The sequence below is a fragment of the Panicum virgatum genome, chromosome 1N (assembly GCF_016808335.1).
Source record: "Panicum virgatum strain AP13 chromosome 1N, P.virgatum_v5, whole genome shotgun sequence".
NCBI classification, from domain to species: Eukaryota; Viridiplantae; Streptophyta; class Magnoliopsida; order Poales; family Poaceae; genus Panicum; species Panicum virgatum.
In genome coordinates this window covers 11,127,134-11,197,697 of record NC_053145.1, presented here as the reverse complement: position 1 = coordinate 11,197,697, position 70,564 = coordinate 11,127,134, and the positions used below count along the sequence as shown (strand labels likewise).

Sequence of the window (70,564 nt, the reverse complement as noted above, 5' to 3'; positions counted from 1 at the left end):
CGAAGAGCTGGGCTACCAATACACTAGGGCATACTTGCTCGCAGAGGACAACGCCTATCTGCTTACGCAGATAAGCGAAGTCAATGCCTAGGTGGACGAGCTGGAGGAGCGGGACCACGTGCGGGAGGAGGAGCTGGCTCAAGCCCGCCGCGAGCGCAACAGGCAGAGAGCCGCAGCCGAGCACAAGGCCCAGGTGGTCGAGGAGAATGCGGCCGAGCTACGTCAGAAGGACCAGGCACTCGTGGCGAAGGAAAGCGAGCTCCAGGGCAAGGAGGCTGAGCTCCAAGATAAGGAGGCGGTCGTTACGACGCTCGCTGAGAACCTTGTGCAGAAGGACGTCCTCCTTGTTGCTCAGGAGGTGGCCGTTCGGGACGCGGTGGCTGCCCTCAAGGAGGGGAAGGCCTCCTTGTCCGGGATCCAAGAGTGGGCGAACGCCGAACGGGCTCAGCTGGAGGAGGCGCAAGAATGCATCAAGGGTAAGTATTTGGAATTTTTGCTTAAGTTGATTATTAGCTTGCCAAAACTTATCTTTGTTTTCTTGTTCAGAGTTAAGGAAGGCGGTGGCGGATGAGACCTCGGCGAAGGAAGCCGTCCAGGTCGCATTCACAGCGGTGCAAGTTGAACATGCAGACCTAGAGCAGACCGCCGTGGCCATGTGTCAGGAACTCGAGGGGGAGGGAGCCTCATCCAGTTGCTCGGTGGCCAGTCGCCTGCGATCGCTGGGCGGTAGGGTGGCCGAGTGTATCAGGAGCGCCTTCTGCCTCAGGGTTCAGAGGACCCTCGCCGTGGCCTCGACGCACTACGACATGAACCTCGAGCGAGTGTCGTCGGGATACATCGTCGCACTTGGCGTCGAGGCAGATGCTGCGATGGCTGCTATGAAAGGGCATGTGGGATTGGGGTGGCTTAGGAGATTGGGCAGGTTTAGGCCTGTTAGTAGGTTTGGGTTTTGTTATCTTTTGCATTTGATTTGAATGGCTGAATTCAAATCAAATGCCACACAATTTCAAACAATAACATTCAAACCAAATTTTTGAACAAGGGAGATTCAAACTTACATTATTTCTACCCAATTACACATGCACACAAAAAAGTTTTTGAAATTTCACATTTTTGCACTATATAACATTCCGTAAAAATACAAGATGTTACAGTCTACCCCCCTCACAAGAATCTCGTCCCCGAGATTAAAGGTTTACATGGGTTTCGAAGAGGTGAGGGTACTTCTCCTTCAGATCAGCTTCCTTCTCCCAAGTGGCTTCTCATTCTGTGTGATTACTCCATAATACCTTGCAGTACGGAATGGTGGTCCTTCTAGTTTCTTTCACTGCTCGGTCCAGTATCTTCATAGGATATTCCACATATTCAAGAGTTTCTTGCAAATCTACTGCCTCAGTCGGAACTATCTTTGCTGGTACTCGCAAGCACTTGCGTAACTGAGATATGTGGAAAATGGGGTGCACTCCAGCAAGTTATTCAGGTAGCTTCAGCTTGTATGCCAATTTCCTGATTCTCTGAATGATTGGATACGGTCCAATGTACCTAGGGGCAAGCTTCCCCTTCACATGAAACCTCTTGGTACCTCGGAGTGGTGATACCTTCAAATACACATGATCTCCAACTCTAAACGAGAGTTCTCTTCTTCCTTTGTCAGCATAGCTCTTCTGCCTACTCTGGGCGATTTTCAAGTTCTCTCTGATCTTGGCCACATTCTCTTCGGCTTCAACAATGGCATCTGGTCCGAAATACGACCTTTCTCTAGTTTCTGACCACATCAGCGGTGTTCTGCACTTTCTGCCGAAAAGATCTTCAAACGGTGACATCTTCAAGCTGGCTTGAAAGCTGTTGTTGTACGTGAACTCGGCATATGATAGACTTTTCTCCCAGTCAAATCCATAGGTCAGTACACATGCTCTCAACAAATCTTCTAATATCTGGTTCACTCTTTTAGCAGCTGCCAGCAGACCAGCCGAACACGGTGTTGAACTTGTAAAAGATGGAGAATAATTCGCTGTGTTTAGATGCTAAAAGAACCTGTGTGATGGGAAATATAAAACCACATGTGCTGATACCAAAGCTCCTTCTGTTGGAGTTTTTTTTTCTCTTTTTTGAGAGCCTTGAGAGGGATCCTACTGGTGGGAGAGTTGACTATATACAACCAACACAAAAAATGTTCCGTCAGATGTATCCAACTATCTGAAGAAAAAAAAAACAGAAATGTGAACTTAGAAAACTCCACACCACCAACTGCCAGTTCATGCTGCGTGGTTGTAATTCAAGAGGAGGCCGGGAGTACACAGGTGTTGCCAGGGAGAATCCGGCACGGGTGGTGTACCCACAGTCCATTGGCTGTACGTGTCTGCCTTTTTCGTAACACATTCAACAAGCAAGGGAGGTGCTTCAATGAGAGCAGAAGAGTAGGACGAGACGAGACACTTACCACCACCTGTTGAAAAACTTGGTCTTTTGCATGAAGACTAGAAGTAACAGAAGCAGAAGAAGAAGTGTTGTAAGTTGTGACTGTAGCGGTAGTAATTTACAAAATCTTATTCTATACATGTATAGTATCTAAGTTACATGAACCAGATACTACTAGTAAGTACACTGGAAAGATGATATCTGTACAGGAAGGACACCTGCTGTAGCATTCTCCTAGAATTGGAATCTGTCATCCCAACAACCAAGTCAAATCACCAAGAGAAGCTCCACTGCTCATGCTACATGCCACCAAATCGAACTCCTAAAAAATCAAATCAAATCCTAGCTCCACGAACAAAAAGATATCAAGTAGGAAAGTGTCTCTGGACGATGACAGCATCCACCAAGAAACGCTCAACTCATAGGTAGCAGTACACTCTGAACCGCATGATCGATCTCACACTCGTACCAGGACCAGGAGATCGTCAGGCATGGCGCGGCGGCGTGGTGAGAGATCGCCCGGGTGGAGGACGACGGAGCGATCGACCGATCACCACCAGCCGTACACCGCGCGGGAGCACTTGCCCTTGATCCAGCTGACGCCGCGGCGCACCGACTCCCGGACCTTGCCCTCCACGTCGTACGTCTTGTACACCACCAGCCGCTTCCTTCGCTGCAGCTCGGCGTCGTCCAGCGCCGCCGCCGCTGCCTTCTTGGCCGCCGGGACCGCGGCCGGGGCGGCGGCGGTGTCGTCCAGCGCGGCGAAGGACGGGGTGTACCCCCGCAGGTTCACGGACCTGCGGTTGGCGGAGGACCAGTTGGTGACGCTGCCGGAGCGCTTCAGCTGCCCGCCGGAGCCGGCGCCGCCGTCGGCCGCGGCGGTGGGCCCGTAGGAGGCCGCGTAGGACGCGCTGTACGACCGCAGGTTCAGCCCCGGGGCAGGGCGCCCGGCGGCAACGCTCTTGGTGCTCCCGCTCCGCTGCACGTGCAGCGGCGGCGCCGGGCGCGTCCACGAGCTCACGCTCCGGGCGCGCTGCACCCTCGACGCCGGCGCCGGCCGCGCGTAGGAGGCGCTGTAGCTCCGGATGTCCGCCCCCGCCGCGCCGCCGTACATGCTGCCCCTCTCCGCGCACGACACCGACCTCTCCATTGGCATCTCTCTCCCTCCCTCGCTCGCTCTGCTTCCCACGGCGCGCTCTGCTCGGCGACAAGCAGTGGCAATGGCGAGGACGCCGGCGCGGGAGGGGCGCCTCTTATGGGCCAGCGCCGAGCGGTGTGGGGGCATGCTCGGATCCGCTGCGGCGGGGTACCGTGAGGTTCGCTGTGGGCGTTGAGCAACCCGTGCGGTTATTCACAGCCGTTGGATCGTGGAATTGACGGGTGGTGGCGATCCGTCCATGGAGGCTGTCGGATGCGAGAATTGACAGCTGAGATTGGGTGGGGGAAGCCGCAGCTCAATTTTCCTCCTCGCATTTATTCTGACATTAAGGCTGTCAATTTTGGGATCAGAGAGCTTGATGTGTGAGTGACGTGGCTCAACGGCAGTGGACGTTAGGGTTGATTGTGGCTCAAGGCTGAGATGACCAATGGTTAACGAGAACACTGATTGAGGTAGCACAATTTTGTGTTGTCTCACTCCTACATGCGTGGTTGCATCCAATTCCAGCATTCACAAAAGGGGGCTGTCTTCTCTTGGATGATGCTCTTTCGATCCATTTGGCAGATCAAGCAATTCAGGATAAAATTCATTTTGCGGGTCATAATGTCCTCCAGAACATACTCTTTCTGTTCCAAATTGTAGTTTGTTTTGACAAATCTAAAAGCATAATTTTTTACTATGCATCTAGATAAATACTATGTCTAGATATATGATAAAAATTATGAATCTAGATTTGACAAAATGACCTACAATTTAGAACGGAGAGAGTATCTTACTTTGTCAATGGTAAACAATCCAGGACCGCTAGAGGAATTAGGTGGGATTTTGAAAACATCTCAAATCGCAATAAAATTTTTACAAATTTACCATAGATTGATATCCTTGTTCCCATGGTTATACTGTAGGTCTACAGTCATTGTCAGTAAGGATGAGCCTTTTAGCTTTTTAGGCTTTGGGGGTAAGAGGCTGTGGTGGTGAGTTGTTTAGTAGTCTTTTAGCCTACTTCACTACTTGGGAGGATGGGATTTGTTTTGTTTGTGAGTTGGTAAAAAAGGCCAAAAGAATGTATCTCATCATTCTTACTATATTCATCATATCTATGAAACGTGTTCTCTCATCAGATTCAGTGGTGGATAAAAAATAAAGGGTAAGGGAACTTTTCACATTAGTAGTTTCATTTATGTTTTCAAAAGTGAAGGTAAAAATATTTCTCAACAGTACTTTGCTTTTGATAAACAGCCTCGATCAGAGAACATAAAGTTTCCTTGTGATGTGTCGTTTTAGTCTAAAGTGTGTCAAATTTCTCTAAAGGAAAAAAAACGTGACAAATCTGGATCAGAATTGTGAATGATGCAGAGACAAGATACGTGAAGTCACGTACCAATCCTTCCTGCCTCTACGTGTAAGCCGTAAGCTTCTTGGCTCTTGCGACGTCTTCTTCTTACACTAGCCTTCCTCTTGTTTTCTTTTCGTCTACTTCAGTATATATACACTTAGTGATGAGATTTAATTATTTTCAGCTGAAAGGTGCTCACACGAGTTTTTGTATAATTTGCAGAATTGATGATGGTGAATTGGTAATTATATCTCTTCATAGTACTTGCGCATCTGAAAATGGCCTAATAGAAGATACAAGTTGTCTTGTAATGTCGTTTTGAGCTACAGATAGCAATGCAAAATTGGCGAAAACAAAGCAAAGCTTCCTTGAGAAATAAAATTGGAGCACTGTGCTACAAATTGCCAATATCTTCAATCTTCGGCATGAATTATCTTTTCTGATCTGGATACATCATAATATCTATTACTAAGCATATGTGTGTTCACGGTAATTGTTGAAAAAAAAACTGAATACACATCATTATCAAACGAATTGTAAGATAGGTCATGTGACATGATAATTCGCAACCAAAGAAATCAGTACATTTAAAAAAAATGTTTGCTAAACCATGGAAATATCTTGATATGATTCATCTTACATGCATGCATCATCCATGTCTATTTTGAACTTATTTTTTGTATATTTATAGTGGCAAATTAAGAAGCATATATATGTGTTTTATTTGTTTATCTTCTAAAATCCTATATGTTGGTAATTCATAAAAAATTATGGGGCTAAATTATGATATTTTCAATAATGGAAAATATGAATAATCTATGAAGGTTTAGTGGTTACTTAGTTAACTTTTCATTTATACCTATTTCTAAAGCGAGTAAGATTTTCACCTAAATTTTTAGTTTGGTCCATCTCATATTATTGACAAGTGGGCATTAGTTTATCTCGTATACGAGTCGAACTAACCCCTCCGCCCACAACTCGATCATATAGATCCCTACAAATTAATGCATGGACACCAATACATATCCAATACTTATACCTACAATTTTTCACCTTGTAGAAATACAAAAGAGAAAAAATACAAAAAACACAAAATTCAATTGAAATATAATTATATATAAGCGTAGAAGCAGAGAGCTACTCCCTCCGTCCCAAAATAAATACAATTCTATGACCATGCACATAAACCAATGCATAGTGTGAAATTACAAAAATACCCTCTGCCTTTTACGAGAAGGATCTAAATATTGTCTTGTCTTTTTTTAAGAAGACTCCGGAAACTCTTGTCTTTTGTAGTAGTTGGGTCAAATTAACATTTTTTTTGCGGGACAAATTTCAAACTCTAGATGTGCAATTATTTTGGGATGGAGGGAGTATCTCCAATAATTATGTGGTTCTTTACTGTACGTGCACATTTTGTTGAGAAATTAATTAGTTGTCTCCGAATTTTACTCCATATGTCCTTAAATAACTATGTTTGGGAAACGTATTAGCCTCGGGACGTATCGGAGGGAATACAAGATGTTAGAAGTGAAAGTGAATGGAATGATATAATATTTGTGTTTATTGAACCAAAAGCCACAATATTTATACATGACCAAAAGGTCAAAGGGTGTCCGTTCCCGAAGGCACATATCCCTTCACGAATGACTCCTTCATGTAATTACAACTGCTGATGACAATCTAATAATATCATTAATTAAATTAAATTATAGAAATTGATCACTAATCTATTTCTTCATAACACACGAGAAGTTGTAGCCTACAACAGGAATGAACAAATAGATAGTGTTTCCGGCGGCGATTCCGCCGGCCCCTCTCCTCTTCGATGTCCGGTCCGGCGTCGGAGAGGGGGTGGGCCGCGGAAACGTCGTGCGGATGTATATATGGTAGGTAGAAGTCTATTTAGGCCTAGGGTTTACTCATCGTCGGGGTTCGATGGCGGAGCTAGGGTTTGCTGCGGAGGAGAGGCCACCGTGCTCGTTGTGGGGTCGATGAGGTTGAGTTCTTCCTTCGGCGGCAGCTGTTCCTCCCACTGGTCGTCAGCGACGGCGGCAAGTTGGGATGGATTTTGTTCCTGCAGAGTATTTCGGGTATGGTCCTCTTCTCAATTTGCTCTGTGTGGAGGATTTGGGTCCATCTGCTTGGCGGATGGTACTCTTCTCTTTGGGTGGCCTCATCCGTGAAGATGCTCCTGCTTTTCTTGTGCGATTTTGGTCTGTGTGCCGGATCTTCTGGGTTTGGATGTCTCACATCCTTGGCGGAAGGAGGTGGGGGCAAATCGAAGCGGCTGATTGCTGATGGCCACGTCTCGCGAATCTCTTGCAGTTTACCAATCTTGGGTGTCCGCCCTTTGATCTGCATAGGTAAGTTTGGGGGGTTGAAGCTCCGGTGCGTGGATTGGATCTCACGGAAATGGCTTCGGTGTCTGATCTAGTTGAGGAAGATGAACAGTAGGGGCCTCGATGTAATTTGCGTGTTTCTCAGGGTCTTTACTGTAAAACTGAGATGTACTGTTCTACCTTTGCTGTAATAAAAGTTGCATATCTGTTTAGCAAAAAAAAAGTTTCTATTTCCTTGTTTGATCGGCAAAAAGATACAACCGCCCCGCAAAGATATGGGCGCGTTTAGTTTTTAAAAATTTCACCTCGAAATTTGTGATTTTTTTTAAATACATACATGGAGAATTAAATATAATTAAATAATAAAACTAATTACACAATTTGGATGTGCACGACTGAGACGAATTTTTTAAAACTAATTAGTGCATAATTAGCCATAAGTGCTACAGGAACCTACATGTGTTAATGATGCGGTCAAATGTCTCAAAAAATTCGTCTCACAGTTTCCAAGTGAGTTTTGAAAATTTTTTCAGATTAATGTCCGAATTTTACAGTAATTATTGTAAAAAAAATCTTATGATATTTGGTCAAATTGTTGACGTGACACTCAAATTTTTTTTGTTTGAAACTAACAGCCCCTATAGCTTCGTATAGATTTTGGCAGCCGGGTACACTACGAGAGGTCCCATCGCATCCCACTCGAGGCAACGAGGCGTGGTCCAGCGCTCAACACACCACCAGCAGGCGACAGACACGAGCGGCCGTGCCTATCGAGGCGGCGAGGCATTGATGATCGAGCACGTACGTCGTGAGAGGACGAAGGAGATGCCCGGCCGGCCAATAGGTGGAAAGCTACAGCCTTCAGCGCACGATGGACGGGAATGGATTCGCGTGTGGCGGAGCCTGCCGGCGACACGTCTCCCCGGCCAGCCGGCCGGCCGGGGCTGTCACGTCGGCGTGGCGTTGGGGCAAAGCGAACATGTGCCGTGGTGGCGCACGAACAGGAACCTGCCACTACTGCACTTTCAGCTGGATTATTTTTACGGTTGTAGCTGAAACCCAAGGGACACCAGGTTTGTTTAGTTGTGTTCGTAAAATTTTTGAAATGAATTTTTTACATATTTAAAATATTAAATATAGACTAATCATAAAACTAATTACAGAACTCGTCTGTAAATTACGAGACGAATCTAATGAGTCTAATTAATCCATCATTAGAGTATGTGTACTGTAGCAATTATTGTAGCAAATTAGTATCTAATCATATTCTAATTAGCTTTATTAGATTCGTCTCACAATTTACAAACAAACTATGCAATTTATTTTTTATTTTGTCTAGATTTAATATTCCATGCATGTAAAATTTTCTTTCGATGTGATAGATTTGTAATTTTGAATTTTGCATCTAGAGCCAAGTCACATTTCGAAAAGAAGAAGAGAACTCGAGGTCGACGACCTCCTCCTCGCCGCCTGCAAATCAGAGGTCAGATAAGCCATTTTGTCCGCAAGATTTTGCCGCGACGTGCGTGAAAGGAGGATAAGATCATCGGTCCGGCCGGCACGGGAGTAGAGATGGATGCTGCCGACTGCACGGTTCCAGTAGTGGCTGTAGCTTTCTTTCCCTTGTGACGAACACGCCTGGCTGCGCTTTGCGGGTTGCTTTGGGCGCGAAAGCGACGGAAGCCCCTCTTCGATCGGTTCTTCAATTCCTCAGCTGACGGCGACTGTGCCGCCGGAGTCATCATGATTGCTGGGGCGGCCACCGCATCGGCTGGGCTCGCCAGTTCACAACAACAAAGCCACGCCGGCGGCGACCCCTCGGCCGATCGAGCGGTGGACGGACGCGGACCTGCGACCAGGTCGACGCCGGCAAGTCGTGTAGGGCGAAGACAAGCCAAAGCCGAGTGACTAGCTCGATCGGCCGCCGACAAAACCGGCGGCAGCAGCCAGAAACAAGACTGGACACTGATCAGTCAGTCAGTCGTTTCTCGATCGGTCATTCAGCTCCAATCAGAGGATCGGATCGACTTAGCTTTTTCGTCGATTTCCATCCGAGAGTAAGCTCACATCGATAACGTACCACTGCAGCAACATTTCCACTTTGTTGGCGATGTTGGTATAAAAGCAACAAATTATTAAGCCCTCGTCTTGTGACGAACACGAAGAGTGCTGGCCTGTCCTTGTTTGTTCTCGGCTGCCGACGTGCTGGGCGCCGGACAAATAAAACCGGCCGGCCGGCCGGCGACAGTGGCAAAGAGTCATCAATCATTGCACGGTATTACACAGCTACAGAGGAGTCATAATTGGATGTTTTAAGCGCCGTTTGTGAAGATCTCTAGAAAAATTGGCTTTGAAAGAAAACTGGCCATGGAAGTTTGTAGGGTGATATATAAATTTATAAATTACTAGTATAGTATCCGTGCATTGCTACGAGTAAAATAATAGACCTACAAAATATCATCAAGTTTGTGCATTCATTTCTTTACAGACCGTGCTGTGATCATGCGGGGTATTGATTTGTCCGGATTCCGATTGACGAATCAAAGAATATGATCGTTTTCTTTAAAAACGGTAGAGGGATTTGCAAACTTTTTTTGGATTCTACGGCATTGAGGTATCATATACTTCACCAATAAAGATGTCATAATTGTCTCTACATTTCAAAATGCTTGAACTGAAAAGTATATCGTCCCTCCACGTTCATTACCAAAAGATAATTTGTTTTAGACATTTTCACAGGGTTAAAATAAAGAACCAACTATAATTTCACATGTGGTTGCTTATGTGACGTCGACTATGAAAATTGTTTTACACAAGGTTATGAAAGGAAAGCTTATATCCTACTACTATTGGCAGTACTAACTTTATGGTGGGATAGGTAAGGATCGAATGAGGAATAAGATCATAGGTTCAAATATCATGAACCACGTATGTGTAAAAGTTCAATTTATACCCTCAAATTATCATAAAATTTTGGTTTTCAACATTCAACTAAAAACCAGAAACGAGGGCCATTCGACAATTGAAACCATATAAAACTTAATTAGTTTCAAAGGTGTCCTTTCATTTTATAATAATAAAAAATATTTAAGTTTAAATTTATAAAAATCATAAGCAATTCATTTTAAATCAGAAATATACGAAACAGATGCCAACATTTTTTAAAAAATATAACCTATCTGTTGGTATTCTATCTATGAGTTACTTGAATCAATTTCTTTTTCTGTTCCTAGTACTTTTTCTTGTAGTTATGCATGTTATTTTAATAATAAGATTCAAATATAGCAGAACAAATAGGTTATATTTTTGGAAAGAAAATTGATACCAATTTATAATTTTCTTATTTAAAATGAATTAATTTTGATATTTTAATCTAAAATAGAACTTTTAAAACTTTCAAAAAAAGTACAAAACCATGTTAAACTCACCCAAAGGGACAAATTTGTATGCGGTTTGGTTTTCAAATTGAAGGTTAAAAGTTAGACTATCGTTCTAGTATGAGGGTGAAAATTGCACTACTACAAAAATGATTTATAGCAACTTCCCGATTTTTTTAGGGGCGGACCAATTTTTCATCTGTTCCTACAAATAGAGGTGGTGCACTGTAGCGATTTGAACCACCCCTGAAAATCCATTTGTAGGAGCGGTTCACCCCCTCATCTGCCCCTACAAATGGGCGCCATTTTCAGGGGCGGGTGGGAGGGGGTGATGAGTCGCCCCTACAAATGAATAGGTCTTCACCTGGCTCTTGTTTAATTGACTTGGAATTAATTTCTTTTTCAAGTTTCTTTTTTCTTCCAAGTGTTGTTTTGACTTCTTTGAGCCATATATCTAGGACCGAGCGGGAGCAAGTGTGCATGATTTCTAAGCCAACTCTTGCTAGGTCAAACTAGTAACTCAAGAACCCTCCTTAATAGTATGGTCAAAAACTTAATTATAAAACCTGAACTAAATCAAGTGTCTTTCATCTTCTTGTGACACTTTAATTTTTATGGCCTTGACACGTAGGATCATTCAAACTAAGGGGTCTCCTCTCATAACCTTTCACATTTCATATGACACATAATGATAATTGATATTTTCTTTAAAACACACCTTAGTCACATATAGTTGTCATTAATCACTGAAATTTACCATGAGCATCTATCAACCTAGATGCTTTCAGCGAGCTAGGTGAGGGGTAGGGGGTGTGGCCGGGGAGGAGTGGTTGGTGGGGGAGCGGCCGCCGGCTGCCGGGGTGTTGGAGGGCGGCGGCGGACCTTAGGATCCTAGCGTTGCTTGGGGTGGGGGCGGCTCCATGGCCACCAGACTTAAAGGAGGTTGGTGGCGGTGGTGGCCCGGCCAGACGGTGATGGCGGTTCGGTCGGCGAAGGGTGAGGCGGCACAGCAAGCGGCGCAGGATCTCCGGGGGGCGGTGGTTGGCAGCGGGGTGAGGAGAAGACAGTGGTGGTGACTGGGAGACGTGGCGGTGAAGCTTGGTTAGCTGCTTGGTTAGCTGCGGCGGTGGCGGAGGACGGTGGCAGAGGCGCTGGGGACGGCGATTGAAAGCGGGGGTGCCCCCTCTAGGATTGAATGAGTTCCAATAATCACAGACCGGTGACAAATAGACACCCCCTTCATCTCCTCCAATCATATCAGTCCTTGATCTGCAGCCGACTCGGCGCGCGGACAAGACCAGACCGGTTGAAATCCATGGGCAGCGTACCAAGCGCGTCTGCCGTCGTTTCCCGGACGGAGAGCGGGCGAGCTGAAAACCACTTGCTGTGCGCTAAAAACGATGGAGGCAGGCGAGCCATCTGATGTTGACGAGGCAGCGCAGACGGCCCGTCGCGATCGTACGTCTCCAGCTAGCTGCAACAGGGGTGAAGGTGAAGCTGGTCAGTTCACCCTAGTCGTGTACGTATGTACGTGCAAGCTAATAGTCATACGATGAAGGACGACCGAGACCTTGAAATATCTTGGCACAATTAAACACAGACCAGGGTTAGGATCTGTACTGTGTTGGCCAACCATGCAGGACATGATGTATCCTAGCCTTCACGCGCACGCAAGATAAGTCACACAACCGTACACGATGAGTTAATTAAGGACCGGCTGGATCGGAGCAAGGTACTCCCTCCGTCCGATAAATTATTAGTTATTTTGATTTTTCTAGATATATTAAAAAATTATATATTTAAAAAAATCAAAATAACTAATAATTTGAAACGAAAGAAGTACCTACTAGCTCAAATCCATGCATCCATCCATATACATATATATTTTGATGATGTCAGGGCACCGACGGCCGGCGCTGCACGAGAGCTAGCGACGACCTACGCGTCGACCGATAGATATTTCGATCAACAACAGCGAATGAAATTCAGGGTTTTCGATTTCGCCGAAATTTCACCGAAATTTCACGAATTTCGGCCTTTTCGGCCCATGATGAAATTGGCCCATTCATTTTTATATATTTCGACCCGTTCGAATTGGATCCGGTTCCTATCGGTACAGTAGCCCAAGCCCATCCTATTGGTAATACTAGTTCCCCTAAATCTCGATACAGTAGCGTAGGGTTTTTTTTTGGGGGAAAAGTCTAGTTTTCACCCTAGAACTATCGCAAAAGTCTGATTTTTCAACCTTCAACTACGAAACCGGACAACATAGCTCATCCAACTGTCAAAACCGGGTAAATTTGGCCCTTGGAGTGGTTTTGAAGGTGGTTTTGCATTTTTTAAAAAAATAAATAAATCTAGTTAGATTTAAAAAATCAAAACTAATTCACTTTAAATCAGAAAAATATCAAACTAGTACCAAAATTTTTCTAAAAATATAACATATCTATTATTGCTCCATTTGAATCTTAATTATTAAAAATAATAGGCATAACTGCAAGTAGCCAAATATTATGAACATAAAAAAAATTAGATCTGAATAGCTCACAAGTCATGTGACAATAGATATGTTACATTTTTAGAAAACTTTTGATACTCATTTTATAATTTTTTGACATAAAATGAATTACTTATAAATTTTTTAGTGTAAAACTGAATATTTTTAATTCTCACAAAATAGAAAACCACCTTCAAACCCACCCCAAGGGCCAAATTTGCCCGGTTTTGATAGTTGGATGGCCTATATTATCCGGTTTTGTAGTTGAAAGTTGAAAATTGGACTTTTGTGGTAGTTGGAGGGTGTGCCCGGACTTTTTCCTTTATTTTTTCCCCTCCCGGTTCACTTCGGCGGCGACCGCGCCTCTCGAGCGACGAGCGCGGCCTCCAACGCGTTCGAGGGCCGCCTCCCCGACTCCATCGCGCAGCTCGGCTGGCTGGTCTACCTCGCCGCGTCTGGCAACCGGCTCTCCGGCGAGGTACCCGCCTGGCTTGGCAAGCTGACCGCAGTGGAGCACCGGGACTTGTCCGACAACGCGCTGACCGGAAGCTTGCCGGAGCGCCTTCCCGTCCCAGCATCGGCTTGTCTCCTCCTCGGTTCCTCCACGGCTCCACCTCCCTGCAAGGCTGATAACCTTCAAACTGCCGTCCACACGTTGGTCTTCTTTTCTTGGTAACTAGTAAATCTTATGTTCCTTTCCTCTCTTTGCTTGCTTCCATCGTTCCATGGATTACTTGCAGAATCTTTTATTTCTAGGCTAAGGTAGATTGCTAGATGCTAGCTACGTATCTCTCACGACTGGACACAAATCGAATCAAAATATTTTCTTTTTGCTTGCGAGGGAGGACGGGAGTACAGGACACGGGAGCACACAGCTCGGCGCCGGCGTTCAAAGATGTCATCGCTTCCACCTAGGTATAATGCGTATCTACTTGTTTTCCAAAGCTTTTGTCTTTATGCAAAGTAAAAATCTGCTCATTCAGTGATTAGAAATTGTGGAAGTGGAACCATGTTTGATCTGGTTATTTTCAATGGGTATTAAATTATCCGCACCTGATATGCAAATTTCCCCTTAATGTTTTAAGCATCTATCTATCTATCTATCTATCTATCTATCTATCTATCTATCTATTGTGTTGATACTGTGACTGTAGACGCAAATACATTTATTCTGCCAAATATGAAACTAAATACTACTGGTTGCAAAGCAAAGAAAATTGTGAATGCAAAAACCCAATTTTTGTTAGGTCTCATTGCAACTAGATTTAAACAACATGTGGGCAAATCTGAGAGATGCTGCTGTACCTGCACTGTTACATGATAGCAGCAGATACTAGTTGCATGCAGTGGCGGATGCAGGATTGGAGGCAAGGGGGGGCTGAAACAATAGAGATGTTGATTTGTGTGAAGATTTAATGATGATTTGGAGGTCTTGCTACAGTGTTTTACGTGTAATTAGGGGAGCTTAGGGGAGCTTGAGCCCCCCTAGCCCCCCTCCTGTATCCGCCCCTGGTTGCATGTGTAGTTCTGTACTAAAAATATGATTTTTCCAGTGAAGAGGGTGGAAGCAATTCTAGCAGAATTGAGGCTGTTTCTCCAGCAGGGCCTATTGATGTCGATGCAGCACCCACTCCTGCTGTCCTAGGTATAATACTATTTAGAAATTTAGATGAGTAGATGCATATTATTTACTAAAGCATGTGCCAAACTTCTTGAATTGCACCCCCAAATTGTGTTGGCAGCCATGTGCTGCTCATACAATCAACCTAATGTTGAAGGACATTGGTAAATTCTCTGAGATTGAAGATATTGTGTCAAGTGCCAAAAAAATGTACAAATTTCCTACATAGCCACAATAGGCTTCATAATGAGATGAAAAGAAGGATTGGAGGAGAGATAGTTCGTTGGAATGCAACTAGATTTGGAACTGTCTTCATGTTCCTCCAGAGTTTGTGGGAGAGGAAAGATAAATTCCGACAGTGGATGGTCTCTAATGAGTGGAGGAACAATTCTTGGAACAATGAGGCTGCCTTCAAGTATGTTGATGATTGTATGACAAGTTCTCAGTGGTGGGATGATGTCAAGGTTGTCTTAGATACAATTGGCCCACTCTTTTTAGTACTTCGCTATGTGGATGGAGATGAGGGGACGGTTGCTGGTTTGATGCCAAGATTGTTGAATGCCATTAAGGAGATGGAGATCTATTTAGGTGAGGGGACACAAAGATGCAATAGATACATGAAAGTGATTAAGGACAGGGTTCAATATCTCTATAGTGACACATTCATTGTTGCTGGTAAGAAAAAAATGATTCTTTTTCTAGTTTTTCATTGGAAAACAATATAGTAATGTTTTTTTATGCTTGCAGCTGCTGTCCTTGATCCAGTAGGGCACTATGGACTCCGTCTTCATGAAAATAACAGGTATCTGAGAGCTCTCGAAGAGGCAATTGAAAGGTTAGCTGTATCGATCGACAGTGGGATTGACGCAATAAGACAAATCCATGCCTTTATATGCTATGAGGGAAAGTTCGATGGAAAATTAGCAAGGGGTGCCATAGGCAAAATGGCAGCAGGTATGAATGACCCAAAAAAATTTCTGTGAATTAAACACTAGATCCTGCCCAATTAATTCATAGTAAACCATGTTGTTGCTGAAAAATTTCCAATAAATCACAGTAAGCTGCACAGTAGATAGTTAATTTAGTTGGGCGGTTTCGCATCATGCACGTCTGAGTTTTTTTTGTATGCCTGTCCATATAAATACATCTTGTAACTTTGATTTTTAGCAGATTGGTGGGTATTATTTGGCGGTGATACACCTGAGCTACAGAAGTATGTCATTCGTATTGTTTCACAGTGTGTCTCATCTAGTGGGTGTGAGCGGAATTGGAGCACTTTTGCACTAGTTCATACCAAAGTGAGAAATTGTCTTGGTTATGAGAAGTTGCGGAAGCTTGTGTATGTACGCCACAATTTAAAGCAACGTCTCAAGCATGCTGGTGTAGGAAAAAATCAAACAAAAGAGAAAGAGGCTGATCCATGTGCTATGTTGATCGATTGCACATTATTTGATGAATCAAACCCAATCATGGATTGGTTGAATGAGCCAAGATTTGAAGATGATTTATCTCTTGAAGAAATGCTTGGTCAGTCAAAGAAGAGAAGAATTCTTGCTTTACAGAGGGCTTCTAGGAGGAAAGGCAAGAGGGCTGTTGAACATGAAGAAGACATTGTAGAATCTGAAAATGACACAGATGAAGACAGTCCACATGGCAGCCCCATTTATGCTGAATCTGGTGATAGCAGCTCTTCAAAAGACACAGACAATGAACTAGAGCCTGGGGATGGTAATTACTTTTGTGTGCTTCTACTTCTTTTCTTTTTTACAAAATACAAGGATGCTAATTTGTTTAATTATTGTAGGTGATACTCTGGCCACACAACAACAGTTTGAAGAGCAAGCAGATAACAATAATGGAAGGGCAAAGCGTCCTAGGAAGAAGAGGGTGTCAGATTTTCTCTATTCTTAAATGTGTAGTCTTGTCTCACTAGAATTGAACTTTGGACTGCTCTGAATTTGAACTATGGACTTGATCTCTTTTAGGACACTTTTTATGATTTATTATGGACTTATCACTTATCTATGTTCTCAGTTATGACTATATGTGAACTGGACTGTTATGTGGCTTGTTTGTTTTGGTATGCCTCAAATGTTGAACTTGTACCAGCTGTATGAAAATTGTTATGTGGCTGTATGAACTTGTACTTGTTATGCCTCAAATGTTGAATGTTTGTTTTGCTTTTTATATGGACAGATTATTGCGGTATATATTGTATATGTGTGCCTCTTTTTTCCAGCTAAAAAATCGGTTTTTAATTCTGCACAAACGAAATTTCCACCGGAATTTCGTCCGAAATTTCGCCCGGAATTTTCAAAAAATTTCGGTGATTTCGGCCAAAATTTGGTCAAATTTGAACGTGCCTGTTTAACCGGCAGAAACGAAATTTCGTCCGAATTTTGGTCATTTCGGACCTGGGCGAAAATTTTTGCAAAATGAAATCGAAAACCCTGATGAAATTATCCAGGGATGCAAACAGCTAATAATATAATCGATGGTTTTTTAATTTAGACCACTAAATAATTAGTTTATAATATTGTCACTCTTTTAGTTCATTTCTCTCTTCTAGATCTATTAGTTAGTCAGTTTTAATTACATACATAATTCTGGATTAATTATATCGACGATCCAATGATTTTTTTAAAAAAATTTGGAGCCAGGGTATATTTATATATCTTATATAAGTGCAACCCACTAAGCGTCATTTACTTTGATTTCTCTGCAATCACATTAAGCCACATCATTCTTTTTGTTTCAACCGTTAGATCTTCAGTAGATAGATAAATCATGGCCATACGCTGTGATTCATCATCCTCCATCCCACTTACAGTCACTAATTGAAACATTGCGCTATATGTCAGCAAAAGAAATAGTTTATGTGAGAATCATTAGTGTGGAGGCACTAAATTTATTAGCACATCCAATTACTGAGTTCTTTAGTGCTCACTGGCCTCATAAGAAACTGGTCCATTGCATGCGTGTCTGCCCATTTTCTTTTGTTTACTTTCCCCAGGTAGTTTTTATGTTGCCATTAAAGTGGCTTAGAAGACTAATGGCCATTTTGCATGTGTGTCTATCTGTTTTGCATGCCCGCATGCATACTTTAGGTGGCTTTGGTTTTGCATGCATTGCGCAAGGAGAGAATTTGTATGCATCCACTTCTTCTTGGTATATGTGTTTAGCCTCATGGCGCCTAATAAAATGGCATGGAAGAAGTAATCCATAGCTCTTCGGGTTCCATTCTATGGACTGCTTGGCTTTCTCAGGCCCGCATATAAACACCTCACCATTGGTATCGTTAGGCCAGACCAGAGCTAATAGATGCAGAAGAGGAGTGGAAAGAAGGCCATGAGTTGTAGCACCAACGCAGCTGCCAAGAAGGCGAGAACACCGACGCCACATCAACCGAAAGTGCCGGTGCTGCAGCGAGCCCATGGCGACCTCCATGATGAGCAGCTGGAGAGCTTCATGGCGGCGATAGTGAACTCAAGCCGGTTCACGAGATACGGCTGCGACGAGGCCCTCCAGTACACCGAGAAGTGTGGCCACGAGGAGACCTACGAGCAACGCACCCTTCGACTCCCCGTTCGGCGCGGTTGCGGCTACTCAAGCCTGCAACTCTATGCCCACGTCCAGGACGCACGCGTGCGGGGATCTTATTCACATTTTTCTCCATATATCCTTGAGATTATCTTATTCACATTTTTCTACATCCATCATTTATAAATTAATTTGTTGTCTTCATATATCCATTGTAATATCTTCTTCATATTTTTCCCATTCATCTCCAAATATGTTAGCTAAACAATAACCTCAAACTGTCATCTAAACTATAACTTTGATTCCCGCAGCAACGCGCGGGATATTCAACTAGTTACATCGATGATCCACTACAGGACACCATAATTTTCCTGTGCGTGGAAACCTGACAAAAAAATGATTTCTGTCAGTAGTATACCGACAGGCTTAGCTTGACAGGGCAATAATGGGCTCCATCAGGTTTATTTCACTGTCAAGAAAACCCGACAGGAAATTATCCAGCTGCCGTCAGAATAATACATTTTCCTGTGAGGTAATGACCACCACCATGTGAGGTACGACCACCAGAATAATTCCCATTTTTTCTATCTCACCATGTGAGGTACGACCACCAGAATAATTCCCATTTTTTCTATCTCTTATTTACAGATAGGAAATTTTATTAACAGTGATTATATGTCCAAATGTTTTGCATCAACGCAACTATCACGTACTATCCAAAATGTATCTCCTACCAATCTACTAAGTGTAATGGCACAGGAAAAAAAACATGTGGGTACATGTAAAAACTCTCAGAAAAATTGGACACGCGCAAGAAAAAATCGATTCCCAGTAGTGATCATATATATGACAAATAGTCCAAATTAAAGGAAGATTATAATGATAAGCTTGTTAATTTCGCAACGTACGGTTAGAACGTCCGGTCGCTCGATGGATGGAGTGGATATATCAATCCCGTTGTGAAGCGTGGCCCGGCCCGGTCGTTACACGTTGACGGGAGGGAGCGTGCAGTGTGCCGCCGGCCGTACGTACCGCCCGTACGTATATATCGGCGGGCGGTGGAGGAAAGAAATGGATGCGCCACCAGCCACTCGTTTTATGGTACGGTGGTAGTACTGCAAGCAAGTGATGCGCTGCATGTTTATTTGGTATTATAATTAGTTTCAACAATAACTTTATGGATTATTAGGCTAGTCTCAGTGTGCACGGTTTCATATCACAATTAGTAAGACTAAAAACTCACTTCTCCTCTCTTCTCTTTGTATCAGCAAAATTAATGATGTGGTGTTGGGATCTTCGGCTCGATCACCAGACAGAGGAAGTAGACTTCAGACGAGGGTTAAAACACAAAGAAACGAATTGCACAATAGAAATTGCACTATAGTTCGCACAAAATGTTCCAACCCTTACAATGTTGGGTGGGGGTGGGTGGGGGGTATTTATACCCCAAACCTTATTATATCATACCAAAAATGCCCCTCCGGTCCCCACGAAGGTCAAGAGATTACATTAGGGGTATTTGGTAATTTCCCTAAGTCGGACAGTCCGACTTGGATACTCCTACTCGGATCACATGTTTCTTGCCCTTCGGGAACCTTCGGTAGTGGTCTTCAACAAGCTTCGTGTGGCGCCGCCTTCATCGTTCGCCACTCTTGAGTCGCCCGCTGTGCCCGAAGGTTCTTGTCATAACCTTCAAGAGTATGGCTCCGAGCGGTCCTCGAAACCTTCGGGTTCCGTGATGTGCGGCAACCATCAGTGACGACCTTCGACAAGCTTCGACGGACTTCGCCTTTTTCATCCGTCACCTTCGCGCTGCCCAAAGCATCCCGAAGATTCAGGGCATCACCTTCGGACACCGGACCTCGACGAGCTCTTCGATGCTTCGTCATCTTCGGTGAACCTTCGGGCATCCTTCGTGTCACGCCACCTTTGCGAGGGGGCGATTGCCCAACAGTAGCCCCTCGCGGGCGAGGTCCGACTCCGGCCGGCCGAACCCTCAAAAAGACTAAAATCGGTCAAGACACCCATGCAAAAGCATCTCCCCCGAAGGTCAGAGGTGGGCGAGACCCGAAGGTATTTTGTTACACGTGTCGCGGTATGATTTGCCGTCGTTCTGACTTCTCCTCGATTTTACCGTTGAGTGAACAGTGTGAAGTTACCCTCCTATAAAAGGGGGCGGGGAGGAAAGGTCGCTTTCACGCTCTCATTCTTTATGAACTTTTGCTCGCTTGTCGAATTTGACATGCGGCGCTTTTCGATTCGCCCCATCCTTCCAGTCGTGAAAGCGACCCGTTCCGAACCATCCTTCGCGGCGGTTGTGGAAAGGGAAGGAGTGCTCTGCTAAGTCTTTGTGTGTTATCGCTTCAACCTTTTTGCTGGGATCTTCGAGATTTGTTCAATACGATTCTGAATATTTGGTTTGTTTAGGGATGGCCCGGTTGAAGGTTACTGCCAGGCCCATGGGATCCGAGGACATCGAACCTTCGGAAGAGGAGAGAAGGCAGTTGTCTGAGGGAGAGGAGGATTTGACCAACGTGGACGCTGATCCTTCGGAGCTGATGGGGTCCCGGGAGAAGCCTCCTCCTACTCTCATTTTTGGTCAGTCGTGGGTGACCCGGGAGTTGGTCGAGAGTTATGAGCAGAAAGGGTACTTTGGCCCCGAAATTTAATGTGCCCCTGATGATGAGACTACACCAAACCCTCGCGATGGAGAGTGTGTGGTGTTTCGGGACTTTTTTGCTACTGGTTTGCGTTTTCCGCTGGACCCCGTCTTTCCGAAGATTCTGGCCTGGTTTGGTCTTCGGATGCACCACCTTACCCCCAACGCCATCGTGAAGCTGTGGAAGTTTTTCTGGGCGGTCAAAACCTTCGAGGGGCCAGTTAACGTGGATGCTTTCTGTAGACTCTACGAGATGCATCCACAGACGCGAAAGGTTTCTTTTGACGAAGATCCGCAAGTATATTCTGCTCAGAGTGGGTGTTGTTCGTTCCACCCAAGGAGGACTAACAAGACCCATGGAATTGACAGGATGGAGCTATCTTATTGCCAGAAGAACAAGTGGGAAGATGATTGGGAGCAGTACTGGTTTTATGCCAAGATTGGTTTTCCTAGTGTTGATTCTTCGGAAGGAGTCTCCTATCCCCTTGCTGCGAAGGTTGCGGAGTTCAAGCACATTACCAAGGCAGACTTCCGGAGGACAGCGGCCGGCTACAAGGAGTGCTGCTCCGCATTTGCTTCTGCGGCGCGCGTCGTGAGCGGTCGTGATCTGATCGAAGAATATCTGGCCGCGAAGGTCTTGCCGTTGACGAGGGATTGGTTACCGGGGACCTTCTCGAAGGTTCGAGTTGCTGGCTTGAAGGATAAGTTTCCTTTCCCAGATTTTGGCTTGCAGAAACCCGAAGATGTTTCTGATGATATGATCATCGAAGAGATCGAGCAAGAGGCAGTTGCTATTGCCGGTCCTTATCTGACGAAGGAACGTGATTCATTTGAAGCTATTTGCTCCATGAAGATCATGGTGAACCGAAGTTTTCTGAAGATGGGCGTTGTGTATGGCCCCCGCGAAGCTCCTCGTGAGAGGAAAAGGGGGGCAAATACTTCTGCACCCTCCGTGAGGTTGTCCGAAGGTTCGACCGCCAAGAAGGCCAAGAAGGCCGAGGCCGTTGTTGCTCAGTCTGTGAAGGCTCCGAAAGTAGTCGCTGAGAAACCTTCGCGCACCTCCATGATCAAGCCTGCGGCGGGCGCGGCGAAAGAGTCAAGGGGGGGAAGGTATCTTTCCTTGCGATTACTCTTTTCATATTGCTAGAGAGGATTTGGGTAGCGATGCTTTTATGCGGGAGCTTCGCGCTACGGAGAGTAGCGTTGCCTGGCGCTCGCGCACTGGTGAAATGGTTCACCTTTATCTTGATCAATTTGGTTCGTTTCGTGCAGAGCCAGACACTGTAGGTGCTGTCTTGACGGCAATGCAAAAGGGGGTCAAATCTTCCCTTCGGGTTGTGAATCTTCTGGACGAGGAAAGTGACGAGGAAGCACCTTCGGTTCTCACGAAGGTTCAACCCGAGAGAGGGGTGGAGCACCCCCAGCTCTTGCTTGAAGAGATGTCATCCCCAGAGAAGGATGATGACATGGAGAGGGGGAAAGAGGTTCCCACTGGAGGATCCAAGGGTGCTGACGGGAAGGATGATCATGGGAGCCCCGAGTGATTCGATTGCTTTACAGACCGGCGAAGATGACAAAGCCCATGGGACCGCGGGGGTTGACGGCCATTTGATTGAAGCGAAAGATCGGTTTTCTGAGCTAGGTACCTTCTCGATCTCTAGACGCCTTGCTTTCCAAGGGCCTGACATTGACCCTTATCTTCGGTACCCTCTTCAAGTAGATGTTGCAAGCGTGATGAAGGAGCTCGGGGATTTGCTGGGACTGGAGCCTTCGGAGGCTGAGACTGCTGGAGTCGCATCGAGGAACCAGCCTGCTCTCCCCGGGGACGTCAAGAATTTTGATGCTGACGGTACGGCGCTCTGGCCTTGTTTTCTTTTAGATCTTGTGTTTTGTGCAGTTTTGTCATGTGTTTTGGTCTGTGTAGGTTTTATGAAGAGTTTGAGAGTTTACGGGACCGGAAATCTTGGCCGGATCACGACGTCATTATGCGCGAAGGTTTGTGCTGTGTGTTGTTGAGTTGTATTTGATTGGTAGTGTTGGTTTTGAGCCTGGTTTTCTTTCAGGCTTTGCTTACCAGTCGTGCAGCTGTGGGTAGTGCGAGGAAGGATGAGCATAATTTTCTGGCTCACTCTGCTGAGAAGGCTCGCCTGATGGAGCGGATTAGCATTTTGGAGAAAGAAAATGAAGCCTTGGAGAACCTTCGTGGTTCTTTGACGTCGGAGAGCGAGCTCCTGAAGGGGAGGGTATCGGAACAGGAAGAGACCATTGCGAAGATGTAGGAGAAAATAAGCCTTGACGAAGGTGTTCTTGAGAAACTTCGAAGTGTGGTAGAGAAAGATGTTGCGAAGGTTATTAACCTTCAAACGAAGGTTCGCCAAATCAAAGCCGATGTCGAGAGAAAAAATGACAAGATCTCAGAGCTTGAGAAGGGGGTTGAGGAGGACTGCGCGATGTGGGAGTCCGCCTCGCAGGACATCTTAACCAAGAGCGCGGCCATCCGCGAGGAATACCGCAAGGCTTTGGCATCTTTCGGTGCTGAGCCCTCACCTTTCCCGGAGGACTCCGAAGGTGGCGCGTCAGGGCTGCTCGATTGGCTGTTGGGTGAGTTCGAGGATCTAGGTCAGATTTTGGCTAGCGTGTCAGACAACACTACAATCATGACTTGTGAAAGCGTCATGGCTGTCTTGGCTCGCGAAGGTTGTCGAGAGCTGGAAACAATTAGCGCGCGGGACTATGCCTTTCCAGATTATGCTGAGCTTGAGGATGAGATTGCGAAGGTTCAGACTATTAAAAAGGCTTTCCTTCGTAAATTTTGGAAGCTTTCTGGTCGGCAAGTGGTTCAGGAGGCTGCGCGACGGAGACTAGAAGAGGTTTGTTTTTCCTTTTCCCTTATGCCTTCCTTTGGGGAATAAGTTTTTTAAACTGGGTTTGCTGTTGACTGTTTCGATCCTTCTTCGCAGGCAAGGCGTGCTCGCGAAGCCGCGAAGGGTGTTGTGGAGGAGGGTGCTCGTCTTGAGGACATCGCGGGAGGGTCCGTGGCTGGCGGGGGCTCCGGGGCTCCAACCGAGAGTGATGCTTCTCAGGTATTGAGCCGCGACAACTTTGGTTAGGGGGTTTTGTGTGGTGGGGGGAGATCCGGCCTTGTATAGTAACTCACTCGTTGTTTCTTGATTAGGCAATCGTGCCTGCCAACCATGCTCTTTATGCTCGACCGCAGCGTATCCATGGCGGAGGTGTTATTGTGAGCGGGACGGATTGGGAACGCTTTAGTTTTGCTAATCCAGGTGCTAGTGTCGCTGAATTGTTGAGGTGGTTTGATGGGAGCCTCGAGTAGCACTTGAATTCGTGGATGCCTGACTTTGTATTGGATCCGATTCATCCTTTGAGATGGCTTTAGTTTATGTGTTTCATCCTTCGTGGTGTCTCTTGTTTTGGAACTATTCCATCTTTCGAGATGGCTTTTGTTTTAGAACTGTTCCATCTTTCGAGGTGGCTTAGCTTTGGAATTATTCCATCATTCGAGGTGGCTTTGCAGATCTCCGGAGGGATAAGAGCTTTTATTTTTAAAGCGTCTCCCCCCTCCCAAGCTCTTGTTTCTCCGGAGGTTGGGTATTTTTTGAAAGCGTCCACCTCCATTCTTTGCAAGGTTGTCCCGGGGTTTCATTGTTTTGATGTGACGAAGTCTTTGGGAGGAAGGCTGCAATATTGTGAGAAAGCGTCTCCTCCTTCCTTGCAGTCTTGTTCTGAAGACTTTGGTAGTGTGTACTTCGTTTTAGCCGAAGGCTTCTTGGCTGTGACTCATTTTTGGGATCGTCGATATCTTGGCATCCCAGTGTTCGAGATGCACTTTCGTTTTTGGCCAAAGGTTTTCTGGCTTCGACTCATGTTTTGAGTCGAGAGCCCCTTGGCTTGTTTAGTATGCACTTTAATTTTTAGCCGAAGGTTTTTTGGCTTCGACTCGTGTTTCGAGTCGACATCCCATTGTCTTTCTTAATGTATAGCGTATACTTTAATTTGTAGCCGAAGGTTTCTTGGCTTGGACTCGTGTTTCGAGTCGACAGCCCCTTGTCTTTCTTAATGTATAGCATACACTTTAATTTGTAGCCGAAGGTTTCTTGGCTTCGACTCGTGTTTCGAGTCGACAGCCCCTTGACTTTCTTAGTGTATAACATACACTTTAATTTGTAGCCGAAGGTTTCTTGGCTTCGACTCGAGTTTCGAGTCGACAGCCCCTTGGCTTTCTTAGTGGATAGCATACACTTTAATTTTTTGCCGAATGTTTCTTGGCTCGATCACCAGACAGAGAAAGTAGACTTCGGACGAGGGTTAAAACACAAAGAAATGAATTGCACAATAGAAATTGCACTATAGTTCGCACAAAATGTTCCAACCCGTACAATGTTGGGTGGGGGGGTATTTATACCCCCAAACCTTATTACATCATACCAAAAATGCCCCTCCGGTCCCCACGAATGTCAAGAGATTACATTATGGGTATTTGGTAATTTCCCTAAGTCGGACAGTCCGACTTGGATACTCCTACTCGGATCACATATTTCTTGCCCTTCGGGAACCTTCAGTCGTGGTCTTCAACAAGCTTCGTGTGGCCCCGCCTTCATCGTTCGCCACTCTTGAGTCGCCCGCCGCGCCCGAAGGTTCTTATCATAACCTTCAAGAGTATGGCTCCGAGCGGTCCTCGAAACCTTCGGGCTCCGTGATGTGCGGCAACCCTCAGTGACGACCTTCGACAAGCTTCGAGGGACTTCGCTTTTTTCATCCGTCACCTTCGCGCTGCCCAAAGTATCCCGAAGATTCAGGGCATTACCTTCGGACGCCGGACCTCGACGAGCTCTTCGATGCTTCGTCATCTTCGGTGAACCTTCGGGCATCCTTCGGGTCACACCACCTTCCCGAGGGGGCGATTGCCCAACATGTGGTATGAAATTTAATATCATGAATTTTTTCATAAAGTTTCCATTGAGACTAGCTTAGAGCAACTCTAACAGATTGATTATCCCCTTTCCTCTTTCCATTTTTTAGCCATAAAAGGGATTTAGGGGAAAAATTTAGCTCCAACAAATTGATTTTCTCCTTTTCCTTTTCCCCTTTTCTTCTTCCTTTCTATCCATTCTTTTCTAGCCATAAGATCTGCATACATGAGAAGATCATGGCCACTCATGAATTAAAGGGGAAAGGAAAAAATCAATCTAATGAGCATATCTTCCCAATAAATTAAAATTGTGATGGGAGATTCCCCTATAAGATGAGAAAGGGGAAAAGAAAAAAATCAATCTATTAGAGTGCTCTTAGTCCGGAGATCAATCAATTTTATGATGGTGGGTTTCAATTTGCATTGGCTCCGGCCGGCAATATCTCTAATAATTCTTCCATGCATGTCGCTGGACCTCGCCGCGCGCGCCCAGGAGAGGTGGTCGTCGACTCGTCGGTCGGTCGCGGTCTCGGTCATGTTGTTGTGCCTTGTTAATTTCGTCGCCGGCGACGGCAACCCGGCGCCGTACCGCCGGCCGGATCTCGATCATGTCGCGGCTTGCCGATCGGCACTGTTCAACCAACGCCCACCTTACATGGACCTGCAGGAAATAAAATATCTTGACATGGTTTAATCGGCGGCCCCAACGATCTCGTACGGGCCGGGGGGTGTACGTGCTCCTCCTCTTGGACCATCTGTTCGCCTCCCGTTCACGTGCAGCACGCACGTACGCCTCGCCTGCTGCAGCTGCTGGCGGCCACTACCCACGAAGATCTTAATTTATTAGATTAAGTTCGATTTACAGTTTGTAAAAATTTAATTTTCAATCTTCAACTACAAAATCGAATAATAGATCATCCAACTATCAAAATCGGACAAATTCAGTCCTTCGGATAGTTTCGAAAGTGGTTTTGTATTTTTAAAAAATTAACAAAAATCTTGTTAGATTCAAAAATAAAAAATAATTCATTTTAAATCAGAGAAATATGAAAGTAGTACCAAAATTTTTCTAAAAATGTAACATATCTATTGCTGCTTAATTTGAATCTTAGTTGTTCAAAAATAATAGGCATAACTACAAGCAACCAAATATTATCAACATAAAAAAATTGAATCTGAATAACTGACAAGTATTATGCCAATATATAGGTTACATTTTTAGAAAACTTTTGACACTCAATTCATTTTTTTTAACTTAAAATGAATTACTTATGAATTTTATAGTTTAAAATTGAATATTTTAATGCGCATAAAATGGAAAACCATCTTAAGAGCTAAATTCGTCCACTTTCAACAGTTAGATGGTCTCTGTTATCCAATTTTGTAGTTAAAAATTGAAAATCAAACTTTATAACAGTTTAAAGATGTAAATTGAATTTTACTCTAATTTATTTCTCCCCAACGCGTGCCGTCCATAGCACGCGCCGGTCCGGACAGGCGCCGGCGTGACGATGATGAATGCCAGGGTCAGGGCTGTCGACGTGCGTGGAGGCGACGCTGTAAGGAACATAGCCCCATTAGACCATTGTTTGTGATTTTGGTGATTGTGTGATAACATAGTTAATGGTGCTAATAAGTTTGCCAAGTGAACTATATTAGGTCCCAAGGATGAATACAAAGCCTTAGCAAAATAAGAATCAAAGAAAGAACTCAAAGAAATGCTGAATTGGTTGAAATTTCACATAAAATAGTAGCACTGGTTAAACTGATGCATTAAATTAGTGCTCAAAAATTGATCTAATGACATGGACTTCTGGATATCCTTGTAGAGATTTTCATAAGCTTTCCATAGAGTCCAAGATCATCAAAATCGGAGTTCGGAGCAAAAAGTTATGACCAAAATATGAGAAAACTGATTTCTGTGTGGCACCGGTTACACCGGTGCTCTATCACCATTCACCGGTTACACTGGTGCTCAAAATTTGGTCGAATGAGATGATCTTCAGCATAATCTTGTAGAGCATTTCATAAGCTTTCCATAGAGTACAAGATCATCAAAATTGGAGTTCAGAGTAAAGAGTTATGACCAAAATACGAAGCACATGTGAAAGCTGATTTCTGGAAGCACCGGTTCAACCGATGATCACCGGTTACACCAGTGCTCAAACTTTAGTAAAATGAGATGATCTTCCACAGAATCTTGTAGAGAATTTCACAATCTTTCCATAGAGTACAAGATCATCGAAATCGGAGTTCGGAGTAAAGAGTTATGGCCAAAATACGAAGCACTGTGAAGCTGATTTCTATAAGCACCGGTCTAACCGTAGACCAGTGCTAACAAAAAAAGCACAGGTGCAATCACTATAGTATTGACCAGAGAGCATGTTTTTGGATCGAAAAAGTTTCTTTAGCACTGGATAAACCGATGCTATCATCGGATACAACGATGGTACCATATTTCAGCTGCAGAACTTGTCAAAAAGGACCAACGGTTAGTTCAAACTATTAGTGACCGGTTAGACCGATGACTAGGCACCGGTTAGACCGGCGTTTACGCAGAAATGCCCTTAACGGCTACAAACGGCTACTTCAAGTTTGTGGGCTATATATATGGCTTCCCCGGTCATTTTGGAGTTGCTGGAGTTCAGGAACATCACACCCACACCCAAGAATATCTCCAAGCCATCGAAGAGCTTAGTAATCATATCTTTAGTCCTTAGCACACATTTGAGAGAGTTAGTGCTAGATTAGCTCTTTAGAGAGTAAGAGAGCAACACTTTGAGCTTTTGTGCTATGGTTATTTAGTGAACTAATAAGATATCTTGGTACGCCGGCCCCTTGGAGTTTTGAGGCTTGTCGGTAACGTCAACGACCCTCCGACTTGGTGTGGAGCGGCGTGGATGACCTTGTGTGGGAGACGTGGAGACCCCAATTTTTTGTGGAGAAACTCCTTAGTGGAAATCGGAATCAAGATGACCGTGGTGTTGTTCACGGAAGAGACTTGATTGTCGAGAAGTAATACTCTTAGTGAGTGCTTCAACAACGTGGATATATGTGTGTCTTTGTGGCTAACTGAACCACAGGATAAACACCCGCGTTGAGAGTTTGCTTCTTTCTATCCTGCTCTTTACGTTTTCGCATTTCATACTAGTAATTTTTGTGTCTTTACTTTTGTAGAGTAATTTCTTGATAGGAAGATTATAGGTTGCTAAATTTTTTTGGGATAGAGGTTTCACACTAGAAGAATTGTAGTTGCACATATAAATAGTATGTTTTAGTTTAATATTATGTAATTTAATTGGAGTCATAGTTTAAAGTTTTAATTTATCTAATTCACTTCCTCCCTCTTTTAAGTTAGAGCACAATTCGATCACTTTCAGATGCGTCGAGAAATCAAGATAATTGCAAGTTCGGAGACGTACGTGATCATCGCCTTGTTAACTTTTTTTTTTAGGGACCATCGCCTTGTTAACTGACAGCAGTTAGCACGTCCAACTTTTTTTTTTTTCGCGGCAGACGCGCTACTGGATGAGTAATGGGCTGGTCGACGGAGTGCGTTATCGACACCAGGCTCGTTTGCCTCCATATGGGATGGCCGCGGCCCACTCAAGGAAGTCCTTGCGTGGAGGAATTGGCCCGGTACAGGAACAGACTAGTGTTTGGGGGTGCGCCCATGCGCGTGGTCAACAAGAGTTTTGGGTTTTGAAGATAATTATAATAGAAATGAAAGTAGAGAGATAGTATCAGGTATATTACAATCGTAGATCCAAGTCACAACACCTAGACAGTGATTGTTCTGCGTTCATGTCATGCGTTCTGAAGTAGGTTGAGCACAATGTGTAGCAGGAAGGTGCTGACATGATCCCGCGGTAGGTAAGTTTCTTCTTCATACCTTCCAAACTAGGGATGACAATGGTTCGGTTTCGAATTGGATATCCGCAGATTTTGGGTTTAGCGGATTCAAATTCGGGGATGATTTTTCACCCACATTTTCGTGTTCGGGGCCCCAAAATTTTTCGGGTTCGGTTTCGGGTTTGATTTTTCATCCGTGGATATCCAATGGATAACCGTTTGGACTAAAAACTCATATTTTATAGTATACTTAGCAATAAGTTTGTTTACTTAGACTACAAAATTTATTCTAAGTTGACTTAAAAAATTATTTACTATTTATTGCTTCTTATTTATACATATAAATATTATGTATATATCTTGTATATGTTTATAAGAAGTACTTATTTCTCTTACTATGTTGCCATACAAAGCATGTTTCGGGTATCCAATCAGGTTTCGGGTATTCAATCAGGTTTCGGGTATCCACGGGTTTCGGTTTCGATTTCGGGGATGGATTTCGACCCGAATCGATCTTCGGGTCGGGTTCGGGTTTTAAATTCAGGTTTCATTTTTGGGTTCCCAAACGCTCCACCCGATCCAAACCCGACCAGTTGCCATCCTTATTCCAAATGTTTCCAAACGTTGTTCAATTGGTTGGCCTATCTGATTTTAGAGCTGCCACCCAGCAAGTGGACAACATATACAACAATTGCGCGTACGAAACTAAGAGCCCTCTTTAGATCTTTAGATCCACATGGCCCCTACAGAATGGAACCAAAAGATAAAAGAACATGTACATCTGAGGATACAAAAAAAGAAGACACAAAGAAAACGCCGGCACCAACAGTAAGGAAGCCAGGAAGTATGGACATACGAAGAATGGGAAAGAGAAGGGGAAAAACGGGGAAGCAAATCACTACCGGCGGCTGCAACAAAGGCCTACAAACCATCACCTGACCGCAGCAAGAAAGGGCCACCCTTCTCTTCATCACCCACAGAGGCCACAACAGCAAGGAGCAACGCAGAGCAAAAGTGCCCAAAATAGGGAAGTGAGCAGAGCTTTACAAGGAAAAGAGCAGGAAAGAGGATCAGTCACACGGTGGCGTGTGATAGTTGGTTCAAACGAGAGCGAAAAAGGAACAGTGATTCGGCATCTGGTAGGTAGTTGCAAGCGGCCGCGGCATGCAACGATGCCACTACAGCAACAGCACGACACGCGGCGTTCAAGATATGTCGGCGGCAGAGAAAAGCACAAAGCCAGGCAGGCAGCTGCGTGGCCGGCGGCACGGCATGTCTGATGGTTGCGCAACCGGTTTTGTTCGGTGGTCCGTTTGGCTTTTGAAATGCTTGCTCTTCTTTCGTACCGTATGTTTGATGGGAAGAAACCGACGATGACCCATGTATACAACCTTCTTACAGTGAGTCAACCATATATTATCGGTATCATCTAAACAGTGTGTGCATGTTTTGTATCTCTTGTTCGAATGTTCTGACAAGTTACTAAGAGCAGGCCAGTCATTGATCGTTACGAACAGCAATGCTCGTAGGTTGAAGTTTTCCTGTTTGTATTCATCCCACATCCGTACACCTTCATCGCCCCAGAGCAATAAGAGTTCTTCGACCAATGGTCTTAGGTACACATCAATGTCATTTCCGGGCTGCTTTGGACCCGGGATAAGCACTGGCATCATGATGAACTTTCGTTTCATGCAGAGCCATGGTGGAAGATTGTACAGACAAAGAGTCACAGGCCAAGTGCTATGACCACTGCTCATCTCACCAAAAGGATTCATGCCATCCGTACTCAAACCGAACCTTATGTTTCTCGCATCCAAATCAAATTTAGGGTACGTTCTATCTATTTTTCTCCACTGCGACCCATCAGCGGGGTGTCTCAACATCGAGTCTTTCTTGCGTTCCTCTTTGTGCCATCGCATCAACTTAGCATTATCTTTATTTCTAAACAGACGCTTCAAATGTGGTATTATAGGCGAATACCACAAGACCTTCGCAGGAACTCTCTTCCGGGGAGGCTCCCCCTCGACATCTCCAGGATCATCTTTTCTAATCTTGTAACGCAATGCACTGCATACGGGACATGCATCCAAATTCTTGTACTCGCCTCGGTAGAGGATGCAGTCGTTGGGGCATGTATGTATCTTTTGCACTTCCAGTCCCAAAGGGCAAACAAGTTGTTTGGTTTCATACGTTGTGGCAGGCAATTCATTGTCCTTAGGAACCATTTTTTAACAAGTTTGAGTAATTCACCAAATCCCTTGTCGGATACACCATTTGTCACCTTCCATTGCAGCAACTCCAAGGTGGTGCCAAGTTTCTTAAATCCATTTTGACAATCTGGGTACAACAACTTATGGTGGTCCTCTAACAACTTCTGGAACTTCAACCTCTCCATTTCACTCTCACAGTCTGCCTGCACATTGTGCAATGCCTGCCCCAGATCGTCGCTGGGATCATTTTCTGCTACATCTACTTCGGGCTCTTCCATGGGAATATAGTCATCGAATGCACCGATTCCAGCATTCCCGGAAAAGTGGTCGTCAAAATCTTTTTCTTCATTGTCTTCCATGGTAACCCCCTGTTCTCCGTGCTTCGTCCAACAAACATACTTCTTCATGAAACCATTTGCGAAAATGTTGCTGTGTAGGATTCTTGAAGATGAGTAATCCTTGTTATTGTTGCAATGAACACACGGGCAGCACATAAAACCATTCTGCTTGTTTGCCTCAGCCACAGACAAAAAATAATGCAGGCCATCAATGAATTCTTTCGAACGTCGGTCAGCATTGTACATCCATTGCCGGTCCATCTGCATTTTAAATAAATCGATTTGAATTCTTTACACGTATCGAATAAATAAAATATATCAAACCTAAATTAAACTAAATGTAACATAACATGAATAATTAAAAGATATGCAATATCCATCATACATCTTGATTAATTAAAAGGAGTACTTAATCCATTACAGAACTTAACAAAGGAGTACTATACATGAAATTTAAAAATTCGGTCAACAACACATAGGTTTTCAACCGTCCTTGCGTTGGAACGCAGAATGTTCTAACGGATTTCTTGCTGGCGCAGAAGAAGATGGCAGAGCTGAAACCTCCGAGCTTGGTGGTGACGAACCGTAACGCCGCAATAAATCCTCAAAATCAAACGGAGGTTCCTCGCCCCTTGCCATGCATTCTCTATATTCTTTTTCCAAATAACGGAGCGCTGCCCTATGAAAAGCACTAGGTTTTTTGGACCGACGACCTACTCGAGTTGTGCCTTTCTCTCCAGAAGGACAACGATAACCCCCACCGGCGCCACTCTCTCCAGCTGCTGAAGCCATATTTTACTGGAAAATACCTTTATTTTCCACATAATTATAAATTCTTACCATTACAATGCAAAAATTATTTACTATTACAATTACAATGATCAGATTAATAACTCTTGCAAATAACAATGAAATCATATAAAAAAGACGAAATGTATCATTAATCCTAAAGAAATCTCTAATTAATTGAAAGAATTCTCTATAACTTCTAATTACTTTGACACCCTTCAGTTCCAGGAGTACACTAGAGTACTGAATAAATACATTCATGAATAATTCATTCATATTACAAAAAATTCTAATATACTCATTTCATTAATTCATTCATGAACACAAAAATCAACTATCCACAATATGGTCATGTATACAAGTACATCACTTGAAGTGTCTACACTCATTCTAAAAATTTCTACTATCCACATACTCATCTAAATCTAAAAGAAAATCACACCTACATATGTAATCTAGCTAAATGTCCAAGAAATGAGCTAGCTACACATTTTCTCTATTTCTAAAGCATGAAATGAGCTATACAAGCCAAGGAAGAAGAGAAAAACAAGCCCCAAATCTTTAGCGCCGATGGATGGACGGGGAATCAAAGATCTTCACAAATGTGGTGAAGAAATGAGCAAGAACTCCTCCTTCACAAAGATCTCCCGAGCCGAGAACAGCATGAAACAAGTGAGCTGAATGGCTCGGCGCGAGGGGAGAGGGAAGGGGATAAGGGGGCCAAGGTCTTTTTTCCCGGTTGGAGACACCAACCGGGACAAAATGGGGGCCTTTTGTCCCGGTTGGTAGTTCCAACCGGAACAAAAGGGTACGTGGGACAAAAGCCACCTATTGTCCCGGGCCCAAAGGCTGACGGGACAAATGGCCTGGAACGAAGGCCTATTCTGTAGTAGTGTCATTATCCTACCAATATAATTTTTATGCTGCTCTTACGAAATGTGAATGGCAGTGCAATCGCAACCGGGTGCAGCTATAAGTCACTTAAGGCGATGGTTGCGCAAACCATCACCCGAAGGGAAAGATATATTTTGGGCCGGTCCATTTAATGGGAAGATGCTGCCCATGTTGACTGTTGAGAAACTGAATAGAAAAGAGATTGGTGGAGCCACAAAGGAAATGCGACGCGTCCGTTGCCTACGGAATCGGAGGATTCTGGTGATCTCAAGAAGAACGCGGTGTTTGATCTGTGTGTAGTTGTAGGGCTGTTTGTACACGGGTGGTGTGTGTGTGGTGTGTGTGGAGTGGGCGTGCGTGTGTATGAACAGATACTACAGCTGTACCCAGATGAGAGGCACTCAAAAAAAATAGAAAAGAGATTGGGAATGCATGCAGAAATTGACAGATAATGATGATGTCACCCATGTGCATTATATTCCAAACTAAAAAAAAAACTATAAATAGTAAACCGAGCCTCCAGATTAAATTTAAGTTGCACCATTATCTTTTTTATGACCATATCTTCAAAACAAGATCACACTTACCTATATTTGCAAAAAAAATTTAAAAGTGCTTTTATTAAATAATTAGTTTCGGCTATTGAAACAAATATTTTAACAACACAAACAAATATTTATTTTTATAAATAAAAATTAAACATAATGAACAAATAATAATATATAATGAATAAAATATTAAATATCACGAACATTTGATTGTATAGACTAAATAATAGAAATGAATATCGTGAACAAATGGGTCAACACTTTTGAACAATTTAGTGTAAAAAGAGAACAAATAATTTGACATTAAGAACAAATTATGTACACCCAGACATATAAGTTTACCTGAAGAAAAAACAATTATGTTGAAAAAAATATTCTTATAAATATATATACACACATGCTAAATAGATAGTATATTAAATAAATAAATTATTTCACACACCAATTAATAAATCTAATTTACATATAAATTAGTATACATTAAGCATGGCTCGCTTATAAATATGAATAAGCAATTTGTAGGTAAGTATAGATCTGTTGACATCCAAACTATTAAGTCCACATAGCAATTAAATTAGCTTAGTGAATAGATAATTGTACATCATGAACTAATAAATTCACACTATGACAAATAAATTTTCACTATCAACACAATATAATAGAGCATACGTTTGCTAAGAGCCGAATTAAAGTGATAATAATGAATGGTACTAATAATTATAAAAAAGAGATGAATTACATAAAACATGTCATATGGTAGAAAAATTCTAATGCTGGAATTAGCAAAAAAAAAGAACAAGGAATAAAATAAGAAAGAAAAAGGAAAAGAGAAAAAAATAAAAATAAGAAGGTATAGTCCCGTACAGCATGCAATTGACTAGTAAGAATAAGGAATTATCTTGCTTACGAGCCAACGTGTCAGCGATGACAGCAATATGATGCATGCATGTGTATAGGCCTAATTATTTAATTGATGTTTGTCAATCGTCAAGAAAACAAAAAGAAAAATTGACACACAGTTTTGGCCCAAACTAGTAACACACACGTTGCACCTCAGCAGGCCAGGTAGTATATATTAATCAGCTTATCCGCCTAGTTGGGCCGGGGGCAAGGAAATGTTTGATTATTATTATTATTATTAAATGTTCTATTCATTTTAAAATTTGACGGCCGTGTTTTGGGCTGTTACCTCGAGCAGCCACGATGTATTTGAAAAAATAACCTTAAACAATAAATATAATCTTCCTTTGCTCTAGTGTAAAAACAATTTCTCTTTCCTTTGATGTCACTTACACACTGTACAATAATGGGTAGCTTCAGGTAGAGGCTTACACATTTCCAAGTTTTTCTAGATTATGGAAAAAATTACATCCTTGATCATTCACATGTGAATAACTATAACCGAAAAAGTTACAAGAGCTCTTATACACTAGACTTCAAATGAGGGATTCCAAAAGTACAAGAAAAAAGTTATAAAACAAAGAAAAAACCTAGAAGACTATGCTTCAAACTTCTTATTCATTCTTGCTTCAATCTTGCAATGTATTCATTCTTATCAATCCATCACATGCAAAACGTAAACATTGTAAAGCAGACCATAAAAAAAATCCATCTGTCCTTTACTAAAAACAAAATCCAACCTGCTCTTGGATCCCACCTTACAATATTGTTGAGCAACAAACATTGCCATTGCTGTAGGCAACCGGATCTAGAGTGGGAATATAGGAGGGGCTCATTTTCCTATTATTCCTCCCTTCTCTCTCTTTTTTTTCTTCTTCCTTCTTTTCTTCTTCCTCTTTTTCATTCATGGTTGAAAATTGTTGGGGGCTTTGGGAAGGGCCCCATTGGGGAATGCCCTCCGCACCCATGGATCCGCCCCTGGGCATGTATTAATTTCAACATGATGGGAAGTATGAACTAAGATTAAAATATTATGATGAATATATAGAATTAAAAAAATTAGCTTCAACTAGACCGAATTATTTCATCATCACAAAAGCGTTTGTTTCAGTTTGACGCGAGGGTTGGGACGCGCCGACACAGTGCACTCCTCCATGCTATTATGTACATAATAGGCTTATTTGTTTTGCCCCAACGTCCCACAGTAACACCATTGTATTAGTTGGGTGATGTCCAGGTTAACAATCATCAAAATAATGGAGGAAGCTGACACTACTACAGAATTGGCCATTGCCAACGGGATATCACCGCCGGTTTAACAAGAACCGGCGGTGATGAGGTATCACCGCCGGGTCCCGAGTTGGTGGCCGTAGTGGCCGTTGGAACCGGCGGTGATGCTGATTATCACCGCCGGTTCGTGTTACGAACCGTTGGTGATGTCCTGCGGGCATATCACCGCCGGTTTGTAAGACCAACCGGCGGTGATAAGAATCATCACCAACGGTTCGTATTACAAACCGGCGGTGATAAGCCTGTACAGTACAAAACCCCAACCCCTCCTTCCTCCTACCACCTTTCTTCTCCAACCCGACGGCCACACCTCTCTCCTCCATTGTTGCTGCCGGATTTTGCCGAAATTCTCATGAAACCTCACTATTTTTGATGTATTGGCTCCACCAACTTATTCTAAGGTTAGTAGCCATCAATTCATTGGCTTTGTACCCATTTTCTTGGGATTAATGATGCATTTCGTGATGAATTGATCAAGGAGGGCTTTTTTCTCCATTTTTGGATCATTTCTCATCATTGGGGCTTCTTTTTTTGTTGTTTGAGTGAACCAACTTGTGATAGGTTTGTAGCTAGCAATCCATTTGATTCATAGCCTTTATCTTAGGATTAGTCATTCATTTTGTGATGAATTGATCAAGGAGAGTCTCTTTTTCTTCACTTTAGGATAAATTCTCATGAACACTCATCATGAAGTCATCATGGAGGCTCATTAAATTTTGAGGACTGGACTTCACATATTTGATTCAAGGTAAGAACTAGCTCTTTAAGGTTAGATTGTTGTCATAATTGCGATGATTGGGATGTAAGGGGTCTTTCTTAATTAGTTTATAGGATATTTATTAATTGTGATGATCGAGATGTAAATGCTTTTTTCTTAATTAATTTAGATGGCATTTCTTAGTTTTGATGATAAGGAACTTGACAAAAATTGAAGTAGATATTTTAATTATTGAAGTAAAGCCTCTTTCTTAATTGATTTAGATCCTTAAAGTGTGATATTTGTTACGAAACTTGATAAACTGAAAATCTATGTGTTGAGATGATAATTTTACTAAATTCAGATTCTTGGATGTTTTCTTGTGTGCATAGATGAATCGAGGTTGGATGTATGGTACAAAGGCTGGAAATTTGGATTTTGTCAATGGTGTGGACTCGTTTGTGCAGACTGCCAAGGCACACAAGAATCTACAAGATGATGGCTACGTGTATTGCCCATGCATTGATTGCAAAAATCAGAAGCAGTTTGGCAATGTTGAGCAGATCCGCTTTCATCTGTTATTTAGAGGTTTTATGCCCAACTACCAAGTTTGGAACAAGCACGGTGAGGTTGGTGAGACAATGCACTCCGTCCATGAGGACAGGCATGAAACAGTGGAGGAAACAACTAACCCGGAAATAGTAGAGGAAACCGGACATGAAAGCGTAAATGAAACCATGCAGGAAACATTAGTTGCTGATGATGTTGTGGATGCACTAGACCAGATGATACGTGATGCGGAACCAGACTTTCTTGACAAAAAGAATCTGAAGAAGTTGGAGCAGATGAGGATAGATGCAAGAACACCACTTTACCCAAGTTGCAGCGTGTCTAAACTTGAAGCAAACCTGATGCTATTGGAGATGAAGTCTAGTAATGGTTTGTCAGACAAGGGATTTGATGATTTGTTAAGCTTATTGCAGAAGTTGCTGTCAAGCCCTAACGGGTTGCCTGAAAACACATACCAGGCGAAGCAAATGATTTGCCCAATGGGACTGGAGGTACAAAAGATCCATGCATGCCCTAAGGATTGCATCTTGTATCACGGCAAATATGAAGACTTGGATGCATATCCAGTGTGCTCAGCTTCACGGTACAAATGTCCTGAATCAGCATTGTCAATGAAAGGTGACCGCAACAAACGACCACCTGCCAAGGTCGTCTGGTATTTTCCTATCATTCCTCGTTTGAAACGGTTATTTGCAAACGCGAAGACTGCCAAGCTGATGAGGTGGCATGCCGAAGATCGACTCGTTGATGGGAATCTCAGACACCCTGCAGATGGTTCACAGTGGAGAGCTATCAACTACAAATACAAGAATCGGTTTGCAAAGGAAATAAGAAACATAAGATTCGGTTTGAGTACGGATGGGATGTGTCCTTTTAACATGGTGAGCAGCAAACACAGTACGTGGCCTGTAACTCTTTGCATATACAACCTTCCTCCTTGGTTGTGTATGAAATGGACCTACATCATGATGCCATTACTAATCCAAGGGCCAAAACAACTTGGAAATGATATCGATGTGTATTTGGAACCACTGGTGGATGATCTAATGAAGTTGTGGAACGATGGTGTCAAGGTGTGGGATGAGTACAAGCGAGAACACTCTGAAGGCAATGTTGTTTGTAACAATCACAGACGTTCCCGGCCTTGGTAGCTTAGCAGGCCAAGTAACGAAGGGTTACAAGGGATGTGTGGTTTGTTTGGATGATACCGACGCAAGATGGTTGAAGAATAGCAACAAAATGGTTTACATGGGTCATCGTAGGTTCCTTCCAAAGGCTCACCCATATCGCCGGAACAAGAAATCCTTTGATGGTACAAGGGATGAACGTTTACCTCCCAAGTTTCTAGATGGGAAGGAGATATACAAGAAGGTTAGTAAACTAAGAGTTGTACTAGGAAAGGGCAAAGGAAGTGTACCCGCTCCAGCTGATTCGTTGTGGAAAAAAAATTCCTTGTTCTGGAGACTCCCTTATTGGCAGGACTTGATTGTTCGTCACGCACTTGATGGCATGCATCTAACTAAAAATGTTACCGAGAGCACGCTCGGAACATTAATGGCCATGAAAGGTAAAGGAAAAGACTCACTTGAAACTCGACAGGACCTGCAAGATATGAATGTCAGAAGTGAGCTGCATCCAATTACTCAACATGATGGGAAGACGAAGCTTCCGGTTGCATCTTGGACCTTGGATAAAATTGAGAAAAAGAAAATTTGTAGCTTCTTCCACGAACTCAAAGTGCCAACGGGCTACTCATCAAACATCAGAAGGCTTGCGAACATGAAGGAGTTAAAGTTCAACATGAGCTGCATGAAGGCCCATGACTGCCACGTCATTATGACACAGTTGCTCCCAGTTGCTCTGAGGGGCGTGCTTCCCGTGAAGGTCAGAGATCCGATCATAAAGTTGTGCTCATTCTTCAACGCAATCTCACACAAGGTCATAGACCCAAACACACTTGACAAGCTGCAAGCAGACCTGATTCACACAATTAATCGGCTCGAGATGCATTTTCCACCAACTTTCTTTGATATATCGGTGCATCTTATCACTCACCTTGTTGCCCAGATAAAAGCTCTTGGTCCAATCTTCTTGCATCAGATGTTTCCTTTCGAGAGGTTGATGAGTGTTCTAAGAAAATATGTTCGGAATAGATATCGTCCAGAAGGGTGCATGGTTAATGGATGGTCTACAGAGGAGGCAGTTGAGTTCTGCACATACTACCTGGATCTTAATAGAATGGGAGTTCCAGTATCTCGTCATGAGGGAAGGCTGGGGGGCAGAGGTATGATTGGTGAGCAATCAGTTCGTATCGATGACCTGGCTAGTTTTAATCAGGCACATTTCACCGTTCTGCAGCAGGCATCTGTAGTCTCACCTTATATTGAAATGCACAAGAGAGAACTACAAGGTAAATATCGCGGTAGGTCAGAAGCATGGCTCACAAAACAACATAAAGAGGAGTTTGGAAGCTGGTTACGACTTAAATTAGCAGGTGTCGATACCGGCAATGCTCAACTAGATCTTTTGGCCATCGATCCATCTAGTACGGTCCTAAAGTTCCAAGGATATGAGATAAATGCATACACATTTTACACTAGAAAACAAGATGAGAAAAGCACCAACCAAAATAGTGGTGTCCGTATCGATGCTTACAACGACAATCGTCAATTGGAGACATATTATGGGTTCATAGAAGAGATATGGGAGCTAGAGTACGGACCACTAAAAATCCCTCTTTTTCGGTGCCAGTGGATCAAGCTTCCTAAGGGTGTGTTCACGGACAAGTACGGCATGACGGTCGTTGACCTCACCAACATAGGGTATAGGGATGAACCATTCATATGGGCTAAAGATGTAGTCCAAGTCTTCTATGCAAAGGACCTAGCGAATGAGGGCAAACATGTGGTGCTGCAAGGGAAAAGGAAGATCGTCGGTGTTGAAAATATGACCGAGGATGAAGAGAAGGGATTTCAGGACATGCCTCCACTTGGACCCGATATCGACCTACCTGTGTTTGAAGAGGGAGAAGAACTAGCTTATGTGCGACTTGATCATAACGAGGCCCTCATCGTCAATTGAAGCTATCTTTTCACTATTTATGTACTAATTTAACCATGTAATATTTAGAAAGAATTAAAGTATTTTTATTAATTATATGCCTCCACTTCGTATGGTGTAAAACTTATTAATTATATGTCTTGAATGAAGTAGACATATATGCCTCCACTTTGTCTTGAATGAAGTAGACATGCGAAGCTGATTGTAGTGGCCTGCAGAGGCTCAACACCGCCGGGTGAGGGCTGGACCCGACGGTGGAGCCCCTGTTTTCCCTTTTTTTCCCTAGCGCGCGCGCCCCAAACCTCAGTCGCCACTCCACCGCCCCAAATCTCAGACGCGGCGCGCCCAATCCCCAAACCCCGGCGCCGTCCACCGCCCCGACGCCGTCCCCGAGCACCGGCGCCCCGTCCCCGAGCACCGGGCTCCAGACGCGGCGCCGTCCCCGAGCACCGGCGCCCCGTCCCCGAGCACCGGCGCCGCCGTCCCCGAGGCCGTCCACGCCGCGGCCGCGCTCGCCCCCGTCCCTCGGCCCTGCCCCTGCAGGGCCCGACAGCTCCGCCGCGGCCGCTCTCGACGGCGTCGCCACGCGGCCGCACTCCCGTCTCTGGTATGCGTACTTGCCCTCCTCCCCTACTTAAGCTGCAGCTAGTCCCCTGCAGATTAGGATGTAAGGTGTGTGCTTCTGTTTTGTACATTTATATCCATCCATTTCTGTATTTTGTATATGTGAAACACATATGAGTTCTCGAACACCTGATATTCAAACTAAAAGTGGATTTGGAGAGGATGGGTGGTGGAAAACAGGTAGGGAGGACCTACTTATTCGTTAATAAATATATCAGCATTAGCCTCAACATGCTGGTCACCAGTTCAATGAAGTCCCCAAAACATGAGTAAGTAGACATAGGAGAGAATCTGGAAAAGCTAATTATTGCCAATAATTAGGATTCAGGAACATCTTAGTCAATAGCTATGCAGTGGCAGTGGAGGTTAATAGATATGTGCATTTTAAGAGTAGGAACCTAGATGACACGACAGGACAAGTTTAAGAACTGCCCATGCATTTTACTCTTGGGAAAGCTGCACAAACTCTGGCTCTGTGGAGTAAAGATAATTTGTTTGAATGTGCCATGCTGTTTAGTTATCACACACCGACACACGTAGTTACTGGAAGACCAGATGGTTAGACTGCTTCATGGCATTTCACAAGCAAGGTTAGTTGCTGTAACAAACAGACCAGACCAGGCGCTTCCAGCTTTTCTTTTTCCTGGTACATATGATGAAAGATATGTTTGTACATGCATCGAATTTTGATTCTCAAGAAAAAAATGAAAATGAATTGTATGTCCCAGTAATATGTCCCAGTAAATATCCTACTTAAAATACAGATATGGATGATTGCGATGATTGTATGTCCCAGTAATAGCAGCAAGTAGTCCAAGCTGCAGCAATAATGAGTGCATAGAAGTGTATTTTAGTTCCCTTTTTCCATCCTAATTACTCCCATTTCTAGCAAGCAGTAGCATTAGTATACAAGAAGATCAGCCTAGCCTTTTTTTATTTGCTGAATGAAAGAGAAAGATGGATCAGGCCATGCCTTGTTGTGCAGCTCGATCTCCGATCCATCACCTGCACACACATATACATACATGCATGTGTTTCAGAAATAATCATTGGAGGGATGTATCGAATCATTATTGGAGAACTCATTAGCAACCATGCATATAATTAAAAGCCACGAGGAATATTTGCCAAGCTTAGTCAGCAAGTTGGACGATGGAGAACAGCTAATATGTGGAGAGCGACCACACCATGCATCATCAGTAGCAGGCAGCAGATGGCTGGTTGCATTCTTGGATGCATGCATGATAGCTACAATGCACTCACCGTGGGGTATGGCCACTTGGAGTGCTGCTGCCACCATTGCTTGAGGATGCTGGTGGTGTCCCCAGGCAGCTTCCCGGCCCTCCTTTTCCGAAGGATTTCTCAGTTTATTTGCTAATTTTCTGTTCCAAATTGTAAGTTGTTTTGGCAAATTTTGATATAAAAGTTAAACCAGCTTCAAATTCAGGTATAATGGGGCGATTTTCACGATTCAAGTCTCGTCGTGGGAAACAAGCTGAAGCTGAGAATAATGCGGAGAATGATGATGGAGGGGCCCGTAGTAATACTGAGGGTGGAGGGGATGGAAGCCCTTCTGAGTACTTAAACCTCAACCAAAATGATGAGGTAATTCAGTGTCGCATATATGTGTGCTCTTCTAATTGGTCAATTGTAGGAAATAATTGTTCAACATATGTGCAGGCGCCAGCTCAGACTGAGGAAGAGACCACAACATCAGCTGCCGGTAGGGCCAAACGAGGTCGGAACAAGATGCCTAAGGGTCGGTCTCTTATTACCGAGCTCGATGAATTAGGTGAGCCCGTTGCTCCTGTCAAGGTGATGGGGCCATACAAGTCAGCTATTGGGGTGGTGGTGAAGGAAAATGTGCCCATCACGTACAGGTATTGGAATGCGAAGGATAAGACTTGGGTGGTACCGGACTCAATCAAGGAAATATGTTGGGCCAAGTTGAAAGAAAAGTTCATCTTCCCCGAGGATTCAGAGCCATTAGCACGGCGTCGAGCACTGTTTCTCATGGGCAACTCTTTCAGATACTTCAAATTTACCTTGAACAAGCATGTGAAGAATGAAACTGAGCCAGATTGGAAGGATTTTCCGAACCAACGACCTTTTTGGGAATAGTTTGTCTTGTACAAGAGGTCAGAGGAGGCACAAGCTAGCAGCGCCACAAATTCACAGAATTGTAGGAAAAATGATAAGCCCCATAAGACCGGCTCTCGTGGGTATATTAGAAAAATACCCGAGTGGGAGGAGCAAGCAGAGAGGCTGGTCCATAGTGGTGTTACGCTGCAGACAGATGGGTGGGATCCTCGGGCCGTGAGGTATCTTCTAGCGAGGGGTGCGTACTACAATCCTGATGGTTCCCTTGGTTTTCGTGATCGTGATGCTGAGGATCTTGGACACAAGATTCAGGAAGCACACGAGGCTGCTTCCACTGGCGCTTTCGTGCCAAACAGGGAGAACGATGAGCTGACTCGAGCACTTGGATCCAGGGGCGGGCCCCACTGAATTCAATGGTATTCAGTTGAATACCAATTATTTTTGAACAAAAATTTTATACATATAGTGTATTCTAAGTATATGATTCAAAAAAAACAAAAATCATACTACAAACTGAACTACTAAGAGCTCAATCTTTATTTGGGTCAAAAACAACTAAACAGCCCACCCATCGTAGGCCCAATTCCCTCACACGGCCCAAAAATGAGTCAATCCCACCCCTGCCCCGTTGGCCCGTTCCCCTGATCCCCTCCCTGCCCTCCCGTCGCCTGCCGCCCCGTCCTCGCTAGCGCGCCCGCGCCGCCGCCTCGCCTGGCCATCGCCGGTCGCCGCCGCCGGCTACAGGCTGCACCGCTGCAGGCCGTCGCTCGTCAGCCCCGGATCCGTCCGTTCTAGTCGTCTTGGGGTGGGGCGGCCCTGACTCCTGCCTGCAGTGCCGGCGCCGCGCGTCCAGGCGCCCCCGCCGCGCCGCGGCTCGGTGCCACGCCAGGTCGCCAGCGGCCAGGGGCAGGGGGCAGGGGGCAGGGGGCAGGGGGCAGGGGCAGGCCGGCCGCAGGGGGCAGGGGCAGGCCTTTATCAATCTTTTTTAAGGCTGTCTATATCAACCAATCGATCCCTGCACTAACAGTAAGTCAGTAACCTACTCGCTCTGCTATGTACACTCTCTTTTAGAATGATGCATTTATCTGGTTCTAATTTGCTCCCCTTCAATGTCTGCTTTCACAGAAAAGGGAAGGGTTCCACTCGCTCACCAACCAAGATCTGACCAACAAAATTACTGAGCGACCTATGCTGATAATTGTGCTGGATCACACTTGAATGGCAGTGTAGATGGGCTAATTCAATCTGATAATAGCAAATCAGCAGTGCTTGGTAGACTACCAGTTTCCACAAGCCCAGGTACTTAAAGCATCCATCACATTTCAGCCACTGAGTGTCTGAAATGACAAAGATGACCAGAGACAGTGTCTGAGCTCGGTTCGCGTAGAAGACGACCAGAGACAGTGAACCAAGGTGAATTAAAATTTATGTATAATTTGTGATTACTTATAGTTATGGATTTGTGAAAAAGTAGCAGTAATGTATACATGTAGTCATAATTTTCTAAATCTTGAATCCTTCTAATTTGTAGGTTTAAACTATGAAAAGGAAGAGGGGTGGTAGTGCCGCCATTGATTTGAAATCTTTCTTGCAAAGAGCTGCGGCAAAGAAAAAACCTCTTGAGTCAGAGGTTGTTGCTCCACCTACTAATGAAAATCAAAGGCAGATAGTGGTATTTCAAGAACAGAGTAGCAGTGGGACAAACACCATACCTCTTGAAGCAGAGAGAGATGAGCAGCAGCAGCAACCACCAGCTAAACCCTCAATAATTGAAGATGATGAATCCATGCCTATAGATGAATCTGACTCCGGCGATGAAGATGATAGTAATTATAATATAGAGCATGATCCGGGATTGAGGCCTCCTATCTCAAGCTATCCCGTCAATGACAAAGATTCAGTTAGAAGATCATACATTGCATTGGGACCATGTCAACCAAGAATGAAGAGAGAATTATTTCCCCAACATGAATGTGGAGGTATGCGCCGATTCCAACCTAAATGGTTTGATGAATTCAAGTGGCTAGAGTATAGTATGCATACAGGTGCTGCATATTGCTTTGTTTGCTACTTGTTCAAGGATAATAGCAAATATCCTGGTGGAGATGCTTTTGTTAATGAAGGTTTTCGAAATTGGAATATGAAATGCAGAATTCGTAGGCATGTTGGTGCTATCAATAGTGCTCACAATGAAGCTGAGGAGAAATATAATTTGTTCATGAAACCTAGGACTTCAATTCGTGAGTCTATAGGCTCAAACAGTGCAGATTTCAAGGCTAAGTATCTAGCTCGTTTGACATGGTCACTAAAGTGCATAAGGTATCTTTTGCGTCAAGGGTTAGCTTTTCGTGGTCATAATGAGGGAAAGGATTCAAACAATCAAGGGAATTTCAGGGAACTTTTGGCTTGGCTGGCAGGGAATTTTGAAGAAGTTAATATGGTGGTTCTTAAAAATGCTCCACACAGTTGCCAGATGATTGACCACAAGATTCAGAAACAACTTATTGCTGCTTGTGCTCATGAAACAACCAAATTTATTATAGAGGAACTTGGTGATGAATGCTTTGCCATTCTTGCTGATGAGTCTAGTGATGCCTACCAACAGGAACAATTGGCCCTTTGCTTGCGTTATGTCAATAAAAATGGAGAACCTGTTGAGCGGTTTCTTGGTCTTGTGCATGTTGAAGATACTACTTCATTGACTCTTAAACAAGCAATTCAGTCCTTACTAATCAAATATCAGTTGCCTTTATCCAAGATACGTGGTCAAGGGTATGATGGAGCTAGTAATATGAAAGGTCATGTCAATGGTTTGAAGAAATTAATTATGGAAGAGTCCCCTTCTGCATATTATGTTCATTGCTTCGCCCATCAACTTCAGCTAACCCTTGTAGATGTATGGCAGCATTCAATCCAGCTATTTCTTTTTCTGTCTTTGATAATGAGAAGTTGATTAAGCTTGCTGGGTTCTATCCTCATGACTTTGATTTTCAAGAGAGGAACCAACTTCATTTTCAACTACGCAACTATATTAATGATGTGAGGAATGATGAGAACTTCAAAAATTTGAGAAGTCTAGCAGACTTGTCTATGATGCTAGTTAAAAGAAATATGGTTTCTCGGTATGACATTGTGTACAAACTTCTCAAATTGGTTCTAGTTCTTCCTGTTGCAACTGCTAGTGTTGAGAGGATTTTTTCTGCAATGAACACTATCAAAAACAAGTTAAGAAGCAAGATGGGACAGGATTTTCTGAATAATTGTTTGACCACATTCATTGAAAGGGAATTCTTCTTGCAAGCGAATGATGAGGACATTATCAATTATTTTCAAGCTATGAAGGACCGAAAAGTTATCTTGTAATTTGTAAGCATCCTTATCAATACCATTTATTGTTTTAGTACCTCTATTTTCTATATGTTGAACAATTTCAGAATTCAGATTATGAACAATTTATGTTGTTAGTATTAAATCATGTGCTACTAATATGTATGTTGGGCTGTTAAATTTTTTTTCCACTGCTTACAATTTTGAATACCAAGGTCCCAAATCCTGGGCCCGCCCCTGCTTGGATCCAAAGAGCACCCAGGGCGCACACGTGGGACCGGCAATGTTCCATGGAGGTGTGCCTTCCCCGAACATTTGGGCACATACAGGAGCCGTGGGAGGAGGAATGCTCAACAACAGGCCGAGTGGCAAAGTCTTTTACAAGCTGTCCGTGAAGAAGTAAATGCAACGAATGAGAAGTTTCGGGCTGAGCTTGTGGAATCACTTTCCCGTGGTGCTCCCTTGGCACCGGCAGAAGCAATGAGAGATGTTGCGCCAGATCTTACAAGTCCACAAGGGTTGGTTCGGAGTAGCTGTGGAAGCACTGCGTTGCCTGAGGAGGATGTTGGAGTCACCTTCCCTGTGGATAAGATCACACAACCAACAACCTGCAAGCTATACATCCATCAGAAGTTCTTTGATATGAAGGTGGCTGTAGGTCAGGCTTGGCCAACCGGCGAAGGGGTTATGCTGCATAATCGCCCTTTACCTGAAGGTTATGCAAAGGTTACCGTTGATTCTCTTGTTAAGAGGAAATACAAAAATGTGGAGTTGGATATCCCCGGTGATGACAGTAGGTTGCTAGGGGATAACATCGGAGGATTTGTGGCGTGGCGGAAACGCTACATAATATTTGAATCAGAATCTGAGTCATCCGATGATGATCCTCGAGAGTCACCGGAGAGGGACCTACCTCCTTCACCAAAGTCCAACAGAGAATCAAGCCCGCCGTCACCTCAAAGAGAGCTAACTCCTCCTAGCCCTCCTAAAAAAAGGCGAACATCATCGAGAACACAGAAAATATCATCTCAGAAGCAATATTAAGAACCGGCAGAAAAGCCAGAGGGACCATGTGAAGGGACGGGCAAGAAACAGGTGAGTGGAAGCATAACATCGCTACTCAAAGAAAAAGGAAAGAAAGTAGAGGAGGACTTCATAGTCCCCAAAGGTGCAATGGACCATTTCTTAAACTTAATGAAAATGCCACAAACTGGAAATAATCAACCTCCGCTTTCAGACTATGAGCGAACTATGAATATAGAGAGGTGGCGTGAAGGAACCCGAGCTGCACACAAGTTAAATGTAGCTGAACGGGCCGCATTTTGTGAACAAAACAACATGACAGAGTTAGAACTTCTTCAAATTGAGTATGGAGAAGATTGGTGGAAACAACCATTGCCACTACCACCGATTATCTGGAAATTTGAATTGGGGAAAGATCTGGTGGCCCCAGAACAAATCCCGAATCTACCCACAAGAATGCGACAGTTGCATTCTTGGTACAAGATGCAAAAAAGTAAGCTATTTGGGGCAAGTTATCTTGATGAAGATCTTCATAAGGGGGAAGGCAGAGTGTGGGTTGATTTCGAGCACTTGTATCATTTCTACCAACAGGGTGCTCTCGACGTCTCAATTATGACCTTGTGGACTGTGTAAGTATCCTCACTACTGATCATCTGTCATCATTTATCACTCATTAGCATGTTTAACTTTTCATTATTTTTTTCTAGAATGGAGTCACACAAATGTAGACGATGTGGGATTAACAATATAGGCTTCTTGGACCCTAGCACCGTACATGAGAACACAGTCAATTTACCAAGTACCGTTGACTACTTGTACAAAGCTTTCCTCTCCATGCAGGATAAAAGATCCATACTTCTTTCATACAATTGCTTGTAAGTTTGTTTTTTAATTCCATATCAAAGTTATTCTCACCACGGTTATTATTAATTTGCTTTGTTGTGTCTTATATACAGTTATCATCATGTCCTACTCGATATCAACCTTAACAATAGTCGAATCGAGGTTTATGACTCACGAAAGAGGCCATTATCACTAATCCAGCCCGTCATTGATGTCGTCAACAAGTAAGTAAAGCAAGTGAATTTATACGATATTTCAATGTCGTGTGTCTTATTCATGCAATTTCTATTTCATAATTTCGCTCATATATAGGGCCTTCGCTAAGTACCGTAAGAAAAGCAAAATCCATAGACCTTTTTGGGGAGACTTCACTGTAGAAGAGGCTAAATACATCCTCAAGCAGCCTCCGGGCAACAATCACTGTGGGTTCTATGTAATGCATTACATGCACTGCTACACCGGCGATTGCAGAAGCGCCGAAATGGTTTGTATGAAATGGTTAATTGATATATGTTCTTGTGTCTTGAATTTTCTAACTTGTCTAATATCTTGTTGTTGTGTCATTTTTTTTCCAGAACACTGAGTTGGATTCACGTGAATTGCTCATGGGCGAGCTAGTACCACTTCAAGAAGAACTAGCTGGATGGCTTGTGGACTACGTGGTGAAGCCAAGATCTGAGTACAGCATAATCTAGGTGTAATGTCTAGATCGTATCGTTCTTGTCAAGCATTGTAATATATTTGGTGTATGGACTAGATGTTCTTAAACTTGATGCGTGGACTCTATATTTTTTATTATGATGTTTGAACTCTCTCATTTGATTTCAATGTATAATATCTTATGGTTCAATTCTGCTGTAATAATTATGTATTATAAACTCAAGAGGGCCTTGAACTGTTGAAAGCCGCTATAGAAAAGGCTGGATACACTGGAAAGGTACCTCCTCTCTTCACTACTTACCTCATAATTCAACCTTCGTGTATTGTTGATTCAACCTATCCATGGCAGGTGGTTATTGGAATGGATGTTGCTGCTTCTGAATTCTTCAGTGAGAAGGATAAGACTTATGATCTTAATTTCAAAGAGGAAGTAAGAATTGCAACTTCTTATTAAGCCTTTTATTTACTTATAGCTGTTCTTTATGCTGTTACTTCTTGCCATTTGAGCTGATAGATCTGTGTCATTGATTTACTTCATATTTACCAATGTTCATTTCTTTATTCTAGCGGATTACCCCTTTTGAGTTAAATTCCATGTTCCATCCACTTCTAAAGGCATTAGCTGAATATGGAAAAGATGTCTTGGGCATTAGTTGGGATGGAGGAGTATTTCATTGCAAGTTAACTTTTGAGTGCAAAAGAATTAGCTTACGATGTTGTTGCCTTTCATGCCTATGATATATGAGCTCAGGCATATGTAAAAAGTAATTCTGTACATGTTTAATGCATGCCATATTATATAACACCTGGTTTGCTGATTCTAAAAAATGGTTGGTTCCATCCTAATTTTCACTATCTGACTCTGCTGATAGATTCTATATAAAGGCCTCGGTTCAGATCATTATCAAGCTTGTCTCTTCTTTTATGTTGAGACTTTAGAGGGCTTAGTGATTCACAAATTAAGATGACTAGCTTGACTGTTTTCAGGTCTTGAAAGCCAATTATTTCCAAGAAAAAGAAGAGCTGACAGATGCGGTATGGAAGAACTTTTTCAAAGGCAAGCTTGCCTTCATGCATTGAAGCAAACAGGATAAAGCTATGGCCGTCCTCACAGCCGCAGCTGGAGGAACCCTCCTTATTTGGGAGGGGATCTATACAAATTGGTCGAGATGGAGCTGACTCTGATGTATGACTTCCTCTACACCAAGGCGGCGGTAATCCACACATGGTATGGCTTCTGCATCCATTTCATTTCGCTGCTTGGCACAGCCACCACGTTTATGTTGTTTCAGCTCAGTATAAACAGTAGAGGAAATGGGTACAGCATAGTGGATGTGATTATCAGTTATGTTTTATTGGTTGGGGCTTTGGTCCTGGAAATCATATCTGTGTGCAGGGCTCTACTATCCACCTGGACATGTTCTTTATTGCACCGCAGGGGCAGGGGATGGGAGTGGCCTCTCCATGTTATCACTTCCCTTGGTCAGCGTGTCCACCCGGCAAGTAGGAGACTCTGGTCAGGCTCCATTGGTCAGTACAATTTGTTCCACTTGTGCACCCGCAACACGAATGAAATAGGGAGCAGACTAGCAATGAAATTAGGGCTCCAGGACTGGTGGAACAAGATGCACTTCTCGAGCACTTTCTCACACAGTGAAATTTTGTCAATATGAGATATCAAGAAATTGGTTTTGCAAGCATTGCAAGACAAGGAGCGAGCACTGCAATACAAAAGTACTGATTCGAACTCACGGGGCAGAAGCTTGCAGAGATGGCGTGGAGTTTCTCCCAATTTGCACTGGTATGGGCTGAGTGTGGGGCCTCAAGTTCATTCATATTTTGTTTGAAATCTATTTCTCCATTCTTGGAAAAAATGACCCAAGCTCTGCCTCACTGTTTGCAATTTCAATTTGCAGGTATACCTTCCATGCCAATTCAACTGAAACGCATTTTGTTGGTAAATATGTTCGATAATATAAAAGACCTTAAACAAGTTTCTATTTTCATACTTGCTGGCTTTACTAGCAGAACCAGCACATGCCTATATTCAGAGTTGCACCTAAAAGCTGTTCTATTTGAATTTCGTAATGTTCAGTTGAACTTTGTTTCCTGATTGTTTGACTACTATCCAATGAAATTGAAACATGATCTTATGTTTTATTTTTTTAGACCTTAGTCTAAAAAAGTCAGAAACAAAGTTAAACTCAACATGCACTAATGCACTATGATAGCACACACATGGTTGAATTCTGCTGCTATAATTATATATTATATATGTTATACAAATGATGCAATATTATTATATGAAAATATTTTTTTGATGGGAAAAAAGTCTTCACCGCCGGTTCGTGTATTAAACCGGCGGTGTTGATGTATCCATCACCAACGGTTCCAGATAAGAACCGGCGGTGATGTGTGCACATCACCAACGGTTCTGGAACCGGCGGTGATGGCCCCACTATCACCAACGACATAAATCCAACGCCTCCCGAACCGTTGGTGATACTCCTTACGAACCGGCGGTGATGAGGGGTGCTGGAGTAGTGTGAACGAGGCATGCCACACTTCGCTGTAGTTTCACCTGTTCTTTGTGTATTTATATCAACCACCTCATCTAGGATTTGCCCTGCAGTCATGCATGTCTTATTGTTCCTTCATACTAGTCTCCTGGTTTCCATCTTGACCGGATCAGCTTCTGTAGGAATCAGGACATTTATTTGTGGTGGCAACTTCGTGTTTTGCAGAATGGCCGTTCCTCGCGTGACTTGTTTGCTCATAGGTAAGTTCATGCCATCTTTGGCTCGATCTGTCAGTGGTTCGATAACGTTTGATCATACAGTCCTCTCATATGAAACTTATGTGGTCTGTCGAGATGCATGATGTTGCTGTGCTTTTGCCAACAATTTCTTAATTTGCAGAATAGAAATGGTGTCCAAACCATTGTTAATAATTTGTTCGTACATGCTATAGTTTGGAGCTCAGGGCCGTTGACCATGGATCTCCAACTAAATTAACTTAGAAATACTGCTCGCAGTTTGGAGTGTCATTGTTACATGCCCCTGCTTTTGGAGTGTTTGAAATTCACATAGCTCTTCCTGATAACCTGGAAGAATTGGGTAGAACTATGTCCACTTTAAGTTTTTTCAGCATTTATTTTTTTCTATAATTTGTTTCATCAGAAATAATTATGCTTATATATGTTCTGATTGTAATTTGGTATTGGAGAGTGGCACACAGTAAAGATACTACATGGCAAGATTTAGAAATTCAAGATCCAACATTGTTTTTCTACAGATTTGGAAACTTACTTGGATGCACAAGTGTTAACATGCATGAACTAGCTAGCTCTTTCACTGTACTATGCTTCGAGAGCATCATATGGTATTGCCTGCAAAGAGGAGAAGCATCAAGCCAACAGTGGCCATGGTATTAATGCCAAGGGTGCGAGCATTGATCGTCCACTATCGACATTGCGCCACGGCAACTGTTCCCACCAAAATTCATCGGACGGCGGGAGATACAGCCATAGCAACACGATGGCTAGAGGTCGGCTATGGGCAAGGCAATGCCCCATGGAGTCGAGGCAGGGCCGCCGGTGACAGGCAGCTCAGCATCGTGGGCGCCGTTTTTCTCGCGTAGTGCCCTTGCCGCAAATATCTCCCCTTCCTCCTCAAAGCCAGTGATGTAGAAGGGATCTGGACACAGTAGGGTTGTTTGTTTTGCTCCAACATCCCACAGTAACCCCATATTAGTTGAGTGGTGCACAGGTTAACAACCATCAGAATAATGGAGGAAGCTAAATGATGGCTTGAAAAATACATGCCATATCATGTCGCTGTAGTTTCACTAGTTCTTTGTGTATTTATATCAGCCATCTCATGGAGGGTTTGCCCTCCAGTCATGCATATCTTACTGTCCCTTCATATTTGTCTCCTGGTTTCCATCTTGATCAGAATAATGGCGTATTGCAGAATAGCCGTTCCTCGCGTGACTTAGTTGGCTCATAGGTGTTTGTTCATGCCATCTTTGGATCAGTCAGTGGTTGGTTTCTTGATAGTCCTCTCATATGAAACTTGTGTGCTCTGTCCAGATTCATACTGTTACTGTGTGCTTTTGCCAGCGGTTTCTTAATTTGCAGAATGGTAATGGTTTCCAAACCACTGTTAATGTTTTGTTCCAACATGCTATAATTTGGAGCTCAGGGCTGTTGACCTTGGATCTCCAACTAAATTGACTGCTTGTAAATATTGCTCGCAGTTTGGAGTGTCGTTGTCAGATGACCTTGCTTGGAGTATTTGAAATACACAGGAAGGATTATGAAGATTATTTTTGAGCTGTGGTCTTGTAAATATTGTGGAACTCTTATCCGTAAAGACTGCAATCTGCCAACTTTTATCTCCAAAACATAGGCGTGATCCATGAGAATGGCAATGGACAAATCGTCATGTAATGGACCATTATCCCAGTATGCGTTGCAATCTCTCATATAGATATTTGGCTTAGAAAAAGACATGCATGCTGATGAAGCAAAACAATGAGCAGAAACTTTACATGGTCACCACACATTAGTGATATATGAATATTTTCCGTGAGGCTGTTTCGGAACATTTTGTTTTTCCGACAAGCGTTTCTGAACATTTTCCGTGCTGCTTTTCTCCTCCATTTCTAAATGGATTTTTACAGCAATTAACCTTCATCCACTGTAATGCGCCATGGGTGGTGATGCTGGGTCAACGATCAAGAATTGTTTAAAGGGGATTGATCAGGAGAAAAGGGAATTCCTTTGACGTTTGCACGTTGGAGCGAACAACCGTATAAAACGTGGTGCCGTCGCAGCAGGCCATGGGATTGATCTGTGTGCCGTCGCACAGAAATCGATCAAGATATACTAGCTTTCTCACCCTCATAATTATTAATCGCAATCCAAATTAAAAGGTTAATTAAATTTTATAGGAATGTACACGTAAATAATCGGATCGCGATCAACCAGCAGGTCCTGTGCAAATGTTCATGCGGCAGCCGGCATGGAAGCCGGCGACATTGCGCTGCCGTCGGATGTGGGAAATCGTGTGCGTGTGTGAGAAATCCACACACCAAGCCATCGGCAGCAGGAAGGAGCTTGGAACCGTGTGCGTATGTGGGAAATCCATGGGTGGAAAGCTGGCTGTCTGCTGCAAGTTTCATCAACGCCCACCAAGTGTTCGTAGCAATACCGCACAAGGTCTTTCTCTACCAAAGTAATAAACACTTTTGTAATGTTTAATCTTGTTTAGTGGTTAGTCTAGCTTATCTTTGTGCCCTGTTAATAGTTCATTTTCTTGATCTAGTTAATTTTGCTTTTAGCACTTTGTGTTAATTAGATCTTATTAGGCCTAAGTAAAAAGGAAAACCAAAATAAAAATTTGGTTAACTTGGGTGAGTGCTAATTAGATGTATTTCCGCTTTTTCTAGCTACTTGTTTTACCTGTGCGCTAACCCTTTTATTCAAGCTCTTAAGGTGCTTTCTCTCCGGTGGTTTATCTCATACATACTTTCGTATGTGTGAGCGTGTGTTAGTGCCTTTCTCTGTCGTGCTCCCACGTGTTTGTTTCAACTCCTCTGTGGCGGTATTCCTAGTGCCGATAGCCGTCCTGAGCTATGTGGTATTGATACTCACCGTTTGAGGTGCGTCGGATGCAATTGGGACTTTTTCTCTCCGGTTTTTTGAAGTTGGAATTGAGACTCTCATTCACCCTCTCTAATCGCCCGTTTCGGTCCCACAATTAGTATCAGATCTCTAGTTAGGAGCACTCCACCATAACCGGCCTCTATGATCCATTATGGTGACCTTTGAGCGTACCTTTTCGACCTCCCCTCCCTAGTTTGATGGGATTGGTTACAGATATTGGAAAACATGCATGAAAGCCCATCTCAATAGTAGAGAACCAGGGATTTGGGAGATCACTTAGAATGCTGCTTACGTGATTCCTGTTGTTCGCTTGAGTCAAGATGATAAGGTAAGTACTTTGCTAACAACAAGGCTGTCGACATTTTGCTTCCAAGTTTGTGTCGCTCTGAATTTAATCGTGTTGAGGATCTTGATCTTGCTCACAGAATTTGGTCCACACTTCGGAGTTTCCATAAGGGAACTAATATGGTAAAGGCTTATCTTTTTGAGACTTATCGCCGTTTGTATGAAAATTTCTCACATTTGCGCGGCGAGTCCACTGATTGGGAGCAGTTCAAACAATACAAGTTGTACGAGGAAGCATGGGAGAAATAAAAAAACAAGATCAATGAGGTCAACAAGAAATACAACCACCACCTTAGGGTGGGTATAGGAAGACGGTTAGGAAATGACAGAAGATGGAGTAGGAACTCATGGATGGAGGCATACGGCCGGTGACTTGGGACTGACCCGAAAGATTGAAGTCGTGGTTATCTGCTAATGGTGTGACACTGAACGAAGAGGATGGATCTTTGGTCGTGCCTTAGCATATGGAAGAAGCAGCCTACGATTTGGTCACAACAATAGAAGAGGCCAAAGAAGGATCATCTAGCCTCAAAGAGAGAATGATGAGCTAACCATGGAGTTAAAGAATCCTGAACACCTCTATGAGCCCGTGGCATCGGCGTGGTCCCATGGAAAGTTGCTTTGGGCCGAAGATAGCTCGTACAAGACTCTTCGAAAGAGCAAGGTGGAACATGATGACAAAAGCCGTGCCTTACAAGAAGAGATGAGTAGAACGGTGGTGCAGCTGCGATCTCAGATGGACGCAAGGGTTAATGAGGCAGTGCAGCTTGCTCTCAGCCAGCAGAAGGCCACTGCTGGGTCGCAACCGGATGTTGTGATAAGCCTTGCCTCTCAGCAACGTAGCAGTTGTGGATCCACGGCGGCGCACAACATAGCAGCTGAGAACCCCGGGATTGAGGCAGTGGAGGACAACTAAAGGTACCAAATGGATGATATCACTGTAAGATACAATGGAACGGCTTGACCCTCAAGGGGCGCCGGGTACTTCATTATATAGTGACAGGCATGAGTACAAGACCGTATCAGGTACGGTACGAAACATAGGAGTCCAGTTAGGATACTAGAGTCCTACTCCTATACATTACGTATTTCTACATCCCCCCTCAATCTCAACGTACTAGCTAACTTAGCCACTAGTAACATTGAGATTGATACAGAACTCATGTAACCGGCGCTCTGTCTGAGGCTTAGTAAAGCCATCAGCAACTTGATCTTGAGAGGAGATAATACGAATATCCAGCTTCTTTTGAGCAACTCTTTCTCGAACAAAATGATAATCCACCTCAATATGCTTGGTTCTTGCATGAAAGACCGGATTAGCCGACAAATATGTGGCACCAATATTATCACACCACAAGATGGGAACTTTGGATTGATACACTCCAAGTTCATCAAGGAGAGACTGAACCCAAATGACCTCTGCAGTAGCATTAGCCAGAGCTTTATATTCAGCCTCAGTGCTAGAACGAGAAACAGTTGCTTGTTTCTTAGCATGCCATGAAATAAGATTTTCTCCAAGAAAAACAGCAAACCCTCCTGTGGATTTGCGATCATCGGAACAGCCCGCCCAATCAGCATCAGAAAAAGCAGTAACCAATAATGAAGTGGACCGAACAAACTTAAGCCCAAAATCAAGAGACCCACTAATATACCGAAGGATCCTCTTAACAGCAGTCATGTGAGTAGTAGTTGGACAGTGTAAGTATTGACACACTTTATTAACAGTAAAAGCAATGTCCGGACGTGTAAGTGTCAAGTATTGAAGACCACCAACAATGCTACGATATCTAGTAGCAGCAACTGAATCAAGGGGATCACCAACATGACGAGTCAATTTCTCTGTTGTAGCCATTGGTGTAGAGGCAGGCTTGCAATGAAGCTGAACCAAAAGCTTGTCCATAGCCAAAGTACTGGAGCTGACAACAATGATATCATCAACATATACCAAGAAGTAAATAGTGACACCCCCTTGCCGGAAATAAAACAGGGACGTGTCAGCTTTCGAGCCATGAAAACCAAGATCATGAAGTTTAGCACTTAACCGCGCGAACCACGCCCGCGGTGCTTGTTTAAGGCCATAAAGAGATTTATCAAGCTTGCACACATAATGAGGAAGCGTTGGATCTACAAACCCAGGGGGTTGCTTCATATAAACATCCTCCTCCAGAACACCATGTAAAAACGCGTTCTGAACATCTAGTTGACGAATACTCCATTGTTTTGAAACAGCAAGAGACAAAACAAGACGAATCTTAGCAGTCTTGACAACCGGACTAAAAGTATCTTCATAGTCCAGACCATACCTTTGCTTGAAACCTTTAGCAACAAGACGAGCTTTATAGCGGTCCACAGTACCATCTGACTTTTGTTTGACTTTATAAACCCACTTACAGTCAATCACATTCTGAGAGGGCTACGGAGGAACCAAATGCCACGTTTGATTACGAAGTAATGCATCATATTCAGAATGCATTGCAGCTTTCCAATGGTCAGAAGAAAGAGCATCCTGCAATGAAGATGGCTCGTGATGCATACTCGAGAGCCCATAACGAATTGTCCCGTCAGTAAATCGCTTAGGCATGAGAATATCATTCTGAAGACGTGTCCTGGGACGGCCAAGCGACGATCGGATAGGACCATTCACAGGACGCGGAGGCCCTAGAGGCGGAGGGGGTAAACGCCGCCGTACAACATCAACCGGCAGAGTCTGTGCAGCAGATCCGGGCAGAGGAGAACTGGCAGAGGGAGCAGCCACAGGAGATCCTTGGGGAATAGAATCCGACAGCGATAAATTTGAGGATGTCGGGGCAGGTGGCAGCTCCGGGCTGGAGGAACCTGGATCCGTAGGAGAGGATGCCAGCGCCATATCATGCAGAGGAGTAACGCTAGGTTCTGAGCTTGTATTAACACCAGAAGCCGTGCCTGACTCGGATGGGAGCTCCAAACTGCAAGAAGACTCGCCAGAACTTGCCGGTAATGGAAAGAACACCATAGAGGGCATACCAGCCGGATTTGCACCATTGTTCACACCTGTATCAACAGAAGGCAGCTCACAAGACTCGGGTGAAGCATCAGACATGTTAGAGGCACCAGAATTCATATCCTCATCATGAAAATTCTTAGGAAAAAGAAGAAGCTCATCACGAAGACGTTTGCCCGCATTAGGATTAAGAGTGGAAAAAGGGAAAATAGTTTCATCAAACACGACATCGCGAGAAATATACACCCGACCAGTAGCAATATCCAAGCACTTGTACCCTTTATGCATATCACTATAGCCAAGAAAGGCACATTGCTTGGAACGAAACTCAAGTTTATGTTTATTGTATGGTCGGAGATTAGGCCAACATGCACAGCCAAAGACACGAAGAGAGGAATAAGAGGGGGTCTCATCAAATAAACAAGTCAAAGGAGTGGAAAAATTGAGGACTCGTCTAGGAATACGGTTAATAAGGTATGTTGCAGTGAAAAAAGCCTCATCCCAGAATTTGAGGGGCATAGAAGCTTGGGCTAAAAGGGAGAGACCAACTTCTACAATATGACGATGCTTGCGCTCAGCAGAGCCATTTTGTTGATGAGCATGAGGACATGAAACATGGTGCGTGATGCCAATCTTTTGGAAAAACGAGTTAAGCTTTTGATATTCACCACCCCAGTCGGTTTGCATAGTGATAATTTTTGTGTTGAGAGAACGCTCAACAAGCTGTTGAAAATTAAGAAAGACTTGAAAAACATCAGATCGATTTTTAAGAAGATAGATCCATGTGTATTTACTAAAATCATCAATAAAACTGACATAATATTGATAATGACCAACAGACGAGGGGGCTGGTCCCCAAACATCTGAAAACACAAGTTGCAAGGGAAAAGAAGAAACACTATCCGACTGGGGATAAGGCAATTGATGACTCTTTGCCTTTTGACAAGCATCACAAATAGATGTACTGGGATCTTTAACAAAAGAGAGTTTATATTCCCTAAGGACTCGACTAACAATAGCAAGAGATGGGTGGCCTAAACGATGATGCCACCGAGAAGTAGAAGGCTTCACGACATGGTGAGCTTGGAGCTTGTGCGGTAGAGGGTAGAGGCCATCACGAGATCTACCGTGAAGAAGAGTTTTCTTCGTGTCCAGGTCCTTAACATAGAAAAAAGAGGGGTGGAATTCAAGGTAAACATCATTATCAGTAGTGAATTGATGAACAGAAATAAGATTTTTTGTAGAATCTGGAACGTGAAGCACCTTGTTGAAAGAAAAATCACGATGAGGAGTATGAAAACTAGATGTACCAACATGACATATGCTCATACCTTTGCCATTTGCCGCATGGATCTGTTCATCGCCTCCATAGCGCTCTCGCGACGTGATGCGATCTAAGTCATTTGTAATATGATCAGTAGATCCAGAATCAAAATACCAGTTAGTATCAACACCATAGGAGGGGACAGCAGAGGAGGCTGACTTCTGCTGTCTAGTCTTGAAGGGCCGTGTGCCACCATCTCGAGGTGGGACAAATTTTTTGTTGAAACGGTACCAGCAATCATGTACCGTGTGCCCAGTGCGCTCACAAAGCTGACAGACAGGGCTATCATCATCATTAGTATCATAGTCCTGAGGAACAGATCGCTCATTAGAACGTCCACCAGACACGGCACCACGACCTCGACCGGCAGTACCTCGGCCACGTCCTCGGGAATATCCGCGACCACGTCCACGTGAGAGAGCATTAGCAGAAGAGTATGATCTGAATTCATCAGAGGCTTGTTGACGTAGGCGAGCTTCATATGCAAGAAATTGGGCATACATATCACTAAGCGTGAGGTTTTCCTTAGAAACCATTGAAGAGACAAACGGATTATAATCCGCATTGAGACCATTGAGAATATATTCGATGATTTCATCATCATCAAGCTTTCTTCCAACAGCAGCAAGTTCATCAGCAAGACTCTTCATCTTGGAGTAATAGGCAGCTGCAGAAGAATCTCCTTTCTTCTCTCTAGATAGCTGGGAGCGGATCTGCAAGATTCTAGATTTCGATTGAGAAGCAAACATATCTGTAACAGCGCTCCATACTTCAGCAGCATGCTCACAGGAGGAAACTTGAACCAATATTTCTTTGGTCATTGAAGAGAGAAGATAGGAAAGAAGATGCTGATCCTGTTCGATCCAGCGATTATACGCCGGGTTGTCCACCTCTTCGATGGTTTGGTCAGCTTTCTGGGTCTTGATGGTTGATGAAGGTTGCAAGATAGATCCATCAAGAATTCCGACCAGCCGTGCGCCACGGATAGCCGGCAAGACCTGGGCTCGCCACACCAGGTAATTGTCCCGGGAGAGCTTCTCTGACACCGGGATTGAGAAGAAAAACGAAGCCCCCGTGCTTGTCGACGCCATCTAGATCGGCGACGAGAGAAAAAAACTCACGATTTGCAACTAGATGCTCTTGTGGAGAAGAGGCTCTGTTACCATGTAAGATACAATGGAACGGCTTGACCCTCAAGGGGCGCCGGGTACTTCATTATATAGTGACAGGCATGAGTACAAGACCGTATCAGGTACGGTACGAAACATAGGAGTCCAGTTAGGATACTAGAGTCCTACTCCTATACATTACGTATTTCTACAATCACCATCCCAACAGCATGCGAGCTATATTTGCAAGCAAAGAATATATCCGCTCTTGTAGCATACGGGTCAGCCTTACCAGTTACTCCTGGTGATACAATTTATGCAATGCCGATACCCCCTGGCTACTCCGCCATCACCGTCGAGCAGATAGATGCAATGAACAGAGATAATGAAAAGCTCGAGCTCGATTTTGTTGGAGGGGACGAAGATAATATTTTAGGAGACGCACTCCACGGGGGTCGTTCTATGGCACAAGGCCTACATCAAACTTATTGGGAATACAACGGCTCCTGTGGATCCCCCTTCTTTGCCAGGTGTGGATAATGATGATAGTTTCGATGACCGTGATCCTTCTCTGTAATCTTGATAAACATCGTCTCCACCTGGGCAAAGGGCCCGGAGTACTCCAACACCTCCAGCACCGGGTAAAGGAAAGAAACATACCTCATCCCTCCCATCGAATGGACCCCCCATAAGAAGCAAAAAAAGGTCGAAAAGAAATAGGCCCTAAGAAATTACCTTACAAGATGATCAACGAGAAAATGAAGAAGCACACGCACTGCGAGGTGATAGAACATTTCAAATCTAAAGTGCCAGAGATGAGGGTGCCACTCGATCCGTAGCAAAGGTCTACGCATGCTTGAGCAACCCTAAGAGACATATAAAACTACCCTTGAACTATGACCGCACACATATAAAGGCCCACCAGAAACAAAATTTTTTTTGGAAGACTGTTCCTCAGCTAGGTACACAACAAAAAGAACTTGAGCAAATGGGAATGACGCATGAGCAGGCAGCGGAGCAAATGGATGATATCCCATTCGTTGAAGCTGTTGGTCTTCCATATGAGCCTGGAAAACCTTTTTGTCACTAGTGGATGAGATCAGTCTAGGCACGCAGATGTACCTGCAAAAGTCGAAGGAAGAAATATACATGTTTGGAATTAAGTATCGCGACCAGGATTTGTTCCATGGGGATGATGACTTCTGGGTGGAGTTCGAACATGTGCATGCAGTATACCGTTGAGACGCCCTCAACATTTCTCTCCCCTCACAATTTGGGTTCTGTAAGCATCAATTAAAGTCTAGATTAATACATTATATTAAACAATGCCGTATTCTTTGTGTACTATCTAATTTATATTGTATCGTGTTGTATGGAGATTCAAAGGTGCTGAAAAGAAGGATAGCATCATATGGTGGGCTTCATGAGTCCCTTGCAAATCATCAAGGAAATTTACAGACAAAATATCAGGAGACATGTCAAAACTTGTACAAAGCCCTAATTGCGCAATATTACAAATCCTATATAGTCATACCCCACGCCTTTGAGTAAGCCTTGATCGACTTGTAGTTATTTCTATTCCTAAATAAATATTATGTCTAATGCATGTATATATGCCTGTATATCTATATGTGCATCTTTCTTTGGATTTTACTCGCACTTTGCGTGGAGTCTAGCAAACTTTTAGTGTTCGACTCATTGAGGAAGAAAAAGACGAAAATCCAACACATCATAGACCCATATTGAACAGATAAGTTTAATTTGGACAATCAAATTCTTTTAATTTTAAGCAGGGTGTGGAAAAAAATTGTGAAAAGGAAAAAAGGAGGTGGTGAATGGAAGGAGGAATTGGACGTTATAATGGATTTTTTGGTATGTGGGGTCGTGAACGTTTTACTTATCTCATTTGTTCTGCATAGGCATATACAAATATTATATAACTAATTTATTTCTCCTATAGTGTGCAAGGCAAAAATAAGGAAATAATTGGTGTGGCTACTACGTTTGTGAGTTCATGCACTCTCTAACCCGTTGCAGGAAGGCTACGACAGAGGACCTAAGAGTATGTACAAACTGCTTACAATTATGTTTCCGTAATTATACTGAAGCTATGAATTAATATATCGAGTTTTTTCGATATAATAGATGATGCAAATTAGGGATGAAGTTTACGCTGTGGATATGATAAAGTTCGTGTCGGAGCAGCTCATAGGATTCATTATGAAGGAGATCCTCGATCCGAGAGGTGAGTTCTACCACGACGGCCATATCATTAGACGATCTGCATCGAAGACCCGAGGGGCTTAATACTTGCATTGTAATCGTGATAGAAATGATTGGTTGTTGCATTTGTAGTACTTGTGATCTTGACGTTTGTATATTTGTAAACATTATTATACCTAAAGAACATAATTACATGATTGGCAGTGATATTTAGTTTTTTCATACATTATTTTAACTCAAATACGACTAATAAACATATAGTAGTGTATTGCTCGGGTACATGTAGCAATTCTAAAATAATAAACAGTAATAAATAATCGAAATAAAAGAGAATTTGGTAAAAGGGGGGAAACCCTTTGGTAACGCAAGCTGGCGGCACCTTTCGTACCAGTTGGTATTTCCAACCGGTACCAAAGGTGGCCTTAGGCACCGAGTGAAATATACCCAGTGTCCTAGACTGAGACTTTCGGTCTCATTTCCCTAGTGCCGGTTGCAGAACCGGGACCAAAGCCGGTTTTCAACCGGTACTAAGGGCCCTCTCTCTGATCTGTCATTGTTGAAACATTACTTGGGGAAAATATATATCCTCCCCCAAACATTTTTCTTAACGAAGTATCCTCTTGAAACATGAAACTTGCGAGTTGGGACTGGCCTCTGCAGTGCACTAGGTCAACATTGGATATGTCCAATCCAATAATCCATAGGTGAAAATGCATTCCACTACATGTGGTGGGCATTATACTTCAGGTCGCCCATCAATGTGATAATGCACACAATTATCTTATCAGCATGTAGGGTTACTGAGTGATGTCAAATCTAGACGCACCTCTTGTCCTCTGCTTCTCAATCATGCATATTACGTGCTCGTTTCCCAGTATTCCTCCCACTCCTTTTCTGCTTCATTTGCGGGGAACCTTTTCATCCCACTCACTTTGCTTCCTCCCGGCCCTACAAATACCGGCCATCGTGTGCTAGGTTTCTACAGCACAGCAAGGCACTGCTGGGCTTCGATCCAGCTTCCAATGGCGAACCTACTCACAGCTCTCCTGCTCCTCTTGGTGAGCATATATGCGCACATGTACACAGTTAATGATGCACACGAAACATTAATTTGTATACTTTGTGATTTATCTTGTTTGCTAATTACATCCAATAAATAAAATTTCATATGCATCTGCAACCAGGTCGCTGCAGTGATAGCTTCAGGTCTGTATGAGGATGACCCGGGTGGCGGCGGCGGCGGCGGTCGTTCTAGCGGAGGAGCTAAGGGGGCTCCAGCACCTCCTACTGGCTGCAGCAGGTCCATTAAGCCTAAGAGGCCCATGGGGGAGGAGGTGTGGAGGGGAAAGGATGCGAGAGAGGAAGAGGAGGAAGAAGAAGCCAGCCCAACCTATACTTTGCCGCTAGGTTCACACTTGGACACGGCCTTCTTCCTTCTGAATCACCTTTACCCGGGCTCAAAGATGACCCTCCACTTCACCCGTGATGCCGCTGCACCCATGCTCCCACGCGCCCAGGCCGACTCCATCCCTTTCACCTCTGCCAAGATCCGGGAGATCCTCTCCCGCCTCTCCGTCCCAGCTGGCTCCCTGGCCGCCGAGGACATACGCTCCACCCTCGCCGAGTGCGAGGCCCCGCCGCTCTCCGGCGTGGCTGCCCAGCGCTGCGCCACCTCCTTCGAGTCCATGGTTGACCTCGCCGCCTCCTGCCTCGGCACCCGAGACATCCACCTGCCGGCGATGAGCAGGCTCAGCTTGATTAAGGAGGGGTCGTCGGTCCCGACACAGGCCTACGTGGTGGAGTCTATCAGGCTCCTGCTGGTGGCCGGCGGGGACATAGTTGCCTGCCACCGCATGCCCTACCCGTACGCTGTTTTTGTGTGCCACATGACCAAAGCCGCCGTGTACGCGGTGACCCTTGCCGGCGCTGACCGGACCAAGGCTGAGGCTCTGACGGCGTGCCACAAAGACGCGTGGCCACAGGACAAGAACATCGCCGTGGTGCCGGGGGCCTTGCCGGTGTGCCACTTCCTGTCCCAGGACAGCATGCTGTGGGTGCGCAAGTAAAAACATAAGCCTGCGTTATTAGCAAATGCTGAGGTTGGACGTACATGGGTATGAAGGTACATGCTTTGCAAAACATGAAGGAAGTTGGCCCTCTAATCCGCGGCTTGTTAACAAAAAGACAAACTATATAAAGAATAATATTAATAACATGTAATATATCAAAGAAGTAAAATGTTAAAATATATTTCATAATGAATCTAATGTTGCTCATTCGACGTCGTAAATATTATTTTTTTATAAACTTCAAACTTTTGGATATATAGTTTCACCTAGGAAAACTCCGAATGTTTTATATTGCAGGACGGGGAATAGAAGAGTGGCGATAGCTGCTGAGCTTAAACTTGGTCAAGATCGGGGGAGATTAGAACAAAAGTACCGCATTTATTAGCTATTCGTTTTGGGTCAGAGTGGTGTGTCCTTTGTGCAAGCTCCAGAGTTTCAATAAGGCTGTGTGTAAGGACATTCCTTAATAAATTAAAGCTCTCAAAAAAATAAAGATATCTCCTTTGGCCAAAAAAAAAAGTTAATTCAATGACTTGGCATCGACTAATCCCGGTCTGCCGGACGAGTACTATTAATCTTTCCGACCCACGCGGCAACAACTTGACGAAACAACTCAAATTCAAGGAAGTCTAGCAGGTTAACGCAAAGATTCTTTGCGAGGTGCATTACGTCAATTGCGCTGCGGACCTTTAAGCTTTCCATTAAGGTAAATCCTAAAATATACTCTTCTCCTTCCACATAAGTGCGCGTCCGTCATCACTCTTTATTGATCTGCTGCCAGATCCCTTTCCGAAGACTACTTTTATTTATTTTACCATTTCAAATACCATTTTCCCAAAACAGTGCTTGGGGTTCTCTAGCCTGATGATGCTCAAATGATGACAGTGATTGTACGCCACATCGTCTGGATCCTCTGGGGAGACTGCGGCCCTGCGAATGGTGCCCCCTAGCGTTGGCAGCACTTAGAGTGGAGAAGTTCATCACATCAGGAGGCATCCCAAGAGATGAAGTGGGAACATAGCCAACTGGTGTGCTGAAGATGTTCCTCTACGCCGATGAAGCAATCGACGATGAACTCACGGTGTAGGCCGGCGCCATCTATACCGGTGTTCCCAGAGATGGAAACACTAGTGGCTGAGAGATCGGAGGTAGCATGGGAGCAGATCCTGCGCCCCCCTGAGCCAGGGCGGCTGCCATCGACTAGGAGTCGATGCTTGTTGCGGCAGATGCTGGCGCTCCGCCTACAGATCCAGCTGATGACCCCGATTGGGAGTTAACACGGCCCTGTGTATCCACGTTGCCACTGGCCACTCATCATCTGATATATGGCATTTTAGATCGAATTCTTCAAGACGTTCGACCAGTTGATCAGAGCATGGCTTCGTGGATCCTATCTTTCAACTTCGTCGTATCTTCGCCAATGGTGATGTTACGTGGCACTGGGAGCGGAGTCCTCTGCACCACCTTGTCCCTTGTGAGAGCGTTGAAGGACCTTGTCCCTTGTGAGAGCGCCGAAGGACCAGAGGCAAGTTCGCTTGAACTCCTCCATGGCGTCATGGATCAGCTTCTTCTTATCGTCGTTGAGGTCATCCTCGATGATGGGGTGATGTTGTTGGCATCGAGACCCGATCCATCAACCCCCTTGGCGTTATCACTGGCCTATTTGACTTCGACCATGTTGATGTAGTTATACATATTGTTTGTTGTGGATGTTGCTGGCATGTCCCACCAAGCATGCCAAGAAGCATGTTGACGCAAAAATCCACGGGTCGGATCTCTGCGCTCCACGTATGCTAGGCCCAAGGAGATCTTCTTCACTCCAACGTACCGAACCCAGATCGGCACGCGTGTGGTGTGCACTGGCATGCTAGTCAATTTGACCTGCAATTGACAAATGAGGTAAATATTAAATTCTGGGGCTATCGGCTGACCAGCAGATATCGATGATGTCAGCAATCAACTATCATTTAGCCAATCTGGTAAGAGCAAGCTACACTTAAAGCAACGTAGCTTGGGAATAACACCTAGATCTAGATCCAATCGGTGTGCGTGATCAGATTACGGATGGGAGCCGATCAAAGTAGATCTAAGCTGGATAAATTGTGCTAAAAACTTAAAACAAACAAGATTAAATGGATTAACCTACTTGTGATAAAAGCAAAAACAAATTAGACTAACAGATCAATTAATCTAATGTGTCGATAGCTTTTACCGATAACTTGTGAATAAATTAGATCTGGGTAAAAGCGATGCACCGTAAACCTATGATCTAACATATTCGATAACTGGAGTGCTATAGACAGAGGAAGAAGCGATACGCCGTCACCTGGACCTATCTACACAACACGACTCAGAACTTACCAGCAAACCGGAGTCGAAGAAGATGTAGCCCTGCTTGCCAAGAAGAACTCGTAAAAGAAAAATCTACTGCAACTAGGGTTTTTGCGAAGCCGCCGACATGAAAAGTAGATGCAAGGTAATGTAGAGGATTTTCTTAGATGTGGTTGATCAAAGTTTACAAATGTCGAAGGTCTGCTATTTATAGCCAAAACCTAGACCCCTTGTCGATTGTGACTTAGATTACAACTTGACTCACAAGAAAACAAACTTTCTAAAACAATCTAACCCTAAAGCTTAACGTGATAACTTGCTGAGTCACTCGCCAACCCAAATCTTATCCATCGCCTATGATGTTCTTTTGGCCCATAGGCCGAATATGCTTTTCCATTCTTCGAATTCTAGCATCGGCCCATTCTCATTGGCTACGCGCCTAATCAGTTGACACATTCCAAAAAATGGTCTCAACAATATGAAGGATCAGGATGCCAAGAGGGGGGTGGGGGGTGGGCAAGGTGCTGATTTCTGATCGGGCCAAGCGATCGGGAGTCGTTGACCCTAGGGTTCAAGTGTCAGCTGACCAACTCAGGGGTTAGAGCTGATACAAACAAGGAGAAGGTTCCAGGATGTCTCGCCGTGTGGTGTCTCAGATGCTGCTGAATAAGTACCACTGACAACAAGAGAAGGAGAGACACCGACAATAAGAGCGAGCCTGGCACAAAGAGAACCACTGGTGATGCCCATTTTTCATGCATTGCTGGAATGAAGGCCTGCGCTTGCCATCGGCCAAAAACGGCCCCGAATGTAATGCTCCATGTGGAGGTTATTCTCCATACAAAAGGCAGTGCTACAATGGTCGAGACCAACAGCTGATTCATAGGGACGAGTCACAAAGAAGGCACACTCCTGTCCATGAAAAAGAATCACCCCTCAGGAGCAGCTGGAAGAAGAAGCTGATGCTCGTGTCCCTCATGAGAAGCCTTTGGTTCGTGAAGACGAGTACCAATACGATTCTGAGTACAATCCTTCCTAGTGGTGTCCTGGAGGGTTAACCAGGTCGTAGAAGAGGAGAGTGCAGAGGCTACGTCATCAGGAACAGCAACAAGAGGAGTGCGCTCGTGATGAGAGACGTCCAATATCTCAAGTGTGGCGTGCCAAGGAAAAGCCGATCCATGTAGTCGGCTCTGAACTTTCCCTTGGCGATGGTGACAATTGAAAACCTTGCAGTCCAATCTCCATTGGCTCATGATGGTTCATCTTTCAATGTGCTGGAGGGTGTGTTGCTCATGCAAGAGAGGAACATGAACTCAATTGGCACCTTATTTCAATTTAGGATTCTGAGAAGTTAATGAAGCTCCAAACGAATGCCTGAACAAGCAAGCAACATTTTTGGGAAGTCAATTCAGAGTTGATCTAGCATTCATTTCTTCTAAGGTCTGTCCTGAGCTCTCTGTTTTTTTTTTGCATTGCATAGATTTCTTTCGGTTTTTCGTTTGGTATCTTTGAAGCCACTCAACATCTGAAATTCAAGTTTAAGAAATACTACCTCTATTTCACAATGTTTGGCCTGCCCAGACACATAGGATGCTCAAAAGCCAAGTGATTTTGAATGAAATCAGATCATTCTTGGTTACCTTTGATAGATGAACTATTGATCTGTATTATCGCTACGAATCTGACATAATTTCATTTAATCTTCAAAAAAACTCTGCCATCTAGGTATGTGGACCGGACAAATACTTCAAAACAATTACTTTAATCCTTTTGCCTCTAGTGTAAACCTAGAGCTGTTTCCAATTCTCATGTTTCTCCTAAGGGGATTGCAATTTAATTTCCAACAAAAAAGGGTTAACTTGATATATGGTGCTGATTGTCCTCTACTCATTGCATAATATTACAACTAGGTCAGCAGCGCGCTACGCCGCGCCCATCTGGACGGTGCTTCTCTTTGTTAGGACTGGAGCATTGGCATGGGCTCCCATGGTGCTGGTGGGCTGGGCTGCTGCTATGCTTGCGGACTGGGCTGCTGGTAGACGGCGTGCTTGCTGTCGGTGGCGCTCCGTGGCCGTTTGGAGTGACGTTGCAACGATATAGGTAAGGATGGATTCGGATTGGATACGGATGAAATCGGATCCGGATGTCACCTTTTACCACATTTTAATCCGGATACGAATGCGAATGCGGATCTCATCGGATACGAATACAAAACGGATAGTTTGAATTCGGATTCGGATCCGGATACCTTCTCGATTTGAAACATAGAGCTATCATGAGTATCAGTTTATTTTGTCAACAATTTTATAGTAAATCAAAATCATTATACAAGTAGTGAGTAAAAGATTAGAAGGTAACTAATAGAAAAAGAATATAATTATCTATGCATAGCTTTTATATTAAATATATAATACTAATTATAAATGTAAAATAAATAAATATTTAAATACTTAATAATTAAGATATATAAAAAAGATTTTATCATTAAATAAATAATTAATTTGACTCGTATTAAATAATTTTAATCATGAAATAAATATATTAAATAGTTAAAGTTAATTTTTATATCATTACTAATTTTAATAAATATATTATTAGTTATCTAGCTTTCTAAGTAATTTAAATAGTGTACATCATCAAGTAATTAGGTATAAAGATAAGTTTAACATTGTCTCACTAGTCACTTTTTCTTTGCGGATACGGATGTGATCGGATATTCCTCGAATACGAATATGGAATCGGATAGAGAAAAGTTCTTAAAATCGGATTCGGATGCATCCATATCGGCTCTTTGCCGTTAGCGAGGCGTGGAGTGCGGCAAGCGAAGCAGGGCATCAACGGAAGCTTTGGCTACCGGGAGACCTCAGTTTTTCTTTTGCAGCACAACATCAGTTGCTGGACCCACCCATGT

The 70,564-nt window shown here is 43.8% G+C and overlaps 5 protein-coding genes, 4 long non-coding RNA genes and 1 other non-coding gene across 12 annotated transcripts; 8 read left to right on the top strand and 2 right to left on the bottom strand.

The window, feature by feature from the left end:
* Nucleotides 1–2,489: 2,489 nt before the first annotated feature.
* Nucleotides 2,490–3,718, bottom strand: LOC120655134. Its single transcript, XM_039932848.1, has one exon. It carries the CDS (start codon nt 3,701–3,703, stop codon nt 2,969–2,971), a length of 735 nt encoding a protein of 244 aa, XP_039788782.1. The 5' UTR covers nt 3,704–3,718; the 3' UTR covers nt 2,490–2,968.
* A 2,952-nt stretch (nt 3,719–6,670) lies between these two features.
* Nucleotides 6,671–7,485, top strand: LOC120655133. Its single transcript, XR_005667337.1, has 2 exons — nt 6,671–7,006; nt 7,242–7,485. It is a non-coding gene; the product is annotated as an uncharacterized LOC120655133 (long non-coding RNA).
* A 4,121-nt stretch (nt 7,486–11,606) lies between these two features.
* Nucleotides 11,607–16,728, top strand: LOC120653297. The gene is made up of 7 exons (XM_039931063.1): nt 11,607–11,684; nt 13,425–13,801; nt 13,971–14,044; nt 14,688–14,774; nt 15,498–15,704; nt 15,918–16,478; nt 16,555–16,728. The coding sequence occupies exons 1-7, from the start codon at nt 11,607–11,609 to the stop codon at nt 16,659–16,661; spliced, it is 1,491 nt and encodes a 496-aa protein (XP_039786997.1). The 3' UTR covers nt 16,662–16,728.
* A 20,362-nt stretch (nt 16,729–37,090) lies between these two features.
* Nucleotides 37,091–38,039, top strand: LOC120653953. The gene is made up of 2 exons (XR_005666908.1): nt 37,091–37,448; nt 37,790–38,039. It is a non-coding gene; the product is annotated as an uncharacterized LOC120653953 (long non-coding RNA).
* A 5,042-nt stretch (nt 38,040–43,081) lies between these two features.
* On the top strand, nt 43,082–44,121 carry LOC120653952. The gene is made up of 2 exons (XM_039931605.1): nt 43,082–43,256; nt 43,332–44,121. Exons 1-2 carry the CDS (start codon nt 43,104–43,106, stop codon nt 43,770–43,772), a joined length of 594 nt encoding a protein of 197 aa, XP_039787539.1. The 5' UTR covers nt 43,082–43,103; the 3' UTR covers nt 43,773–44,121.
* Nucleotides 44,122–46,196: 2,075 nt separating this feature from the next.
* On the top strand, nt 46,197–49,805 carry LOC120655132. The gene is made up of 5 exons (XM_039932847.1): nt 46,197–48,730; nt 48,809–48,976; nt 49,058–49,168; nt 49,257–49,428; nt 49,520–49,805. The coding sequence occupies exons 1-5, from the start codon at nt 48,252–48,254 to the stop codon at nt 49,637–49,639; spliced, it is 1,050 nt and encodes a 349-aa protein (XP_039788781.1). The 5' UTR covers nt 46,197–48,251; the 3' UTR covers nt 49,640–49,805.
* Nucleotides 49,806–49,847: 42 nt separating this feature from the next.
* Nucleotides 49,848–50,027, top strand: LOC120655130. The gene is made up of 2 exons (XR_005667336.1): nt 49,848–49,881; nt 49,954–50,027. It is a non-coding gene; the product is annotated as an uncharacterized LOC120655130 (long non-coding RNA).
* Nucleotides 50,028–50,603: 576 nt separating this feature from the next.
* Nucleotides 50,604–51,713, top strand: LOC120655129. The gene is made up of 2 exons (XR_005667335.1): nt 50,604–51,405; nt 51,521–51,713. It is a non-coding gene; the product is annotated as an uncharacterized LOC120655129 (long non-coding RNA).
* An 8,682-nt stretch (nt 51,714–60,395) lies between these two features.
* On the bottom strand, nt 60,396–60,532 carry LOC120657876. Its single transcript, XR_005668409.1, has one exon. It is a non-coding gene; the product is annotated as a small nucleolar RNA Z247 (small nucleolar RNA).
* Nucleotides 60,533–64,160: 3,628 nt separating this feature from the next.
* On the top strand, nt 64,161–67,027 carry LOC120655128 (BURP domain-containing protein 6-like). 3 transcript variants are annotated; one of them, XR_005667334.1, is made up of 4 exons: nt 64,161–64,311; nt 64,438–65,375; nt 65,620–66,028; nt 66,208–67,027. XR_005667334.1 is itself a non-coding variant. In XM_039932846.1 (2 exons), exons 1-2 carry the CDS (start codon nt 64,276–64,278, stop codon nt 65,317–65,319), a joined length of 918 nt encoding a protein of 305 aa, XP_039788780.1. In that variant the 5' UTR covers nt 64,161–64,275; the 3' UTR covers nt 65,320–66,693. The 3 variants fall into 3 exon arrangements, 1 of the variants encoding a protein (XP_039788780.1); XR_005667333.1 differs by having other exon boundaries at nt 64,438–66,028; nt 66,208–66,693; XM_039932846.1 differs by having other exon boundaries at nt 64,438–66,693.
* The last annotated feature ends 3,537 nt before the right edge of the window (nt 67,028–70,564 follow it).

Coding starts and splice junctions, on each gene's coding strand:
- LOC120655134 (XM_039932848.1), bottom strand. CDS start 3,703: ATGCCCCCACACCGCTCGGCGCTGGCCCATAAGAGGCGCCCCTCCCGC.
- LOC120653297 (XM_039931063.1), top strand. CDS start 11,607: ATGGCGGTTCGGTCGGCGAAGGGTGAGGCGGCACAGCAAGCGGCGCAG. Junction 14,045..14,687: donor ATGTCATCGCTTCCACCTAG/GTATAATGCGTA, acceptor TTTCCAGTGAAG/AGGGTGGAAGCAATTCTAGC. Junction 14,775..15,497: donor ACCCACTCCTGCTGTCCTAG/GTATAATACTAT, acceptor TTATGCTTGCAG/CTGCTGTCCTTGATCCAGTA.
- LOC120653952 (XM_039931605.1), top strand. CDS start 43,104: ATGGGGCGATTTTCACGATTCAAGTCTCGTCGTGGGAAACAAGCTGAA. Junction 43,257..43,331: donor ACCTCAACCAAAATGATGAG/GTAATTCAGTGT, acceptor ACATATGTGCAG/GCGCCAGCTCAGACTGAGGA.
- LOC120655132 (XM_039932847.1), top strand. CDS start 48,252: ATGGACCATTTCTTAAACTTAATGAAAATGCCACAAACTGGAAATAAT. Junction 49,169..49,256: donor GTCATTGATGTCGTCAACAA/GTAAGTAAAGCA, acceptor GCTCATATATAG/GGCCTTCGCTAAGTACCGTA. Junction 49,429..49,519: donor ATTGCAGAAGCGCCGAAATG/GTTTGTATGAAA, acceptor TTTTTTTTCCAG/AACACTGAGTTGGATTCACG.
- LOC120655128 (XM_039932846.1), top strand. CDS start 64,276: ATGGCGAACCTACTCACAGCTCTCCTGCTCCTCTTG. Junction 64,312..64,437: donor CAGCTCTCCTGCTCCTCTTG/GTGAGCATATAT, acceptor ATCTGCAACCAG/GTCGCTGCAGTGATAGCTTC.